This window comes from Perissodus microlepis, chromosome 3 (assembly GCF_051167445.1).
Source record: "Perissodus microlepis isolate ML-2025 ecotype Zambia chromosome 3, ASM5116744v1, whole genome shotgun sequence".
Taxonomy (NCBI): Eukaryota; Metazoa; Chordata; class Actinopteri; order Cichliformes; family Cichlidae; genus Perissodus; species Perissodus microlepis.
The window spans coordinates 49,294,791-49,366,879 of NC_140463.1; the positions used below are offsets into that span (position 1 = coordinate 49,294,791).

General features: G+C 41.9%; 2 protein-coding genes across 12 annotated transcripts; both read right to left on the reverse strand.

Moving 5' to 3' along the window:
• Nucleotides 1-6,186: 6,186 nt before the first annotated feature.
• On the reverse strand, nt 6,187-19,463 carry LOC146391746 (phosphatidylinositol-3-phosphate phosphatase MTMR1-like). Of its 10 annotated transcripts, none has more exons than XM_084916298.1 (20): nt 19,050-19,463; nt 17,625-17,730; nt 17,524-17,547; nt 16,389-16,412; nt 14,438-14,503; nt 13,123-13,210; nt 12,944-13,038; nt 12,760-12,867; nt 12,484-12,582; nt 12,136-12,219; nt 11,778-11,927; nt 11,205-11,393; nt 10,868-11,053; nt 10,612-10,770; nt 10,483-10,530; nt 8,865-8,957; nt 8,641-8,754; nt 8,525-8,568; nt 8,306-8,438; nt 6,187-6,728 (listed from the first exon to the last, which is right to left on the reverse strand). In XM_084916298.1, exons 1-20 carry the CDS (start codon nt 19,154-19,156, stop codon nt 6,567-6,569), a joined length of 2,079 nt encoding a protein of 692 aa, XP_084772424.1. In that variant the 5' UTR covers nt 19,157-19,463; the 3' UTR covers nt 6,187-6,566. The 10 variants fall into 10 exon arrangements, with proteins under 10 accessions (XP_084772424.1, XP_084772415.1, XP_084772441.1 ...); XM_084916289.1 differs by having other exon boundaries at nt 14,438-14,506; XM_084916315.1 differs by lacking the exon at nt 16,389-16,412.
• A 3,292-nt stretch (nt 19,464-22,755) lies between these two features.
• Nucleotides 22,756-52,634, reverse strand: mtm1 (myotubularin 1). 2 transcript variants are annotated; one of them, XM_084916445.1, is made up of 16 exons: nt 52,528-52,634; nt 45,025-45,100; nt 44,195-44,267; nt 44,016-44,110; nt 41,002-41,112; nt 40,667-40,768; nt 39,448-39,531; nt 39,027-39,176; nt 35,505-35,690; nt 32,634-32,816; nt 32,105-32,260; nt 31,922-31,969; nt 31,718-31,810; nt 29,850-29,963; nt 28,556-28,732; nt 22,756-26,631 (listed from the first exon to the last, which is right to left on the reverse strand). In XM_084916445.1, exons 2-16 carry the CDS (start codon nt 45,073-45,075, stop codon nt 26,440-26,442), a joined length of 1,815 nt encoding a protein of 604 aa, XP_084772571.1. In that variant the 5' UTR covers nt 45,076-45,100; nt 52,528-52,634; the 3' UTR covers nt 22,756-26,439. The 2 variants fall into 2 exon arrangements, with proteins under 2 accessions (XP_084772571.1, XP_084772563.1); XM_084916437.1 differs by having other exon boundaries at nt 22,756-26,634.
• Nucleotides 52,635-72,089: the final 19,455 nt, after the last annotated feature.

The window sequence follows — 72,089 nt, forward strand, 5'->3', positions numbered from 1 at the left end:
TTAATGAGAACAAAACTGAAATGTTTGGACCAAGTGGCAATCCCAGCACTTCATTTTAACCTGCACAGTCTTGAACCTTTTATGAAGTCGAACGTTAAATATTTGGGGGTTATAGTTGACAAAAATTGAAAAACAGATTAGCTCAGTTGTACAGTGGGTTGTCTTTTTTTTCAAACTGAGGCTTATATCAAAGGCGAGTTCATTTTTGTCTTTTAAAGTCTTTGAACGGGCAATCCAAGCTTTTATTACATCCCAGCTGAACTATTATAACTCCTTATATGTTGGAGTTAGTCGGACCTGCCTCGCAAGACTGCAATTGGTCAAAAATGCTGCAGCTTGTCTTCTGACACGAACTAAAAGACGTGAACATATTTCCCCGATGCTCGCCGTTCACTTCAGAATTGATTTTAAAATATTATTGTCGACTTACAAAGCACTGAATGGACACGCTCCTGGGTATTTGTCTGACCGCTTGCAGCCTTATGCGCCCTCTAGATCTCTTAGATCAAATGATTTGTTGCTTTTAGCCGCACCAAGGTCAAGGCTGGTTCACAGAGGCCATCAAGGGTTCGTAGCCCCTAAATGTACCCCTACACATCAGACAGGCTCCTACTGTCAGTCTTTTCAAATCTCATCTAAAAACACATTTGTATTCACTGGCTTTTCATACAGTACGAGTTATTTGATACTATTTTGTATTTCTGTACAGGACTTTGGTCAGCGTTGCTGTTGTATTTAAATGTGTAAATAAGAATGATAATGATACAAAAGCAATCAATTATGATCAAATTAACAGCTGCTGTCTGTCGTGTTTTGTTTTATTCTTAAGCTGCTGTGTGTAATGTTTCTGCAACAGCAGTTTGTCAGGAGTGTGTGAAGGTACACAGGGTGGCAGACCCACTGCACCCGGTGCATTTAAGGCCTTCATAATGACACATATTGTGTTCCATATAAGAATAAAATATGAATAAAAATTCTTATCTGCCAGGTTCTAACACTGATTCTGAAGCAAACTGAGAAAACAGAGCAGCATGAACATGCATACAGTCATACATGAGGGGCATGCATTGCAAACAGTTAGTGCAATTTTATACAGTGAAAAAAAAAAAAACACGTTTTGAAGGATGTGACCAGGGACGTGTTGTTTCACAGAGACGCAACAGAAACACAGAAGACAAAAATAGTTTATTTAAGACAAAAAAGAAGCTGGTGTTTGTAAAAAATAAAAAGGAAACACACAGCAGTCTCTGCATGCAGACCCACGTTGGTCCCTGTGTTTGTAAGCAGAGAATAGATCTGGTTGTGCCATGAACTGCATGGTAGAGCTGGAAAATAAAACAGCTGTAGCTGTTATCTTCTTTAGAGTTTAATAATTTTACAGTTTCCGTTCATAACTGTCTTCATTACAAATCAATAAACATTACCAGCTGGAGCGTGTTCAGCAGTGCATGTGACTCGTCAGAGTAGCAGAGCCCTAAAACCAACAACACATCATCTGCGGTAGAGTATCACTTCCTGTTCCTGCTCAAACACAGTGGTGTTTCTGAGTAGCTTATTTGCTTAGCAATTTAATTAACAACTTTTAAATACATTCTTCTTTCATAGTATAATCTTCACGTGCTTCATCCGAAGCACACTTTCTGTGTACTCACTACCTAATTTATAGCCAAAGTATTCACTCACTGTCTCTGTACTGTTTCGCTAGCTTAGCTTAGCTCGTAGCCGACTCGTTAGCACCATGGCTACTTCACCTGTCCCTCCTGCACTTTCTTGCTCATTGTGTCAGATGTTTAGTTACTCCTCGGCCTCCTTTAGCAGTAATGATATCTGTAACAAATGTAGCATATTTGCAGCTCTGGAGGCCAGGATTACTGAATTGGAGACTCGGCTTCGCACCCTTCATTCACCCGTAGCTAGCCAGGCCCCTGTAGCTGGTGCAGCCGAAGATAGCGTAGGCCCCGCTAGCTGTTCCCCGGCAGACCCCAAGCAGCTGGGGAAAGAGGGCGGCTGGGTCACGGTGAGGAGGAAGCATAGTCCTAAACAGAAGCCCCAGGTACACCACCAACCCGTTCATGTGTCTAACCGTTTTTCCCCACTCGGTGACACACCCGCCGGGGGTCAAACTCTGGTAATTGGTGATTCTGTTCTCAGACATGTGAAGCTAGAGACACCGGCAACCATAGTCAATTGTCTTCCAGGGGCCAGAGCAGGCGACATTGAAGGAAATTTAAAACTGCTGGCTAAGGGTAAACGTAAATTCAGTAAAATCATAATTCACGTCGGCAGTAATGACACCCGGTTACGCCAATCGGAGGTCACTAAAATCAATATTGAATCGATGTGCAACTTTGCTAAAACAATGTCGGACTCTGTAGTTTTCTCTGGTCCCCTCCCCAATCAGACCAGGAGTGACATGTTTAGCCGCATGTTCTCCTTAAATTGCTGGCTGTCTGAGTGGTGTCCCAGAAACGATGTGGGCTTCATAGATAATTGGCAAACCTTCTGGAGGAAACCTGGTCTTGTTAGGAGAGACGGCATCCATCCCACTTTGGATGGAGCAGCTCTCATTTCTAGAAATATGGACAAATTTATTAAACCCCCCAAAATATGACTATCCAGAGTTGGGACCAGGAAGCAGAGTTGCAGTCTTACACGCCTCTCTGCAGCTTCTCTCCTCCTGCTACCCCCCCAAAAACCCATCTCCATAGAGACTGTGTCAGCTTCCAAAAAGACAAAAAACAAACTAAAAACCAGCAACAAACAACTTAAACATAAACAATCAAAAAGAAAGAACAATACAGTATCCACATCTGAACCAAAGAGTAAAACAGTGAAATGTGGATTATTAAATATTAGGTCTCTCTCCTCCAAGTCTCTGTTAGTACATGACTTAATAATTGATCAACAAATTGATTTACTCTGCCTTACAGAAACCTGGTTGCAGCAGGATGATTATGTTAGTTTAAATGAATCAACACCCCCGAGTCATTCTAACTACCAGAAACCTCGAAGCACAGGCCGAGGGGGCGGTGTGGCAGCAATTTTTCACACCAGCCTATTAATTAATGAAAGACCAAGACAGACTTTTAATTCATTTGAAAGCCTGATGCTTAACATTGTCCACCCCAGCTGTGAAACTCAGAAACCAGTCTTACTTGTTATCATCTATCGTCCACCTGGGCCTTACACAGAGTTTCTGTCTGATTTCTCAGACTTTATATCTAATTTAGTTCTGAGCTCAAATAAAATAATTATTGTGGGTGATTTTAACATCCATGTAGATGCTAAAAATGACAGCCTCAACATGGCATTTAGTCTGTTATTAGACTCAATTGGCTTCTCTCAAAATGTAAAAGAACCCACCCACCACTTTAATCACACTCTAGATCTTGTTTTAACATATGGCATAGAAACTGAACATTTAACAGTGTTTCCTGAAAACCCTCTCCTGTCTGATCATTTCCTGATAACATTTACATTTACAATAATTGATTACACAGCAGTGGAGAGTAGATTTTATCAAAGTAGATGTCTTTCTGAAAGCGCTGTAACTAAGTTTAAGAATATAATCCACCCACTGTTATCATCTTCAATGCCCTGTACCAACACAGAGCAGAGCAGCTATCTGAACGCTACCCCAACAGAGGTCGATTATCTTGTTAATAATTTCACCTCCTCACTACGTACGACTCTGGATACTGTAGCTCCAGTGAAAACTAAGGTCTCTAATCAGAAGTACCTGACTCCGTGGTATAATTCTCAAACACGTACCCTAAAGCAGATGACTCGTAATCTGGAGAGGAAATGGCGTGTCACAAATTTAGAGGATCATCATTTAGCCTGGAGAAATAGTTTGCTGCTTTATAAGAAAGCCCTCCGCAAAGCCAGAACATCTTACTATTCATCACTGATTGAAGAAAATAAGAACAACCCCAGGTTTCTCTTCAGCACTGTAGCCAGGCTGACAAAGAGTCAGAGCTCTGTTGAGCCAACCATCCCTTTAACGTTAACTAGTAATGACTTCATGAACTTCTTCACAAATAAAATTTTTATCATTAGAGAAAAAATTACCAGTAATCATCCCACAGATGTAATATTATCTACAGCTACTCTTAGTACCATTGATGTTAAGTTAGACTCTTTTTCTCCAATTGATCTTTCTGAGTTAACTTCAATAATTACTTCCTCCAAACCATCAACGTGTCTTTTAGACCCCATTCCTACAAAACTGCTCAAAGAAGTCCTGCCATTGATTAATTCTTCGATCTTAAATATGATCAACCTATCTCTAATAATCGGCTATGTACCACAGGCCTTCAAGCTGGCTGTGGTTAAACCTTTACTCAAAAAGCCATCTCTAGACCCAGCAGTCTTAGCTAATTATAGGCCAATCTCCAACCTTCCTTTCATATCAAAAATCCTTGAAAGAGTAGTTGTCAAACAGCTAACAGATCATCTGCAGAGGAATGGTTTATTTGAAGAGTTTCAGTCAGGTTTCAGAGCTCATCACAGCACAGAAACAGCTTTAGTGAAGGTTACAAATGATCTTCTTATGGCCTCTGACAGTGGACTCATCTCTGTGCTTGTCCTGCTAGACCTCAGTGCAGCGTTCGATACTGTCGACCATAATATCCTATTAGAGCGATTAGAACATGCTGTAGGTATTACAGGTACTGCACTGCAGTGGTTTGTATCATATCTATCTAATAGACTCCAATTTGTGCATGTAAATGGAGAGTCCTCTTCACACACTGAGGTCAATTATGGAGTTCCACAGGGTTCAGTGCTAGGACCAATTCTGTTTACATTATACATGCTTCCCTTAGGCAGCATCATTAGAAGACATAGCATACATTTTCACTGCTATGCAGATGACACCCAGCTCTATCTGTCCATGAAGCCAGATAACACACACCAATTAGTTAAACTGCAGGAATGTCTTAAAGACATAAAGACCTGGATGGCCGCTAACTTTCTGCTTCTTAATTCAGATAAAACTGAGGTTATTGTACTCGGCCCTGAAAATCTTAGAAATATGGTATCTAACCAGATTCATACTCTGGATGGCATTACCTTGGCCTCCAGTAACGCTGTGAGGAACCTTGGAGTCATTTTTGACCAGGACATGTCCTTCAACGCACATATTAAACAAATATGTAAGACTGCTTTCTTCCATTTGCGCAACATCTCTAAAATTAGAAATATCCTGTCTCAGAGTGACGCTGAAAAACTAGTTCATGCATTTATTACTTCCAGGCTGGACTACTGTAATTCATTATTATCAGGATGTCCAAAAAACTCACTGAAAAGCCTTCAGCTAATCCAAAATGCTGCAGCAAGAGTACTGACAGGGACTAGAAGGAGAGAGCATATTTCTCCTGTTTTGGCTTCCCTTCATTGGCTTCCTGTTAAATCCAGAATTGAATTCAAAATCCTGCTCCTCACATACAAGGTCTTAAATAATCAGGCCCCATCTTATCTTAATGACCTTGTAGTACCATATCACCCTATTAGAGCACTTCGCTCTCGCTCTGCAGGCCTACTTGTTGTTCCTAGAGTATTTAAAAGTAGAATGGGAGGCAGAGCCTTCAGTTTTCAGGCCCCTCTTCTGTGGAACCAGCTTCCAGTTTGGATTCGGGAGACAGAAACTATCTCTACTTTCAAGATTAGGCTTAAAACTTTCCTTTTTGCTAAAGCATATAGTTAGGGCTGGACCAGGTGACCCTGAATCCTCCCTTAGTTATGCTGCAATAGACGTAGGCTGCCGGGGGATTCCCAAGATGCATTGAGTTTTTCCTTTCCAGTCACCTTTCTCACTCACTATGTATTAATAGACCTCTCTGCATTGAATCATATCTGTTATTAACCTCTGTCTCTCTTCCACAGCATGTCTTTTATCCTGTCTTCCTTCTCTCACCCCAACCGGTCGCAGCAGATGGCCGCCCCTCCCTGAGCCTGGTTCTGCCGGAGGTTTCTTCCTGTTAAAAGGGAGTTTTTCCTTCCCACTGTCGCCAAAGTGCTTGCTCATAGGGGGTCATATGATTGTTGGGTTTTTCTCTGTATCTATGAAGCGCCTTGAGGCAACTTTTGTTGTGATTTGGCGCTATATAAATAAAATTGAATTGAATTGAATTGAATCATATAAAAATCTGCACGTAGAGCCTTAAACCACAAACAAACTCTGAATAAGAATAACTTTTTATTTTTCATGCTTTGCATTCACATAATTAGTTTTAAGGTTGAATTGGTGCAACATCCACAGAGTGCAACAAGAAAATGAACCCAAATCACTTTATATTAACATGTTTTCTAACATGCTTTGGTTGAACAGTAGAAAAAATCCACGATCTTGTGAAGTGCAATAAAAATAATATAAATATAGTTAACAGGACGCTTCAGTTAGGTCTAGTTTAAAACATTTTCTAAATGCTTTTTTAATTTTACAAATATCTCGAGGAGTTATTTTATTTTTCTCAAATGGAAATGTTGATAAAAATATCAGTCAATTAGTATTTTGGTGTAACTTTGTTAAAACACATAAAAGCAGTCATGTGTGGCCGTCCGAGTCAGACAGCCGTGTGCAGCGGGGTTCCTGCGGTGTGTGTCGGGGAGTGGTCCGAGGAGGACGACAGGGAGTGGGATGAAGCCTCTCTTTGCAGCTCCTCCACCCTCCTCTGGAGCTCTGCTCTCAGGATCAGCAGATCCTTCAGAGTCTGGTGCACTGGTACCTGAAACACAATCACAGTGTGAGGAGCTACAGTCTTTCTCCAGCAGTCCTCAGTAGACTCAGCTCGGCACAGCTGAGACTCTTACTGTGAGCTCTGTCTGAGTGTCTGCTGTTTGTGAGTGAACTCCTACACCATCAGGAGATAAGCAGCCAGAACTGAATAGAAAAGAAGATGTTTTCTTCTCTGTATTATAAAAAATAAGCTCCTTCATATGGGATTATTTGATCAAATATATCAGTTTAGCAACAGCACGAACAGATCAAAGCAGACTGTAGCATGGGCGAGTAACAGTTGTGCAAATATAGCGCTCTGACCTATAAACTTATTATCGTCCACACTGTGATTGTTTTACCTTCTTTTGAGGTCACTGTAGCTCAGGACACAGAGCATGTCGTATACTAATCAGAAGGCTGGTGGTCTGATCCCTGCTTCAATCTGCATGTCAAGAAACTAACCTCAAGGCTCCCTCTGATGCATCCACTGAGGTATAAATAGATACAAATGAAAAGTGCTTTGGATGGGAGTGTGAGGTAAGTTATATAAAGTGCATTGAGTGCGACATCAGAACCAGTCCATTTAACATTCTTTAAATTTCTATCTCTAAATGTTGGAGTTAAACTGAGATCTAGGAGCAGTGTGGAGGCGCATTCATTTACAGGCTTGTTCAGGGATTCTGTTTATAATCATAACGCTCATATCTGATGTATGTAGAGGTCGTCCAAAAACAACATGGGCTTTACAGATAATTGGGAAACTTTCTGGTGGAAACCTCATCCTGTTAGGGGAGATCCTACTGGAGCAGCTCGCATTTCTACAAATCTGGGCAAATTTATCAAATCGCCCAAAACGTGACAATCCAGAGTCTGGACCAGGAAGCCTCTCTGCAGCCTCTCTCCTGTTATCCCCCCAGAAGCCCATCCCCTTAGAGACTGTGTCAGCTCCCAGACCACCAAAAAATAAAACCAACAATCAACAAAAATGATTTAAACACAAAAAATCACAAAGAATGAACATTATAATTGTGGTATGAAGGACGCAAGAGTGTTGTAGGCACGTGGATGCTTTTATTTACAATACAGTCTGTGTTTTTATCTTCCCTTCTCTCATCAGGTCCCGTGTCCTGTGTCCCGGCATGACCAGGTGACTGAGAGCAGCTGTGTGGCTCAGCTTCCCCTGAACCCACTGCTCCACCCCTCCCCTGCAGCTGAGCCACAAAAATAACATCCACAACTGCACCAAAGAGTAAAACAGTGAAATATAGATGATTAGACATTAGTTCTCTATCATATCGAGACTATCTCTCCACTCTACAGAGATTCTTACTCAGAGAACCAAGGTCACAATGTAACCGTACGGTCTCTGTTGCTCGGTTCCTGTTAGTACATGAATCAATAATTGATCAACCCGCAACCCTGACAAGGAGAAGCAGAAGCAGATGGATGGATGACTAAATCCATCCTGAGAGCTTTCTTGTAGGTCTTGTTTTTGTTACCTTTTGTTTTCTGGTAACATTTATCTGTGGTGAACATCACAGCCCTAACCAGACTCCTTCACCAGCTAGTGCGCATGCAGCGTACCTGTGGCCTCATGCGTGGGTTCCAGCGGGCATAGTAACTGGTCCAAAGCTCCAGGTGTCTGGGCGAAACCATCGGGTAGAGAACGTGGTTCTCATAGTCCACGTAGAAGGGGTTGGTGAAGTCCTCGGGCTGGCTGTCAGGTAACAGCATCGACCATTAAAACCTTTCAGTAATCTTGTCCACTCACACTTAACATAACCAGCGAGGTCATTAACGTACCTGTTGATGTACGACCAGAGAGACACAGTCTTGGCTGGAACCTCCTGCACAAAACAAAGTTAGACTTTCAGCTGAAACAGCTTCTATGACCCTGTTGCATCAGGACATGAACATACCTGGTTGGCCCGCTCCTGTTCACTGCTGTAGAGGAATGTACCAAACAGACAGCTGTACAGATGGTCCAGCACGGTGATCAGGAAGAGCTCATTGAACTCAAAGGCTGCTGGGAACTGCGTTCAGAACGAGTCAGAGAAATGATGTAAATACGTACACATAAAGACATACTGGAATCAAGAAACGAACACGATATGTGCTGTTGAAGCCGGAGTCCAGGACCGACCTGTCGAGTCATCTGCCAGACGCAGTCGATAAACTGGACGAACAGAGGCGAGCGCTCTGAGTTAGCATGGTTCTCATCACCGTGGCCCACGCGCTTTAACACAGGGGGAAAAAGTAGTTATAAGCATTTGTTCAGCCTGTCTGACGTCGTTTCAAATCTTCATATTTCTTACATCTGATATGTTTAATATGAAACTAGACTCCTGCATCATTTCTGAGCTTTTACACAGAAATATACAACCAGTCAAAAGTATGCATGTTGTTCCTTTATTTTCATGAGTGTTTACACTGTAGATTCTCACTGAAGGCATCAGAACTACGAATGAACACATGTGGAATTCTGTAATAACAGAAAAGTGTGAAATAACTGAAAACATGTTTGATATTTCAGATTCTTCCAAACAGCCTTTGCTTTGATTCCTGCTTTGCTCACTCTTGGCGTTCTCTCCATGAGCTTCATGAGGTCGTCTCCTGAAATGGTTTCCAACAGTCTTGAAGGAGTTCCCAGAGATGCTGAGCACTTGTTGGTCCTTTGCCTTCACTCTGAGCTCCATCTCATCCCAAACCATCCACACTGGGTTTAGGTCAGGTGACTGTGGAGGCCAGGACCCATCAGACCAAAGCACAGATGTCCTCTGGTCTAATGTCCACTCCTTGTGTTTCTCAGCAGCTGTTTGACCATAAAGGCCTGATTCCCACAGTCTCCTCTGAACATGTAGAGATGTGTCTGCTACTGGAGCTCTGTGTGGCATCTATCTGGGCTCTGATCTGAGCTGCTGTTAACTTGTGATTTCTGAGGCTGGTGACTCGGATGAATGTATCCTCAGCAGCAGAGGGGACTCCTGCTCTTCCTTTCCTGGGGCGTCCTCATGTGAGACAGTTTCATCGTGGTCTTGATGGTTTTTGTGACTGCACTTGGGGACACATTCAAAGCACAACACAACTGATGGTCCCAACCTCATTAAGAAGGCAAGAAATTCAACAAATGAGCCCTGACAGGCACACCTGTGAGGGGAAACACGTCAGGTGACGACAGCATGAAGCTCACTGAGAGAAGGCCGAGGGTTTGCAGCGCTGCCAACAAAGCAAAGGCTGGAATCTAAAATATAAAACATATAAATTTTTCATTTGCTCTGCATTTGCCGTTCAGTTACCTGCCCTATTTTCAAATTATTAATTAGTATTATTAATTAAATTTGCAAATTATCTGACAGACTTCTAACTGCGGAGCTGGCGAGGTAAAGAATGCCTAATGTTGAGTCGTATCATTTGCTTTCTCATATACGACTAAAAGCTTCTTTTGGCTGCTTCCTTAATAACGAGGCATGCATATTTAATATGGTGCCGATTTTTATGACAGATCTTCTCGTAAGTATTTCTCCTCCTGGACTCGGAATCGCTGCATGTGAAGCAAATGCATCACTGCATTACAGCACCACTAACTTGTTTACATATGCAGCTACACTGGAGCAAATACATGAAAAGCAAAGGCTCGTGAATGTACTTCATTCCAGGTAACTATGTAAATGACTGCATGTTGATGCCAGATTGTTATGTTGTTATGTAAAAAATAGGGATATAAAGAAAACCAACAAATATTATATGTAGCAGACTCTTACAGCAGCAAACTTGTGTCCAAAACTAATCCACTCCTTCTCCACTAAAACCTGCAAACACAAGCATATATATGTTTAGTACGTTACTACATGCATAGATGAGGTTTGGAGTGTGTACTTGGTGTGTGTAACCTGGAAGCCTCTCAGTGTGCGATAGTAACTGTCCAGCATCAGCATGGCCAGAGAGGTAAGCTGGGCTGTCCTGTCCCAGCCGTCGCTGCAGTGAACCACCACCGACGTCTTCCCAGACTCCAGCTTATCAGCTACCTTTGCTGCTCCTGCTAATAACAGCTAAACACAACAGGGCCGTGTGGTAAGATCTATTCTTTGAATAAGGAAACAGCTTGTTCCTTCTTTTATGTGGCTGGCGTGCGTTTGTGTAGTTTACCCGTATGTACTCCAGCCAGTGCGTCTGGTCGATAAAGGAGTGCCAGTGGGCTTCGTCTATGGTAGGATAAACGACATCCTTCATCTTCCTAAGAGACTCCCTCATCACATGAATGTTTGGAATTTCCAGGAAGTTTAGCTCTACGTTGGGGTAGAAACTCTCACTTTCATACCCTCCATCCTTTCCCTGCATGTGATGGAGGCAGCGGAAGCCAGGGCGGAGCAGTCCAAAAGAAAAAGAGAGATTTCCGTGTTAATAAGTGATGTAAGGGTGAGCAGTGATGAACCATGAGAAGCATGTCTCTATAGCAGCGTGGTTAAAACGCTCTGTGTTGCACCTTGTTGGTGATGGCCACGCTGCTCTGTCGGGCATCAAAGATGGTGAGCTTGTGGGACTGAGCGTTGGCGTCCATGATGATTTGGAGAAAGCGTTCGTCTTCTTTACAGCGACGGTCTGACGGCCCAACTAGCGGCTGGCTACAGCGTACAATGGTGGCCTGAGACTCTGGGTGGATCCAGGACAAGACCTGCAAGCAGGAAGAGCAAGACCAGTTCAAGCGAGCCAAACACACTGAGCACAGCATGAGGAAACAGCTTGGACAGAATCTAAACTAACATTCATTTTGTGTGTTCCCATAAATACTAAAGTTAGAAAGCAAGATGTATGGCTAACTGACAAGTCATTAGCCAATGAACCTGCGAACATCGCGGGAAGCTTGCAGCAGCCTATTGCAGCGTAACATTAGGGAGGTTTAGGGTCAGCTAATCCAGCCCTAACTATATATTTAATCTTAAAAGTAGAGACGGTGTCTGTCCCTCGAATCCAAGCTGGGAGCTGGGAGCCTGAAGGCTCTGCCTCCCGTTCTACTCTGAGATAAAGAGCAAAGCCTCAGATATGTGCTCAGACTGACCGGTATACGGTGCTTGGCTCTGAACACAGCCACTCGTTTGATGTCTTCATCTGTGATGTTGGTGGGGATGACCAGGATGGAAGGATACGTGTCACATAGCTCATAGGTGCTGTTTATCTTACTGATGGTCCAGCTCTCATTAGGAAGCCCCTGACAAAAGACATGCAAGCAGAGGAAAGAAACAAAGTCTGGATAATGTAAAAAACAAATCTGATACACACATAACTTGTTCACACATAAAATGTTCAGGATGCTGGAAAAGTAAGTGCTATTAAAAAAGAAACAGAGAAACATTTTGCAACAAATGAGGTTAACTGGCAACATGTCAGTCGTAGAGTAACGGCGCCCGTGGAGTTACCTGACGTCTGTATTCTGCTGCTGGGTCATACACCTTCCAGCCGTCCACAGGAAACTGCTCTTTGTACAGGAAGGCAAACAAGGGCTGCCAGAGGAAGTCACAGTTACAGTATTAGTCATGCAGATGTAACAAACGGTAGTTTTTACTATAATCGCCCTCACTCACGACCAGTTTGCCTTATGGGACTAACCAAAAGCCTTCTACAGCTAACTGGCTAACTCCTCACTATGCCACCAACCTTTGCTCCTCTTTATCATTTTGTATGTTGGTGCATGCGTCTGCTATCTGTCACTTTATGTTGTGAGGCAGTTAAAAGCAGTATATACAGGACAAGAGAATTAAACTGACCAGACTGTGGGACAGAGGAAAGGCATGTTTGGTCAGCACCTCCACCACGTCCGGCTGGCTCTCCTCCATCTTATAGGCAAACCTGGGACTCCTCATGTCCTGAAGCATGAAGCAGGAAACTGCTCAATCAGTAGACTCGCCAAAATAAGACATTTGCACATTTTCTGGGTTTTTCTTTTATTGCTGTTAACTAAAAATGCCTATAAGATGTTAGATGACGTGTTTTAACACATATAATCATGCATTTGTGTGACTGCTTGTGTATTAAAGTGGTACCTTGCAGACCAGCTCCAGTCCCTTGTTGTTCTCTCCTTGGTTGGGAACACTGATAGATTCGATCCTGCTGATGACTCCCAGGTTCACATCCAGAATGAAGGGAGAGTCCTGAATGGACACACACTAACATGAACACACTGGTACAGATGGAGAGTGCTACAGCACTTCTAATAATCTAGCAGACCTTTTCCACACTGATGAAGTACAGCTTGTAGTCTGTGATGGTCAAAGTCCCAGTAACCAGACCGCTGAATGGACAAATGTACATCACATCCTTGACTGTAGGAAAAGAAAAGCGCTGATTACACAGGTGTATTTGTATGACTGGACAATACACATAGAGACTAGGAAGAATGAAAGTACCTGTAGTTTGGATGGTCTCTCCAGGGAGCAGAGGAACCTGGTTCTGGAACATTTTGACCTGTGCTCCGTATCTCAGACCTGGGAGGGTCTGCAAAGATCACAGATCACTCAGTGGGACCGCTACACACCTGTTATATGTTAGCTAGTACTTGCAGACACATCGTTATCAACCCTGTAATGAAGAGGTATTTTGCTACTGTTACAAAATAAACTCATCAGTGTTAGAACAATAATTCCTTTTTGCTAAAGCATATAGTTAGAGCTGGACCAGGTGACCCTGAATCCTCCCTTAGTTATGCTGCAATAGGTGTAGGCTGCCGGGGGATTCCCATGATGCACTGGGTATTTCTTCTTCACTCACTAAAGCTGTGTCCCAAAGTGCTCCAATGTTTTCGGAGACATCTGTTACCCACCAGCTCGATAGCTAGCCAGGGTTCAATGGTCACTCAAGCCAGCGAGAACTGCAAAATCCCCGCACGTCGTTTTCAGACTCCCGCCGTGTTTCCCTACTCAGGTTAAACATGATATATAAGTCACTTAGATAACTTAAAAATGTTAATGTTTGGCTTTTTTCAGTATTTTATTTGTTCGTGAGTAAATCAGTTTGGCCGAGATTAAAGTTATAGTTTTTATACAGCTGAATAAACGTCAAAAGTGCGAGACTGTCGAGAGTTTACTCCAGCGTCCTGTTATATTTTAGATAGCAAGGAGCAGACAGCCGAGTTTATTAAACTCCACCGAGACAGCTAGTGTTGCAAAACTGAAGGCTGGATCGTCCAATTTCAAAGCTGTGCACTTCCGGCCTCCTCGGTCTACTTGGAAAGTACTGCAAAGGATGCATCCTAGGTTTTGGGACACAGCTTATGTTTTAACAGACCTCTCTGCACTGAATCATACTTGTTATTAATCTCTGTCTCTCTTCCACAGCATGTCTTTATCCTGTCTTCCTTCTCTCTCCCCAACCGGTCACAGCTGATGGCCCCGCCCCTCCCTGAGCCTGGTTCTGCCGGAGGTTTCTTCCTGTTAAAAGGGAGTTTTTCCTTCCCACTGTCGCCAAAGTGCTTGCTCATAGGGGGTCATATGATTGTTCAACAATACTGGTTACATGTTTTGTCTGATTCTTAATCACACACATTCTACATTTCCAAGAAATCAGTAACATCTTTTATGAGACCCTCCCTGACTGTTGTACATATCATTTTGCCAGGATAGCACAGCAGCACTAAGGGAAAGAAGAGTGAACGGAAAGGATGAAGCAGGCAGACCAACAGAGCGAGGAGCAAGAAAACTGAAGAAAAGTAAGAGACAGACTTGCCAAAGCATTGGAAGGATGCTCAGAGTCAATGTCTCCATGGTAACAAAGCCCTTCATCCTGTGAATCCTGCTGCAGGGAAAAGCCAGCATGAAGACAGTGAGACAAAGAGACAGAGAGAGATTATATAGTAAAAGGACACGCTTATAGACTGAAAGATGTAGTTGTTATGTGTTTGAAGATGTGACGACACAAGTGCATCACTCCCTTTGAGAGGGCAGTACAAAACAAAGTCTAGCTCGTGTGAAATCGATGAGCACAGAATTATTGGGGCGTCTATGAAAAATGTTTAAAGTAGGTTTATCAAGTTTCCCAAGTGTTGTTAAACAGCAGGGAGTTTTTAACAGGTTTCCAAACATCTGAGGTTTATATGATGGATGTCCACACTATGTCCCCTTTCACATAGAAACAAAATAATTTCACAAAACCTACCAGAGTCAAAAATATTAGCTCCCCTGATGCTAATGTGGACTCGTTCATTAGTGCTTTTCTAGTCTACGTGAGCACTCAAAGCATCCCTCATTCACCAATCACGTTTTACCTCTGACAGATGCAATAAAGAGCAAGTTGGGGTTTAATAACATCTATTATGTTAAGCAGGCCGCCTGGATTCATTCTGTTGTTTTAGCTGTAAAGGTGTCATAAAATCATCTGAGAGTTTTTGTCCCCTTTGTCAGGAGGACTATTTCTTTCAACATCTGGTAGTTGTGTTGCTCTACTGTAAGCTATAAGTGTTATCAGGGATAATAAGAGAAAAACACAAATATTTGACAGTTTTTATTGAATGAGGCACTCAGAATGTACACGAATAAAAGATTTAGAACAGCCAAAAAGTATGAACTGTTAACCACTGAAAAACTACAAGTATGTGACCTTTGACCCTGTGGTGTGTATTTGGGCATCTCTTTTTTTCTAAATAATTCCAGGCATTTTGGGCCCTGGTAGAGCTCCAAGAAGCACTTCCTGTCAAGCTTGAACCCCAGGCCTAACGACCCCACTCTGCTCCGCCTGCGCGGTGGATGCACTTGGATGCACTTCCACCAAAACTTCCCGACCACAAACCACTTTTAAATCACATCTCAAAACTCATCTATTCAGAATTGCATACTAAGTCAATTTTTACCTTGCTCAGCTTTTATACTTTCATGCTTGTTTTTTTCTTATTTACCTTATGTCTAAATGTTATTTTGCCATGGTTTTTTTATATTGTATTGTTGCTATTGTTCTTGTGCTATTGTAAGGTGACATTGAGCCTCTTAAAGGCACCTATAGATAAAATGTATTATTATTGTTATTATAACAATCCAGACCTAGGTTTGCTCAGAAGCTTCACAGATCCATTCAGGATTCCTTCCACCCACTGGCATGATTCCCAGTTCCAGAAACACTGAATTATTCCCACAGCTTGATGCTGCCACCACTGTGATGGCCTTCACATGCAAACACTGTTTGGTAACTTTAATGTCCCCAATGGGAAATTGATTTGCAGCCAGTCCACTCATCAAACAACATCGTGTTACAAAAAAATCCCCACTTTAATTTGATTTTCTTATTGAGGCGCTACAGTTTGTCTGGTTGGTTTCTTTCTCTATTGTAGTGGAGTCAGTTTCATACTTAATTAAGAATGAAAAAAGAAAGATGAAGAAAGGCAGAGAGGGGTAAAACAGGAAGTACAGTGAGCAGAGAGGAGCAGCAGCTCTGGTCTGTCTGCAGCAGGAGGCTGATTTGGTTACACACTGTCACACAGTAACAAACCGCTCAAATTTGCATCACATACAATATTTATTCAGAGCGCGTCTTACAGCCGTTACAGTTATTCGTCTAATTTGAACATTTGCTGTATCACAAGAATCACAGTCAAGAGGCAGCTGTTGCTTTATCCCAGGCTACAAAACTCCTGTGTGTGTGCAGTACACTTGTGTTGTAAATGTGTTGAAAGGACAACAACTCTTACCCTGCGATTCAGCCTCTTGGACACCTGGAGGTTAAACACACCACATGGACATGAAATGGAAAGCACTAAGGTGACACTCTGGTTTCAACCCAAAGGTTATCTTTAATGTGTGGCACATCAGTCTGTGTTTATAACAGAAGGATGCAAATAGACAAGCGCGTAGAAGCAACCTCCAAACAATGAGCTTCAAAATTCAAGCAAAGACAACAAGTGACAAACAGCCGATACAAGTTCAGACAAGCTGCAGGAAAGCTGCGCTTCTAACTTTGTTCTAATGAAGTGAGCCTTAAATCGGAGGTGGAGGGTTTGATCTGACACAGTGGAGGTGAATTCACTACACACATTTCATTAGATGTGCACAGAGTGGTGTCTTTTTAAATTCAGGAGCTATTTGTTATTTCACAGACAGTGTACATACCACAGTGGTGACAGTGAAGTCTGTGCTACTCTGGTTACATTTCTCAAAACTGTGATAAGTTGCTGGAAATGTAACTTTTTAAAGAAATAACACAACTAACACTGTTCAGCTCAAAGTTCTCAGCAGCTATAAGCACAGAGTTTGGTTCCAATCTGGATTTCTGGATGGAAAACTCCAGTTCTCTGAATATTGGTCAACCTTATTGCTCATGTGCAACGTAATAGCTGTAGAAGATGTAGTAAGGTGTTGAGTGACACTTTTACAACTGCTTTATCATATTTTATCGTCAGCGTTTGCAAAGATCTAATGTTATACAACCGGGGGCCACAGTTTGGTCTCTCTCTGCAGGTCTAGTGTGACGTATTACACTTGCAAACAATACAGCTAAACCCTGCTGTCGGCTGTCAAAAATAACAGATCAGCAGCATCGTTTAGTTAATAAAGCACATTGCATATAATGTGCAATACATAGAACATTACACCTCTACCTGATCTGAGGTCTAACAGACAAAATTCAATATGAATGAGCCAAAATGCGCCTCCCTACAGAGAGGTGGTTGCAGAGAGCAGGCCGCTGACAGACAGAAGCAGTCGATAACTTGCTCAGTAGCGTCCCCTAAACAATGACAGCAGACTTTATCATTCATATTGACTTAACAGACAAAACTAGGCGCCCACACTCAAAGCAGCTCACATGGAGATGTCTCCGAGACTTACCATGAAGTCTGGTCTTCTCCCAGCCTATTAGTTACAGAATACACACTGATGAGAATCACTGCCAGCAGTGTGTGTGTCTGTGTGTGCTGTGTGTTATCTACCTTGATGTCCCTGCCCCCAATGTCTGGTTGGACTGATCCTGAGATCTGACTGGAGATTGTGGCTGCTATTAGCTGTTTACACCATTCTACGTGAGAACCTGTTGGACTGAACACAGAGTGAAACAATGAACTGACGTATATTCAGCTATATTCACGTTTAACATCATCACTGTAAAATGAATGTGTTAAACAGATAAACATCCTCTGTCAGTAAGGACAATGTTCAGCTGACCACATGTTACAGATGAGAACGTTCCCCCAGCTCAAAGAGCAGAATCCCTGTGTAGTAACAATGTTATTAATGCATAACTGATATTATTTCAACTGCAAATGATGATTGTTAAGAAAACCAACACTGCCACTAAAAGCTGCCAGAAATGTTGCTGGACTGCGTCTGCCATCAGACTGATACCAGCCTGCAACTATACGGGGTGAAGTTGCCAATTATATGCAATCTGTCTCTGATATAAACTGCATTGTGATTTCAGTCAGTCCAAGTCAGACTTTTGTAGTATTCACAGAGTATTTTCATTTATTTAATAAAATGTTGATTTTTGGATGCGAAATTTGATGATACTTTGCTGTATTGATTTTTCTCCCACTCCTAAGCCAGACAGTACAACGTCCTGTCCCTGAGCTTTGACAGCGGTTGTCTGAGTGATGGAGACATACGTCGGTCTCCAGGACAGTCCTGAATATCAAGCCAAGAACTACACATCAGCTCACATGAAGCTTGTCAGTGACAGAAGATAAGCCAGTGTCTCTGACAGACTCAGTCTGGATTGGAGCAGCTTTGTGGTGTGAATGTCTTGGAATGTTGAGGGGGAGGAGTTACGACTGTGTGACGCTTCCTCCAGTTTTAGTACTATAATGGGGGGATGATAAGCAGGCATCAGCATAAAGAATACATAAAGAACATGGTTCCTACCCAGCACAACACAACTCCACGTTTCAGTGTCGGTATTGTTTTAACAGGAGCAACATTGTAACATTTTGTCACCATGTCATCTCTCCCTCAGGTGGCAGCGCTGCACATCGCTTCCTCTGAGCGGCAGATACGGATGTGTAACTCGGCGTCTGCAGGCTGGGTGGCCATATTCCGCCTCATTCCTGTGCATTTCCTATATGCTGTGTTAATCACGTGACCGTATTATTTTGTCAGCTACTGTATCGCTACTGTGTTGTATGTTGTGGTTCCAAATCGCACTGAGATGAAATGGTAACACACTACATCATTCCGTGATGAGTGTTTTGTCACGTTGGAAAGTTTGTCCCAAGCACTGGTCTGTGGATCGATGCCGAGATGAAGGTGTGAAGAAATACTACTAATATTTGATGTTACTGGTGTACAGTGGGAAAGCGAGACAAGCATAAGTAACAAGCTGGGCATCGACGTCACGTTTTCTCGTTAGCGAGCCTGCTTACCTGTCCAGGGTATCACCGGCTGCCGCGCCGCAAGTCGGCGAGCCCCACGGCTTTCTGTTCGCCCCTGCACCGTCCCCAGCGCCGGCACCTCCGGCCTGTTTCTCCATCTGTCACACAACTGCTTCGTTTCTGGGTCACCGGGGGCGCAGATGGATGGTTTCCTCTGATACAGACAAGGGATGCGGATGAAACTAAAGCTCGGTGTAATTCCAGTGTCCGCTCCCAGCGGCTGTAACGGATCTTTAATGACTCCGAACTGTGTAAAGAAACTAATCAGCGGCTCGACAGCGGATCTCACATGCAGTGGTTTCCTCTGCTTTGGTTGTTTGCACTTCCTCTTAGTCGCATCTATACCCGCAGCATTGTTGTTCGCAAACAGTGACGTCGCCACGGCTTCTACCAGTGCTAAGGATGCTGTTGCACGGTCCGACCGACAGGCGTCGCCATTTAGACAAAACTGCCACATCAGCGCAAGAAGAAGAAGAAGTCAACACGGAAAGAAGAAAAATGCCACGAGAGGATGTGGTTATCAAACATGTTCATCAAATAATAACACAATACAAAAAACACACGAATAAATAAATAACCATATATTCTATCTTAAATTAACCGGTCTGAATTTACCACATACAGGACTGCTGGTAGAAACGGGGTAACTGCTTAAAGGATGTTTCATATCATTTTTAAATGCAGAAAAGTTGGAGCAACTGCAAAAAATCTACATCATTAATTAAAATATTACAACAAGATTCTATCACAGGTATTCTTCAAGACCAATAATAAACATAGGATGCACTGATATAGCATGTATACAGCATATATATAAAGAAAATATCTGCTTGACTTTAATTTTTTTTTTTTTTTTACAAAAACTCCAAGCTTTACTAACATCAACCTGAAAAATTCATCACCCTGATAATTATCAGTAATTGTCTACTATGAACTACTTTCTTTATGGGTAATAAATGACATGACAATTAATTGGTTTTCACTTTTTCTCCACACTTGAAAAATCTATGAAATTATATTTTTTCCTTTTTTACAGGAAGAGGAAAACATGCTTTTGTAACTGGTAATCTCACGATTTTTAAACACCTGTGCTGTCTGGCAGGTTTAGCAGGTACAATCATGGTCTGGATACTTTTTTGTGCCAAACACATTTGCTTTCCAAGAGGAGACTCGCTGTAGACTCCTCCATCTTTTTGTTTTATATATGTATTTTATTTGATTATTTGTTGGTGAAAGAAAAAGGCAGAGGAACAGGAACATATGCAATCATAAATCAAAATCAATCATCAGCCTGCAGCCTGGGCTGTCCTGGTGCCACGTGCACTTATGGACACCTCTATGTTCAAACATGGTGTTTGTTGTGTTTTACACAGAAGTCCCTCAACAGAACACTGCTCCGGTTCACATCACCTCCCTCCAGGTCTCATTGCCGTTGTCCACATGAGTGTTGAAGTCTTCCATTAGGATGAAAGAGTCCCCAGGTGGAGCACTCTCCAGCACCCCACTCAGTGACTCCAAGAAGGCCGGGTACTCTGAACTGTTGTTCGGCACATAGACACAGACGACAGTTAGGACCTGTTTCCCGACCCGGAGGTGCAGGGAACAACCCGTTTTGTCAACCAGGAAAAACTCCGAACGTACAAATAGATAGAGCTAGTAGGTGACCTGCTCTATCTACTGCTCTACAGCCACTCCAAATATAATGTATTTAGCAGCTTGATGATGGCTGATGAATGAAAAAAAAAAAAAAAAAATATCAGTGAGTGAAGGTTGGTGGTTCAATCTCTGGCAGATTTAATATGCATGCCAAAATCTCCTTGAGCGAGACACTAACCCCAAGTTGCTCTCTGATGCATCCATCAAAGTGTGAACATTAGATGAGGCAAGTTGTGTTTGAGTGCTCAGAGTAGAGAAGCGCTATAAAACAGACCACTGACCTTCCCTCAGTACGCAGTTAGTCAGAGAGCCTGCTGTGTTGTTGTTCTGACTGACGGTAGGGGGCAGTGTTTTCTCCAGTAGGCAACATTCTTTTAGAAATATTTAAGTTACATTAACATTGTGTGATGCTTTGCTGAATTGTTATTTCTTTTTGACACTAATTTGTACAGTCAAGCACATAATTATTCATACATTTTTGCTCATGCACCTTTAGCAATGAGCTCCAAATCTTTCAGATTGGAGGGTCTTCTTACCATCACCCTGATCTTTCGCTCCCTCCACAGATTCTCCATTGGATTCAAGTCAGGACTCTGGCTGGGTCACTGCAAAACGTTAATGTTGTCTGCTAACTGTTTCTTCACCACTTTTGCTGTGTTTTGGGTCACTGTCGTGCTGAAATGTCCACTGGTGCCCAAGGCCAAGTTCCTCTGCAGACTGCCTGATGTTGTCGTTGAGAATCTTCATGTATCGCTCTTTTTTCATGGTGCCGTTTACTGTGATTGGTTCCCTGGTCCATTGGCTGAAAAACACCCCAAAGCATTAGGTTCCCACCACCATGCTTGACAGTGGGGATGGTGTTCTTTGGGCTGAAGGCTTCTCCACATGAAGGAAACATCATTGTGACCAAACAATTCAATTTTTGTTTCATCTGACCAAAACACAGATGATCTGAAGTCTTCTTCTTTGTCCAGATGAGCATTTGTAAAGGCCAAGCGAGCTTTTGTGTGCCTTATCTGGAGAAGTGGCGTCGTCCTTGATCGGCACCCGTGGACCCCAGCAGTGTGCAGTGTCTGTTGGGCTGTCTGCCTTGAGACATTGCCACTAGCAGAGCCCAAATTCACCAGAATGGCCTCGGTGGTGATCCTTGGATTCTTTTCACCTTTCTCACTGTCCTCCTGGCCAGCACAGGTGTCACTTTGGGCTTCCGACCGCGTCCTCTGAGATTTTCCACAGTGTGGAACATTTTGTACTTTTTAATAATACTTTGCACTGTAGCCACTGGTCCTTTAAAACATTGAGATATAATGCCTTGTAGCCCTTTCCTGACTTGTGAGCAGCCACAATGTGCAGCCGCAGGTCCTCACTGAGCTCCTTCTCTTAACCATGACTGTCCACAAACCCACTGCAGAGAGCTGCTGTTTTTCACCTGGTGAGATGATTAAAACAGCTGTTCCCAGTTAATCAGGGTAATTAGGATGCTTTAGAACAGCTTGGACTATTTGGACTGGTCCACAACTTTGGATTTTCCCAGAGACTGACAGTTTAATAATTCTGGACGTGATACTTTTTGCTCAAATGTAAATAAAAGCGGAGAAATGTTTTTTTCCACAATAATGCCTCTTGTACATCATCTTATTATCTTTTGGGAGACACTTGTGTCATTTCCAGTCAAAGAAGAACTTGCTGGTTAAATAATAGTAACTTTAAGTCAAAATTTGAATAATTATGGGCTTGACTGTGCATCCAAACTTAGCACAGCAAGCTGGAAGAACTTCACAGCATGTCTTTGGTTCAAACTGAAGACAAAGCCCGTCTGTGATTGTCCAGCTCACCTGAAACAAACAAACAACCCTACATTTCTTTATTTCTACTCGTAATGCTTTTCTATGCTAGACTGTCACTCACTGTAAACACTGCAGAACAACCTGAAGTATCTGGATGGCTACAAATCTTTTTTCTGTTATAGGTAACATTTAGTATTTGTTGATGAAAACTGAACACACTGCAGTCACTGAATGAACACACAGAACTCAGCCAGAACACTTTAAATTAATTTAATCAGAATTATTTACAGAAAATGAGCCTTTCAACAAACCAATTAAAAGAAACACGTGAAATGTTTTCAGATTTCACCTTTTGTTTAGTACACATTTTGTGTGTATTCATTACAAAGCTGGCTATAATATGACACAAGCCCCTCAAACTACAATCCCCTACATAAATGAAAGCATCTAACTGAAATGAACAATGGCAGAGGACGTCTCACAGACCAGAGTCAAAGATCCACACGGAGCTGACGGGCTGAAGCCGCTCCTCCTCCTCCTGGGTTCGCACGTACAAAGCAAAAAATGCCCTCAGAGATAAAATCAAACACTTTGAACCGATGGAGCAGAAATCCAAAATTTATACCAACAATTTCTGAACCAATATTACTTTCCTTTTTATAAAACTGTAAGGTTTTACACTACATAAAATATTTGTATTTTACAACAATAGAACTTTAGACAGTAAAATAGGTTTTGATTGAGGTAATTACATTACATCATGGTGCTTATACAAAGTAAAAAAAAAATAGATTCTCATTTGTTTTTCCCAAAATACAACCAAGAGCCCAACACACACACTTTTGTCTCTTTCTGCCTCCGTGGTCAGACCAAATACTTCGGTTCACATTGCACCTCTCTTTGCACACAGCAATCAGCTTGCACTGCCTCACTTTTCCAGAAAAGGTTCAACTTTGGAATTTGTCACACATGCAGGTAGTTTATTCTCTTTTATCCTGACAGTTGCTGTATGTTCTCCCTTCTTACGTTAGAGCTACTTTTAGAAAAACAGTAAAACCACAAGTTCTCCAAGCTTATTACAGGAAACTGATGTGAGAACTCGCTGTGTCCTACAGCTGTTACACAATGTGCATTTACAGGCTGGACACTTTAAAGGTTTATCACCGATTCGCTCCAGGTGCTTTCAGTAACTCTGATTTTTTTTGCCATATTTTGGACACGCTGGGGAAACAGAGGGGCTAAATAAAGCTGATGCAGGAAAGTGTTTTGCACTGACAAGCTAAAGGTTGGCTATAAATTCAAAGCACAAAAGCAGCAGGGTTAGCTGAACACAAAGAGAGTCAGTGAGGTTTGCAGACTTTAGAATAAAAGTGGGTGAGTCTTTGTTGGACTGATGATCAGCCTGTTTTGTAGTAAACTGGTATAAACATGTTGTTGTATAAAGCTCAGGTAGAGTAAAACAGCATCAGCCCATTTACCGTTTACCAAGCATGGCTGAAAGATTCCTTAAAATCAAACAAGGAAAACGATTTACACGCTGCAACTTGAGCTGGTAAAGCATGAGGGGAAGTTAACTTGGTCAGTCGAGGAAGGGTTAACTAGCAGAGACCCTGTTTGCCTCTAAAAACATCTCAAATAAGATACAGCGCAGCTAAAGTGTCTCTGTAGAGGTGAAGGTGATCCAAGGCAGAAATCTGGACATGAATCGACGCGCGTTAAAAATTACGATTGTAATAGAAATCTGCAGAATGGACTCAAACTCCAATTTTAAAGACATCAGACAATCTACTTTAGAGTGTAAAGAAACAAAAAGGAGAACATGACCTGGGTGTGCAGGGTTTGTGGGTCTGTGTGATGTGTAAGAAAACAGAGTCAGTTTTTCCATGAATCCATAATTTCATTAAGATGATGGATGAGCATTGTAGTGAGAATCCTGATAACAGTAACATTTATATGTTTGTGATTGTTAAATGTAACTGGTTTGTAGGAAAGAACTTATAGGACTATGTTGCTAAAGGTATCGTCGCGAGGCGTCATCTACTTCTGTTTCCTGCATCCCTCTCTAAGACTTCAGTTTCCCCTCCCACAATGCAACACTGCCAGGCTGAGATCTGCATCCAGTGCTGAGTGAAGTGACTGGTTTCAAACCCCACAGCTGGCACTGCCAAAGTAACACAACCGTGATTGACGTGTTACGTTTTCCTGGCAACAAGAATGACAGCGCTCCAGAATCGACGCGTCACCATGGTTGGATGATTGGAATAAAGTGGAGGAGTCACCGCGATTGTAACAAACTACCATTCATCACAGTTTGTGTTAACTGTGATAAAGACGTCGTATCAAATAGTTAGAATCAGTTGGTGCGAATAAGGAAAACATTGCCTACATTCCTTTTTCATTCCCACACGTGCTGTTGGTGTGACGTCCGAGTTTGACCCTGACAGCACCTGAACATGCTGCTTGGACAGTTTTCATACGTATCCCAGGTAGAAATTTTAAACCCGCCTGAAACAACGAAAAACGATCATGATGAGCAAAGTAACCTTTTTTTAATGATTCGATATTAATTAGGCTTTCTTCTAACTTGCAATCATACTTCTTTTAATTGGAATGGGTTGATCTTTGTTGGAGAAAAGAAACCAAAACAAAAAATTACAAAACGGTGAAACAGGCGTCCAAAGGCACAGGTGCTTTCAGAGGTTTTACTCAGTGTTCACTCACCCTGCTCTCGAGTTGGTGACCAGCATGTTAGCATGCTGAGACCACGATGGGCCAGGGCTGTACTCTGTGTGTGTGTGTTTAGTGAAAACGTTTAAATACAGGAAGTGATCCGGGATCAGAGGCCAGCACCACGTGACTTTCCTTTACTCTCTCGAGCACCTGAAATATATCCTGTATCAAAGTTGCATTCATACGTGTTGAATGCTAATTAATTCCAACCAAAGTCATTGGCTAGAACTGCATTTGCTTTCAGTGATGTAGCGTATAGCAGTGGCAAACATACGTGGCTCCAGATTTCCTCCTTAGCTATTAAAAAACCCCAAATGCCCCAAACGAGACGCAATATTTACATGTAGCTGGAAACTAAACCGTCGTCCACTTGAGAACTCTACGTCTGCTGCACTTCGGATCACCGTACGCCTTCAGGATAGAGAACTCAGCAGCAGGAAGTGTAAAAAGTGTTGTTGTTTGTTGGTACAGGACACAAACAGCTGTGGCGCAGGCAGGAGCCAGCTGACAGACAGCAGCTTTCTCACGTCTCTCTGTGAAATGTACATCAGTTTATTTCTGAGGCTAAACCCGAATCGAACAAACAGGAAGTCTCCTGATTTTGCTCAACCGACCTTGACTCGTGACAGCTTAGTCTTTGGCTACGCCTGCAACCTGTAACCTGTCTTTACCTTGATTCATTTAACCGAATATTTTGCCCTGCATGCTGACCTCTGTAAACTGGGTGTGGCTGGAGCTCATTAAACTCTCCTAAGAAGACCTGAGGTAAAATTTCTTGTGTAATCACAACAGGATAAAACTGAACTTCAGCTCTGCTCATCTGCCTGAATGAACACAACGGTGTGTGTCCTGTGTGTGTGTGTGTGTGTGTGTGTGTGTGTGTGTGTGTGTGTGTTCAAGCCCTTGGACTGAAAGCTGCTCAGTGTGTTTAAGGCTTCACTGTCTGAAAAGTGTGTTTAGAAAAGTCTCGAGACAAGGCTGTACTGTGACATATTGCATAAATCACCATCACGTGGTATTAGAGTTAGACAACACTAGAGCCATCAAATCTAAAACCTATTCGCAATTTTCTGTTGTTCAACAGTTAGGGCTGCACAAAACTAATTAATTCCCTGCATGTGCAAGACACAAATCAAACTGAAGAAGGTGTAAGTGCAAGTTAGCAAGTATTTCTGATATCTGTGTATGCGCGAGTGCGTCACCAGCCCTCAGAGAGGAGTCTGTAGGTGTGTATATTGCTGTGATGGGGTGGAGGTGGAGGAGGAGGTGGTGTTGGGGGTCGGGCTGTTAGCCAGATGAGAGGAAGTGGACGAGTCGGACAGCTGCAGCTGCTCCAGCTTCTTCAAGTATTCGTCTCTGAGGGCCAGCAGCTCCTTGTAGCGCTGCTCCACTGGACTCTGCTGCTAGAACACACACACACACACACACACACACACACACACACAGACACACACACAGACACACACATGCACGCACACGCACGCAGACACAAGCACAAACACACACATGCAAAGTCACAGGTTGTACACGGGAAACTCCATATTGCAGCATTTGCTTTGAATATTGATTCTCAGAACAGGAGAGTTACTATGAAGTTAGTTACAGAGTTACTATAATGAACCACATTTAAAAAAGAATCATTCGTCAGGTCTTTCTGTCTGTAAATGTAAACTATGCCTTCTGATGATACTGTAAACAGAAGTGGTCCTAACATTGAACCCTGTGGAACTCCATAATTAACCTCAGTGTGTGAAGAGGACTCGAACGCTGCACTGAGGTCTAACACAGAGATGAGTCCACTGTCAGAGGCCATAAGAAGATCATTTGTAACCAATGTTCCCTCTAAGCTGCGCGCGTGCGCAATTGCGCACTGCTGGCACGCTCTCTGCGCACAGAAAATCTGTGTTGCGCACAAAAAAAAAATCTAACCTGAATTGAAATTAAAATTAATACTTTAACAATTCTGTTTTGCAGTGTTAGTCAGTAAGTGACTGGCTGCTCCCATATGGGAACGATGCCACCTTATCACATAGTCCAGCCAATGATGCGTATATGCGCAGCCAATCAACGTTGTTGACAGGCTATGACAGCGTCCTTATGTGCCGACACCGGTGTTTTAGCGAGCAAAGCGGCGTGGCTGATGTGGCGTGAAACCACGTTAATGACAACGTGTACAACCATTGGAGACGTGAGCAGGACAGACGGAACAATTGACGGAAAAATTGGGGACTTTATACCAGTTTTTAAATTGTGTTGATCGGCCACGTAAAACCAGAGTTATGATAAAAATATTTGTAATGTTTGGTTTCCTTGCTGAATACTGTCGTTGTTTATATTTACTGCGGGAAGAAACGGTACAAACGGCGTTTTATAAGAAAAAAGGCTCGAAAGCGCTCTCCACCTGTGAGCAAAAACAAACCCCTCCCCCTCTGCCTTTCCTATTCGTCCAAAAAAGTACCATGTCGACCAATCAAAAAATGATATGGCAACGTGGCATCTAGTTGTTAAGAAATGGGGGAAGTTTTAGGAGTGACGGCGGTGCTTTGAGATGTGAGAGATTTGCGACGTTTAGCGCAAATCTTGTGTAGTTAGTGTGTAGTGTAGTCAATAGTTTTGTTGTGTGTGTCAGAACAATGAGGCGACTGCTGAGTGTTACAGGTGTTACAGCAGTGATACATCTGCTGTTGTCAGGCCTGCAGGTATCAGGCTGTTGTTCTCCTTCATCTCATAGTGGACAGAAATTATTTTTTGGAGCGACACAAATAATTTGTGTGGCATCAGATTTGATGCAGAACAGCTGATTGTTCTGTAAATAGTTTGAAATGTTTATTTAAAAATGCCTTGGCTGCATTTAAAAAATAGCTGCAAAAAACTTTGTTTGCCAAACTGAGTAACTTTTTTGAAGAAGTAACTATATGATTAACTGCCCAGCATTGCTAAAGCAGTTAATTAAAAGTAGTCTAACATAAATGTAAACGCTGTAATTTGATTATTTTAATAAACCATGAAACTTGGATGGATTCGATGCCGGCGTGACCACAGTGCACACGTCTGATGTCGCTCACAGTGGTCCAAGGGACGCTCAGGGAGTTTGTGTGTTCGCTCAGACACGTGAAAAATTAGAGGGAACATTGTTTGTAACCTTCACTAAAGCCGTTTCTGTGCTGTGATCTCAGAGTTCTGAGATTGAGATATCCAGATATCCGTTATCTGGTAAGTGAATCCAGATAACAGATATACAGTATTTGGAGTCCTGTGCAGCCGGCCACATGTTTATCCAGGCAAGCTTACAGCATATTATAGCAAACACAAGAGCAGTCCTACCTGCTGTCGTATGCGTGGGTTCCAGCGGATGTAGTACGCTACCCAGAGCTCTAGGTGGCGCATGCTGGCAACAGGGTAGAGAACCCTGCCAGATTCTGGGGTGTAGAAGGGGTTTAAATACATATCCACCTTGCTGTTGACCAGAGACCACAGAGACACAGTCTTGGACCTCACCTCCTGCACCACAGAAGAGTTTCAGTGTCAAACATTTGCAGCTGAAGCACAGGACAGCGAGACGTCAGAGCATGTTTGTGTAGGTTGGAGGTAAAGTCCATAAGTATGTGGACAGTGACACAGTTTTGATCATTTTGTCTGTGTAATTTTAACTTTCTCAGAGATTTTGTTTTGTAACACTGTATTTATTTTGTTGCATTGATTTCCATGCTTTGTAGTACACCAACTTCCCAACTTTGAGTATAAATAAAGTACTTCTTATCACATTAACTGCAGGAACTGCAGACATTTTATATGTAGTTCCTTATTTTCAACTTAACCTACCAGACAGACAGCAAAACCTCTAGGAGTTGCCAAATCCATGACCTGGACATGGACTACTACTAAATGAACAGCACTGTATATCCTGGAAGACCATGGATGACAGTGAAAGACTGCAGGACCTCTATTTCAGAAAACCTCATTCACAACATCTAGCCAGGTCAAGAACACTTCTGAGCTGACACGTGTATCACTGACAGTGTCTACAGTTAAGAGGCACCTTTATAAATATAAACACAGTACAATGTAACAAGAAGACCGGATTAGGCCAGAAAACAACTAAAAGAGTCAGTTGTGAGAAAACATCTTTGAATGAAATGAAACCAAACTAAAGTTGCAGTAGGACGAATGAAAGAGGAAAGCAGGAAAAGGAAAGTTCTAGATTTTAAATGCAAACATGGTGATGGCTGGGAATGTACGGCTGCCAGGAGAACCAAGTCACTACTGTTAACTGCTGACATGGATGCTGACAGAAGCAGGACGATGGATTCAGCCAAATACTGAAAAACTGATTGGTGATGCTTCACCATGGAAACGGATAATGAGCCAAAGCATTCTTCAAAGGACACCCAAGAGTTTCACAAGGCAAAGAAATTCTGTATTTTACAACAGCCAAGTCAGTCACCTGACCCGAACACAACGAAACGTGATTCAGCTGCTGAAGACAAAACTGACGGCAACATCCAGTCAGCCTTTTAAGTTGTAGTAAAAACTCTCATTGGACCAAACTCTATATTACGAGGACACAATTTTCACATTTCTGCATGTATGTACATGTTATATGTGCAGGTATTCTTACATGCTGGTCTCGTACGCTCTCGCAGTTGTACAGGAAGGTCCCGAAGCGACAGCTGTAGAGGTGATCCAGGATTGTCAGCAGGAGATGCTCGTTAAACTCGAAGGCCGTAGGGAACTAAGAGATGAGAGTGACAATTCAAAGACTGAGTCAGTAATCTGAGACGTTAGTGAACATACAAACATTTAGCAGTGTTCCTGTCTTTTTGTTGGGATGTTTCCTTCTCTCTTTTGTCAAATGCATTAAGTCAAACAGCATTTTGAGTATTTTTGAGCCTAACCAGAGCAGCTCAGAGTGGGGGAGCGTGTGCCTGAACCAGGAGGCGGCTGGTTGGTCTGTGCAGCTGGACTGAGAAGAGTTCACAGTGTGGTGAAATAAAGTGAAATCCAGAGCGTAGCAGCCAAACAGCCGAGGAGGTGAACGCGGGCGAGACGACAAATTTGGACTCTTCTGTTTTTACAATCATCATTTCAAATGTGTGTTTCATGTTTTTGTAGTCAGTTTTAAAATGCAGACAATGAGCTGTGTTTCACAGCGCTGTTTACCACCTTTGTTGGTTTGATTTATACAGATAGTCCCAGTGAGACATGAGAGGTCTGCTTTAGACAAACATTCAACTTACAACAGGAACGAGCTCTCAGTGACGATCGATGATGATTTTAGCTCAACGAAGCCAAATTTCATTTTGAATCTTCTTCTTCTGTAACGAGCTGTTATGTTGTTTGTTGCAATCTTTCTTTATTTGTTTATTCTCATTCATATTTGAACTATACAACAATCTGTAATGAAATTCATCCGAAATATTTGTTTTGTCAAAACGTCTTCAAGAAATGCTGCCTTTGCTGCTGATGCAGACGAGCCTCCTGGGGGCTCTAGTTTCAAACTAAGCATGAACAGAGTTAACTGATACGCTCTGTTCTCAAGTTATCGGCCCTTCACGGAGGTGTCGGGTTCAGGGGTCTGGTCTATATTATTGGAAATATGGTGCCGCTAGCTTCATCGGGTGACACCTCCAGCTCCAGTGTGCAGACTGGGAGTTGGAAATGAGTGGCGTGCCCACATGAGGAAGGGAATGCATGCTGGCCTAAATGGAGGCATTAAAGTATTTGTGGGTCTTGTTCATTAGTGACAAAAGTAGATGAGTGATAGAAGTAAGGAGTGGTAGCTTAACAAAGTGTCTGCTGGGTCTGCAGTAATGGTGATACTCGATACCAGTCTGCAGTAGTGAAAAGAGAACCGAGCATGAAAGTGAAGAGGTCCGTTTAGTGAATTTACTCTCCCGTTCTTGTCAGTGGCCACAAACGATGGATAGGGGCTGAAATGAGAAGGAGAATGATGAATGAGGCAGATAAGAGTGCCTGAAATGCCCGTCGGAGGGCATCTGGGATCTCTCTCAGCGATATGTTTAGGAGCTCAGTCGGGCTCTGGGTAGAGCCAGTATTCTAAATAAAAAGGAGTCATTTAAGGCAGAAGATTAGACCGACTCTTGGCTCCTCCTAACTGAGGTATTTTTGGCATGTCCAACTGGGAGGAGGCCCCAAGTTAAACCCAGGTCACACTTGATTATTGACTAGCTTGGGAAGACCTGGTATGCCAAAAGAAGAGCTGGAAGAGGAAGCTGTGGCATCTCTGTTCAAGCCCTTCTGCTGTTCCATTAGTACCTACCTACTTTAGTCTATGTTGATTCAGGAGCCTACTCCTGTGCTCGTGTTGACAAACTCAGTGTTGCTACGACTGTCACAGGAAACCAGCCACGGAGCGTGTCGGGTTGAGGGGTTATCTACAAACTGCTAGCTGCTTTTTAACTACAAATTGCAACATTGTTACGTTCCTACATTCACGCAGTGAGACGACTGAAGCGCTGCACGTACCTGTTTAGTCATCTGCCACACACAGTCGATGAACTGAACAAAGATGGGTGATCTGTCCTGATCGGCATGGTTTTTGTCACCATGTCCTATCCTCTGAACACACACACACACACACACACACAGATCAGAAACTTTTCCTCCTAATCAGTCATCTTACCTCATGCAATTGAATAGATTTCAGAAACTAGATGGTGAAAAACTTACTGAGGCAAATTTGTGGCCGAAGCTGATCCATTCCTTTTCAATCAAAACCTAAAAAAGACACAGTGAAAAAAATCACAACTTTTAAATATCAAACAGGCATCATGATGAAATTAAAGCCTGTTGTGCTCCTCATATCCTCTGTGAATGTCTACAGCTCATGTTCATGAGGGTGAAACGACTGACCTGGAATCCTCTGAGAGTGCGATAGTGGCTGTCCAGCATCAGCATAGCCAGAGAGGTGAGCTGTGCAGTTCGATCCCAGCCGTCACTACAGTGAACTACTACTGAGTTCCCACTGGAGACTTTGTCTGCAACTTGGATGGCTCCTGACAACACCAGCTAAGTACAAGGATTGGCACAATGCAATAAAAATACATTATTATAACAAGGTAATGTAAATGGACTGTTTCTTATATGGCGCTTTTCTACTCTTCTGAGCGCTTTGAGTGCTTTACACAACTTGTGCATTCACCCATTCACACAAGCACATTTTTCCTAGGTGCTTTCTAACTGACATTCACACTCAGATGGACGCATCGGGGAGCAATTTGGGGTTAGTATCTTGCCCAAGGATATTTGGCATGCAGCCTAGGGGAAGCCAGGAATCGAACCACCAACCTTCTGATCAGTAGATGACCTGCTCTATCACCTGAGCTACAGCCACATCATGTAAGCACTGACCAGTTTTCAGATGCACGTAGAAACCTCTCACCTTGACATGTTCCAACCAGTGTGTAGACTCTAGGCTGGACAGCCAGTGGGATTCCTCCACGTTGGGGTAGACGATATCTTTGAGTTTCTTCTGGGATTCCCTCATGACGTGGATATTCTGGATGTCCAAGAAGATGAGCTCTGCATTTTGGTACTCATCACCCTCGTAGCCTCCTCCGGTGGCCTGAGGATTGCACAAACAATAGGCATGCATCTCACACTCAGATGTCTATAACAGTATCAGTGGAATTAACTGGGTAAGAGACTTTTGTTAATGTTTGGGACTAATGATGACAGTGCTCTTTAACTCTTTTAGGGATCATCCTCCAACATAATAAATATTTATTATCCCAATAACCTGTCGCTGGTTATATTAGACTCATTAGCATTGTGTCACAGCAGGTCCAGGAAGACAAAGGTTAAGAGAGAGTGTGATGGAAGTATCCACAAAAATGGCGTTTTATAGGACGTTTTATTGTTGTTTCATTTTCGCTGAGTGGTTTTTTCCCCACTATATCACAGATCACCCAGCATCATACAGACAGTGGCTCATCCCTCTTCTAATACCTGAGCAGGTGGGACTCACAGATATACGAGCAGAGCAGAGCTGGTGTGCCATAATAACATAAAAGTGAGCTCAAGTGTCAGCAGTGCAGTGTAGGCCTTCGCTACAACCTCCTCTGTGCAGATCCAGCTGCAGGTTCAAGAGTATTTGAGAGTTTGCTGACTGAATGGCTTACTGGTGTTGGGACCCTTGGACCTAGGACGCTGGGAGGCAGACACACCCAGGACCAGAAGGCTGGACTAGAGGTGAGGTGGTGGTGTGGGGGTTCTCCTCCCTGCAGCTCTGCACTGGCCCAGGTCTCCTGGGTCTTTCTCTGTCCACCTGTGGCAGTCTGTTGTTGCAGACCTCTGTTTAATCTTTTAACTGATGTTTGTTTTGTGAGTCTTTTGTTACAGATGCAGCAGATGGAGATCAAGAATGTCTCCACTTTTATCCCCCCAGCCCACCTTTCTCCATTTCTCCACCACTGCTCCACCTTCACAGCGTCTGCTCCAGCATCCACTCTGACAATAATGGGAATTATAACAGAGTCTACAGTGCTCAAAGCAAGTATCTTTGGCACAACAAAGCATCCACCCATCACCACCATCAGACCCTGATTCTGTTGCTAAAACTGTCAGAAAGAACAAGTTAGAAAATCCTACATGTGACTGTGATAACTCAACGAGGAAAACCTGAGTGTCCGCGCCTGCAGCCAGGCTAACGACAGCATTAATAGTTCTCTGTTTTATTTTGTGGTTTCAATCTTATTTGTACTGTGTCACTTTTTAAATATATCACCTTACTGCCATAGACAACCAGTCAAAATGTATGACACACATTTAATGGTTCCTCTTTATTTTCATGAATGTTTACACTGTAGATTCTTGCTGAAGCCATCAAAACTATGAATGAACACATGACATTATGTAGTAAACAACTCAAAACATGTTTGATATTTCAGATTCTTCCAAACAGCCTTTGCTTTGATTCCTGCTTTGCTCACTCTTGGCGTTCTCTCCATGAGCTTCATGAGGTCGTCTCCTGAATTGGTTTCCAACAGTCTTGAAGGAGTTCCCAGAGATGCTGAGCACTTGTTGGTCCTTTGCCTTCACTCTGAGCTCCATCTCATCCCAAACCATCCACACTGGGTTTAGGTCAGGTGACTGTGGAGGCCAGACCATCTGGTCAGCACTCCATCACTCTCCTTCTTGGTCAAACAGCCCTGACACAGCCTGGAGGTGTGTTTGGGGTCATTGTGCTGTTAAAAATAAATGATGGGATGCATGTGGCTGCAGGATGCTGTGGTAGCCCTGCTGGTTCAGTGCACCATGCTTCACAGTGGGAACCATGCATGTAGAGACCTTCGTTCACCTGTTCTCCGTCACACAAAGACACGGCAGGTGGAACCAAAGATCTCAGATTTGGACCCATCAGACCAAAGCACAGATGTCCTCTGGTCTAATGTCCACTCCTTGTGTTTCTCAGCAGCTGTTTGACCATAAAGGCCTGATTCCCACAGTCTCCTCTGAACATGTAGAGATGTGTCTGCTACTGGAGCTCTGTGTGGCATCTATCTGGGCTCTGATCTGAGCTGCTAACTTGTGATTTCTGAGGCTGGTGACTCGGATGAATGTATCCTCAGCAGCAGAGGGGACTCCTGCTCTTCCTTTCCTGGGGCGTCCTCATGTGAGACAGTTTCATCGTGGTCTTGATGGTTTTTGTGACTGCACTTGGGGACACATTCAAAGTTTTAGCAGTTTTACAGCCTGACTGACCTTCAGTTCTTAAAGTAATGATGGGCTGTTGTTTCTCTCAGCTGATTGGTTCTTGCCATCATATGGATTCTAACAGTTGTCAAATATGGCTGTCAGCTGTGCACCAACCTGACTGCTGCACAACACACCTGATGGTCCCAACCTCATTAAGAAGGCAAGAAATTCAACAAATGAACCCTGACAGGCACACCTGTGAGGGGAAACACGTCAGGTGACCACAGCATGAAGCTCACTGAGAGAAGGCCGAGGGTTTGCAGCGCTGCCAACAAAGCAAAGGCTGGAACCTAAAATATAAAACATATCTTGCTTCATATATTTGATGTCTTCAGTTTGTATCTACAGTGTAGAAAGTAGTAAAAATAAAGAAAAACCATTAAATGAGAAGGTGTGTCCAAACCTTTGACTGGCAGTGTATATATGGTGTATACAAGTGAAGTGCTATGAATAGTTTTTGGATATACTGTCTTAAGTTTGATTAAATTAGTAGTTAACAGATAAATGTTGCAAATGATGCCCGTGGATTGCGCTGATGTTTTCTTTTCCTTCTGACCTTGTTGGCAACTGCGTTGACATTGGGACGAGCGTCGTATATGGTGAGCTTGGTGGTATCATTTGCCTCCCTAATCAGCTCCAGGTAGCGTTCATCGTCCTTGTTCCTTTTACCAGACATGCCAACGAGAGGCTGACTGCAGCGGACGATCACTGCTTGGTTCTCTCTGTGGATCCATGACAGGACCTAAGACAGAACAACAGTAACAAGAATTTACACAACACTTTATGATACAGCGTCAATGTTAAGAACATCTGGATATGTCTGTGAAGGTTCTCAGTCATCCAGGTCATTGAAGTCTAAGGAGCTTGGGAAGAAAAGCATCTGGACTGTCTGCCATCTATAATCCAGTTCTGAGATCCTTCCTTTGACCTCAATAAGTCACATGATAGGGTGGGGCCAGGTTTCACGATGGGTTCACCTGAAACCTTGGCTGATTGTGACCTACACCTGTTTTCACACCTTGGCTCGTTTGATTAGGCAGAGGATCAATAGGGGGTCCACGACCCTCTTGGGGACACACCCACAGGGCTTAAAATCTGGGACTCTCCACCATTTGACCCTAGAACTGAAGAAGCTTCTCAGTGAAACGTCTTCAAGAAACTTCAAGAAATCCAGAAGCTTTTCTCCTTAAACATCTGAATAGCCACAAACTATGTCAACAAGTCAAACCCATTATGTTTAGTGTGAAACAATCCCTTAGCCTTAGACAAAGCTCTAGTTGTGTTTAGAATCTGCAGCATGTCACAAAATACCCGTCTGGACTTCCACTGCACATCTGAATGTTTTTAGCCTGCAAGCTTCCAGTACAAAAAATGCTTCCTGCATGATCCAGCATCAAACTGTAACTGAACCAAATCTGGAGCTAATGTGTGGAAACCAGGATAAACCTTTAAATGTTATTGGATGCTCAGTCAATGGAAGTTCTCAAACAGGTCAGTAATGACGACCAAGAAAATGCAGAAATCACAGTACAGCGGTCCCTCGTTTATCGCGGGAGTTACGTTCTAAAAACAACCCGCGATAGGTGAAATCTGCAAAGTAGCCAACTTTATTTTTTACAATTATTATAGATGTTTTAAGGCTGTAAAACCCCTCATTACACACTTTTCTCAGACAGGCGTGAACATTTGTTCAAACACTCTCAAAGTTCAAACCTTGGTAGAAACATAAGTCCAGTATTAAAGAATGAAACCAAAGATCAAACCCTGTTTTCAGGTCCAGAACAAGTGAATAGAGCAGCTGCCAGAGAATTCAACATTAATGAATCATTAATGAATCAATGGTACGGAAGCAGAGGAAGCAAGAAGAATGAGTTGAGTGAAGTTTGACTGTTTTGTTTCGCTTAATGTGCCTTATAATCCGGGAAATACAATAATTCTACCTTCCTTTAGCATGTCCAGAAGTTCAACTTTCTGTGTGATGATTAGCATCGTCCTCTGCCTTCTGGATGCTACTGCAGCTGCCTCTGACAGTGCAAAATGTTTCATGGACATTGTTGTGTTTGTTGGGGAGAAAACTTACAGATATACAGTACAGCACAGAGTCACACTGCTAGGATAGAAGATTTATGGAAATTTGACAAGCTGAACGCATTCTGGACTGTACAGGAGACACAGCACGGAGGAGATTGAGTGACAGTGGTCTACAGCCAATCAGGATGCAGAACACAGTACGCAGTAAAAAAAAAAAAAAGAATGCAAAACTGCCCCAAAAAAATCTGCAAAAAGTGAACCGTGTTATAGCCAGGGCCCACTGAATATAGTCAGGCCCATCAACTAACACGCATCACTTAAGCAATGTTGTGGTGGGTATCTATAGCTGCCAGTGTAATCTGGCCACCAGTGTTTACTGATAATGTGACTGCTAACAAGAGTAGCAGGATGAATTCTGGGATGTACACAGCTATACTTTCTGCTCAGATTGAGCCAAATGCTGCAAAAATGATAGGAAAGTACTTCACGGTGCAAATTTATAATGAGTAAAAGCACACTGCTAAAGCCAGAGAAGTGGGTTATTCTTCAGTGACACGATACGCCCCTTAATCTCAACCCAATAGAGCAGCAGCTGCAGGAGGCTACAGTAAAAGCCAAGCTGGAAACACAGCATCAGGGTCTGCAAAGTATTTTCATTCAAGTATTAAACACAGTAAATGGAACAACAATAGTGATGTGCAAAGCTTTGGTAATAGACGGGGTGACAGATGAGGCGGGAGGTTCCACACACTGTGATATTTACAGACCACAGTGTGACTTGTAGTGAGAGCAGGGAGGTGTGACAGTGAAGCTGCAAGAAAAACAGGTAGTGAAGGTCGACAAGTTTAAATACCAGAGGTCAACCATCGATGAACTGTGCAGGCAAATTCAATTTACTGTATATAGCACCAACTACAGCAGCTGCTGTTGGCACCTCAAGGTCAAAAAAGATGAAAAGCATGCAGTCAGAGTGAAGTGAAAGATGGCAGCGTAACTGAAAGTGAAGATTTAAGATGGTAATGAGACCTGCTGGGACATAAAAGAGAAAAAAGACAGGAGGACAAGCTGGAGTTAAAGATGCCTTTGGAGTGACCACAATGGACAGGATTAGGAATGAGTATATCAGAAGGACAGCTCAGGTTGAGGTTCGGTGGTCTGGAAATAAAGTTCAAGAGGGAAGATTAAGAAGCTTCGGACACTGCAGAAAAGAAGTAAAACAGAAGGACCACAAAAAAGGAGGACGCGGACAGGACAGACTGTGAAAGAGAGCCAGAGATTAGGAATGACTAATAATTAAATGCAGAGTGAGGGAAAAGGAAACACTGCATGCATCATGGAAATCCCCCGGCAGTCTACACCTACTGCAGTAAAACAAAGGGAGGATTCAGGGTCACCTGGTCCAGCCCTAACTATATGCTTTAGCAAAAAGGAAAGTTTGAAGCCTAATCTTAAAAGTAGAGATAGTTTCTGTCTCCTGAATCCAAACTGGAAGCTGGTTCCACAGAAGAGGGGCCTGAAAACTGAAGGCTCTGCCTCCCATTCTACTTTTAAATACTCTAGGAACAACAAGTAGGCCTGCAGTGTGAGAGCGAAGTGCTCTAATAGGGTGATATGGTACTACAAGGTCATTAAGATAAGATGGGGCCTGATTATTTAAGACCTTGTATGTGAGGAGCAGGATTTTGAATTCTGGATTTAACAGGAAGCCAATGAAGGGAAGCCAAAACAGGAGAAACACACACGCATGAATACATGTCTTCTGCCTGCTTCATTATTACTTAATTTCAGATAGCAGCCCTGTCATGGTGAAGAACCAAGTCCAGTTTGACTCCTAACACTAGCTTTGGTAACTTTACACACCAACTGACAATGCAAATGTTTTTAAAAATGTAAACTTAAACTAATCAGCTTATCCTGTTCAGAAATACAGTACAAGTGTGTAACAGTATCTACAGCACCATGAGGAAGTACAGCACTGTATGCATTCAAAGATCTGGTCTAACTCAAAAAGTCTTTCCTATATTTGACAGCTTAGTCTTGCCCTCACCGGTATTCGTCCTCTTGACCGGAAGGCAGCCACTTTTCGGAGGTCCTCCTCTTTACTTTTGTAGGGTACAGCCAGCACAGTGGGGTAGGTGTCACACAGATCATAGCTCTTATTGATGAATGATATACGCCACTTGTTGTTAGGTAAACCCTGGAAGAGATAATGATCATTACTGGCTCATTTCTTTGAAACTCAAACTCAGCTCTAACAGTAAACCTTTGCTGACTGTTCAGAAGCATCAGACCTCACAGGTCATCAGGTTTTTAACAGCAAGGCTTCTGAGGGTGCGTTCGCTTACTGTGGTTCTTTAGAACAACCGTCAATAAAAACAGATTATCAGCCCTTATAGAAAACACTGCCATTCCTATTGTCCTGAGCATTTGTACTGGGACCCCGATACTGCGCACGTTGTCTTTCTTACCTGCCGTCTGAACTCCTCTACGGGTTTGTAGATGGTCCAGCCAGTCTCAGCATACTTCTCTTGACTCAAATACGCAAAAAGAGGCTGGACAGAAGCAAAAGAGAGAAACGTGTAAGACATTACTGTATACAGTGGCCTTATAGAAACAGCAGCACAGCCATTAGAACAGCCATTGTAACAGTAAAGCACACGAGCAGGGAGCGTTTTTAAATATTAAGCCCCATCGATGTTATAATACTCTTGGTTTGGACAGCAGGCAGTTAGCAGAGCGAATGAAGGGGCTTTATTGGCTTCAAATGAGTTTTTACCAGAAGCATAAAAGGTCAGCTCAAAGTTGAATGAAAATTCTGGGGTTTTTTTCACATTCAAGCTTTAATATCCGTGAAAAGAAATATTACAGGCTTGTATAAAAGCTATCAGACGCCTAACAAACTGTGGTTTCCAACGGCCTCCAAATCAGCTCAGACTTAAAGCCGTCATCACTGTAATGTAAGTGTTTGTGCCAAAGAAGAACCTGCTGTAGTTTTACTAGATGATGGAATTTGAAAACAGAGCCTCAGAAATGCTGGAACAACATTTTTAAAAACAGCACCAAATCACAACAACAGTCACCTCAAGGTGCTTTATACTGTGAGGTAGACCCAACAATCATACATACAGAGAGAAACCCAACAATCATATGACCCCCTATGAGCACTTTGGTGACAGTGGGAAGGAAAAACTCCCTTTTAACAGGAAGAAACCTCCGACAGGCTCAGGGAGGGGCGGGGCCATCTGCTGTGATTGGTTGGGGTGAGAGAAGGACCTGGAAATTTTTCAGGCAAATCTGAGATGGTCAGCTGAGTCTGAGTGCTGATGGACTTACATGGAAAGAACAGGAAGTCTTGAACTACATTTTGGCATGTGCAAGTACTGTCCAAGCAGATGTAGCAGACTGTGGGACAGGGAGGGGGCTGTATATCAAAATTTCAGCATTTGCACAAGTGCCTGGAAATAAATTAAATGGAGGATTTCCATTGGCAGACACAACTGGTTTGGGCGATACACTGACTGCTTCCCATACAGTCAATGTTCAAGCACAGGCGTCTCTGGCAAGCAGAAGCCATATGCTCTATTTAAAACCCATAATGTTTATTAGGCTCTGTCAAAATAATGTGTTCTTCTTTTTCCACATACCAAGTAATTAATACAAAGCAGTAGATGTTAGAAGGTTTCTTACCAGACCGTGTGACAGAGGAAAGGCATATCTGAAAAGAACCTCAAAAATATCTCTTCTGCTGTGGCCTTCCTGCTTCAGGGCAAACCTCAAATTCCTCATGTCCTGGTGACAGAACAGATCAAACACTTCACGATCAACACACAACATGTAAGACCTGCAAAACAGATACAACTAAAAGAAAGTGTTATAAAAATGTTGCTGTGCATATTCAGATTCGGGACACTTTAAGCTACCAACACATGTATGCGATGGCAGAGATGAGACTTTATGTTCTTTTAAAATAAAAATCCAGTAACTGTAAAAAAGCAAATGACTTCTGAACATTAAACACACACCTTGCAAGTAATATCCAGGCCATAGGAGTTTTCTCCTCTGCTTGACGCCCCACCCATCTTCTCCACTCGACTGATGGCACCCAATGGAACGTCCAGCGTCACCGTCACATCCTGCAACACAAAGTATGACAAATATAGTCATGTGACCTCAGCAACAGGAAGCTGTTCTGTTACGCGAGGTCCAGCGTGTATTAAAAACAATGCACGACACACACACAGCTCTTATTTAAGAGCATGCAGTGGAATAAACTTTATGCCAAACTTTAGCAGAGGTAAAAAAACACTCCGCCTCAGGTATGACCACGGAAATGCAAATGTAACGATCCCACTTGTCCCGTACACGTCACCCACTCGGCTGATTTATTGTATCAAGTACTTTGATCTTATTCATGCCTCGCAGTTTTTCCCAGTCTTACCATAAAAGTGTGATCGTGTGTGATGAGTGATCGTGTCACCAAACATGATACCTGCCCTGACGGCCTGCTCTGCTAAATTAATGGTGAATAATGCATGCTCCAGTGCCAACAGGTCATTTATTATAAATGACTTGTTCTGTAAAACTGGACTTTATAATAATCTCTGAGATAACTGTGTCGTAGGAATTGTTCAGTTTTCTGTCCACCACAGACAGAAAACTGTGGTGGATCCTGGTACTAATGCTGAGAGTTTCATATGATCTCTGTCAGCTCTTCTAGATGATTACGACCCAAACTGGAAGAACTCAGCTCCTGTATCATGCACCTGGGTCTCCTGCACCTTTTTATAGGAGTTTCAAGACTTTATCTTCTCAAGGATAAAGTAGTAATCAACACTGTGAAAAACTAACATTCATGCTGATGGTTTAGCAGACAGTATTGCTGCCTCACCACCTCCCCCTGCCACACTCTCACCCATCTACTCTAAGGACACTCTCAGATCATGGGCCCCGTCTTCACACTGATCTTCAACATTGGCTCCTTCCTGTTTCAAACATTCAACAATCACTCCAGTAACCAAGAAGCCCTCTGTGATACCTGCAGGACACCCCCTGTAGGTTGTGTGCAGACAGGTCGGGGACAATGCTGTCGACACAGAGCTGCACTTCATCCCTAAAGTACTCCACTCCCTGTTTCAGCTTCATCTGTTATATCCTCACAAACTTTTGACGGACAGAAAGTTGAAGTCTGGGGAGAATCACATCTAAATCGGAGCACTAGCACCCCTCAGTCCTCGACCGTCTGCCCTTCTACACAAATAACTTCACATGCAAAGGTCCTTCTGTTAAAACTTAAAGTTTGCAGACGACATAACGGTCACTGGACTATTTACTCTCTCTCTCTCATCTCAGTTTCAATTTGGTGTTTTACTCAACAGCTGGAAGAGGCTCCAGCGTGACCCTAAACTGGCTCAGCAGTAGAAACTCACAACGATAACTGGAAAATAAACACATTTACTGTAAACACACAATTACAAAATTAGCAACGGACACTCGTTTTATAAATATATACTCAATAACAACACACAATAATGCCTAAATTTACCTGGTAACATGTCACACGTTCAAATTCACCATGTAAAACTAGCAAAACGACTCACAGCGTCCACAAAAAGCATCCACACTGGTCCCAAAATCAAAACTCGTTAACGCCACCGGGGAGAGTAGTGCTGCAGCGGATCAAAAAGCTCAGGGTTCGGATCGGATCACGGTTTAAGTCACCGATCAATTTTCAGATCAGCAAAAAAACGAAAAAAGACAATAAAAATTTAATTTGCCATTTACTTATTTAAGTATTTTTGCCCATTAAATAACATTTAACTCAAGACTCATTCCACACATTTATATAAAAACAAATTAAGGTGCGATGTCGGGCAGGGCTTCGTATCTCACGCTGTGATGTAACGAGCAGTCGCGGTCACATGGCTTCCCGTTGCCCTGGAGGCCATCTGTAGTTAGGGCTACAGAAGCGCCGGGGACAGCTCAGCCATAACTTTAGACTTTCCTGCTCATACATGCTTGGACGATATTGTCACTGAAGTGTGGGCACGACAGGATATCCAATCGTGGCCTCACGTCTGCAGCTTTAGCCCGGTCAGACTGGGCAGCAAAGGCTGCTCAAACGCCGCAGATATCAGCGGTTGTTGTGGAGCCTTCATCTTAGCTCCTGTCACATCAGGGTGACGTCATTTTAAATAAGCCGCCCGGCGTGTTGCCAGGCACATAAGGCTTCCTCGTGCCGCACCGTCGACAAACTGGTGGTTTTATCCACCCTTTATATTTTGAACTTTTTACATTTTAATAAGACAAAAACAGAAGTGATGGGTTTGGTGGCATTTCTGAGTATGATGTTGGTTCCCTATCACAGTATGTCATCACAGTTAAAACGGATGCAGACGTTAAACTTGAAAGCAACGTCACAGCTGCTGCTTTTTTTTTCCATTTAAGGCGGGCAGCCAAAATAAAGCCTTTTTATCAAGGCAGCTTTTTCAGGCAGTAACCCACAGCTTTGTTACATCTAGGCTGGATTACAGTCACACACTTTATTATGGAGTTAGTGGCACGTCCATGAGGCGTCTGCAGGTTGTTTCCAAAAGCTGCAGCGCATCTTTTAACTGGAACAAAAAAGTCTGAGCACATCAGCCCATTTTCATTTCACTCCACCGGCTACCTTTGATCCTTTTTAAACTTCTTTTATTTGTTTTTAAACCTCCTGGTGGCCCGTGACCGTGCTTCACTGTAGCTGCTCCAAAGCTGCCTCTTCTCTTTATGCTCTTTGTATATGTGCAGCACTTTGTGAACCCTGTTTTTTTTAAGGTGCTTTATAAATAAAGGTGGTAAATGCTAAACTTAGTCTGTAACAACTGAACAAAGCAAAAGTGCAATAACAAGAAAACTCAGAAAAAAACTCAGCGATGCTTCACAGCGATGGTGTTAGATACGGTGTCTAATCTAATCGAGTTGTCTCACACACACACACACACACACACACACACACACACACACACACACACACACACACACACACACACACACTTACAGCATCTGAGCTCTTGAAGTAAAGTCTGAAGTTGGTGATCAACACTTTGCCTTTCACGGCTCCACTGAACGGACAGATGTAGATTATGTCTTTATCTGGAAAGACAGGAGAAGAGTCAGAATATGAGAAACTTGTGGAGCAAACAGTCTTATTCATCAGCTCCACAGGACTGTACTCACCAGTAATCCTTTCCTCTCCAGGCAGCAGGGACACGTCAGATAACAATTCCATCTTCAGAGACTCTTTGGGGGTCTGCAAACACCAATATCAACATACATGACTGGTTTGAACCTGCAATGATGTCAAATCGGCCAAAAGCAATGTTTAAAATAACAAAAGATTTTTAGCTTTTATTGCAATTTAGCCCCGCCCTCATTTGTTAACATTCAGTTAATCACCCGATGAGTTTGTAAGTTTGCTCATTGTTTATATACAAACACTGTTTGACAATATTGTGAAACGTTTTTGATCGTTTCAGATTTTTCACAGATTTTCTCGCCATGTTTGCACCATCACTCTACTTTCTGCAGTACAACAATGTTCAGCTGATGCTAACAAGGGTTTGGTAGCACTGTGTGTCCAGCACTGCTTTATGCAGACAGAGGGGGCTGGAAGTAACACCTGTAGGAGTTAGTAGCAGCAGCTTCTGCACTGCTAACTGTTAGCCCATGTTGTCCCTGAAAAAGGCCTTTTGCATCAGTCTGTTGGTGTAAACTTACCTTTTTTTAACCTTTGTACCATTTTAAACTGTTCATGTGACTTGAATGACTTCAATTGTACTAAATAACTGGAATAATTGTTCTAAAACCTTTAAGCAGTAGTGTAGGTTACAGTTAAATGTGTTATTCGTCTAACTGACAGTTAGTTATCACAATAATAGAAGCTCAGAAAAAAAAGAAAACAGGAACAGAGATTTGGCTTCTTCGGTGTCACACTGAACTCTACATCTTTTAAGAAGTGCCTTTGACACAATCAAATGCACAACACAGACACACAAACGCATACTTACAGGGGGCGTGTGTGACTCTAAGATGTTGTACACTGAAACAGGTGAGGCCATTGCTGAGGGAGGGAGTTTCCACAGGCTGAGGAAGAGAGACAGGACTGTGAGGGCTCTCAGACTGTTGATGATGACAAAATATGAGATGCTAGCAACCTTGATCGCAGCTCCAGGACCTGAACAGGACTTTCACAAATACTGCTCTTGCAGTAAAATGGATATATCCTAATAACTGTTCAATAAAATTAAATGTTGTTTTTCTAACACCAATTTACAACAACGATCGTCTCAAGACTTGTAATTGGACGGTAAAGACTCGACTTGGTGACAGTGGAAAGGACGAACGCTCCAAACACAAAGACATCTGCAGCAGAGGGTCAGCAGTCTCCACGACCGGGCAGCAGGTGAAGTGAAGGAGAAACACTGAAGGGCTGAGATGATTCAACACAGATTCTTTGCTTTCACACAAGGCTCTGTGGCGCCACTGTTACCATGGAAACGCCAACGCCAGCGACTAGAAACAGGCCGTCCAAGAAGACAAAGCAACAACTTTTATTTGGCTTTGAATCTACTTGAGATTATTTATATATTTTTGCATTTATGAAAAAATAAAATGTTTGATGAAACAAACGTTGCAATTTCTAAAATAGAAGCCAGTGAGCAGTTTGTTTTTAAACACCAGCCTTTACTCTCCTTTGAGTATTTATTATTGCTCATTAATAAGGAAAATTTAAATAACTCATTAAAACAGTCGATAGCTGCAGCATAATCCAAACGCTTAGCCTAACTGTATGAGGAGAACATTCTAGATTACACTGAACCTATTGGGTAAACACCAACTACTAAAATGTTAATGTTCAGGTGATATCCTGTATAATATGTTGTTTAAGAGCCAGGCATGTAGCTTAGGATGGAGAGCAGGTCACCTATGAACTGGAAGGTTGGTGGTTCAACCCCTATCTGCTCCAGTCTGACAAATTTCCTCGGGCAAGATTCTAACCCCCAGGTGCTCTCGGATGCATCCATCAGAGTAGGAATGTGTGAACGTTAGATAGAAAGATAGAGAGCACAGAAAACATGGTTGTGCGAATGTGTGAAGTTCTGTAAAGCGCTTTGAGCGCTCAGAGTAAGAACGCACTATATAAGAACCAGTCCATGTACCATTTACAAAGCAGTAAGCTAAAGTGCATTAGCTGTATTGCTGGGTCTTGTCACTCAGCAGCAGTTACTGTTATCAGGTCACTCACTGATGCAATCTAAATGTTAGAAAAAACATTTTGTTAAACTCTTTGCACTGCAGAGCTACTTCACTTACGTCCAACAAACAATCAGCCTGCGTCAAAAACATGTTTCCACAAAGGCAGGAAGACATGACGCCAGAAAGCACAGTAAAAATGTCAGATTTAAGCAGCTGATTAAAGTAACTGAGCCTCTCTACCAACATTTCTCTCAGTGCCGTGTTCAGTCGCATTGGACTGGTAGTTACACAAGTTGCACATTTCTGGGACGCCAAACAAAAGCGTGAGCAAAGACACCATCTATCCACTGCACTGCACGACAACACACAAGGGAAGATTTTATTATTTTACTTGAAATGTAACAATAGTGTGAAATTAATTAAACACAAGTAAAATACTTGTAATTAAATAAGTATAAATTACTTATAGGCTGGTTCACAGGTTTGAAGTCTGTCAGTTGCCCAAATCAGAACTAGAATCATATAAATGCATCTCATGTAGCATTTAAAATGTAAGCATTATTTATCACCTCTGTTAAAGAAATCTATTTCAAGTTTCCCCTAAAGTAAAACTTCAGTTGTTAAATGAGTCAAATCAGACTGATCGTCTGCAAACACAGAAACAAAGAAAGTCAACTCTAAAGTCGCTGCTTCTACATCTGCCTCTGACACTGTGGACCACAGGGTCCTTCTACCTCAGCTACAACATGAAACTGCATTAAAGGCACAGTTCTGACCTGGTTTGAATCAGACAAACAGAAGTTGTTTTGTACAGGTGGGAGCATCGCTCACTTGTGGAGTACCTCAAGGGTCCATTCTGGGCCCACTTCTCTTTTCATTGTACGTGTTGCCCCTAATTTCTATCTTTAGAAAAGATCGTCTTTCTTTCCACTGCGTTGCCGTGACATCCAGGTGTTTATGCCCATTCAGCTGAAATTAACTTAGTGACTTTAAGTCCTGGATGAGGATAAATTTCCTACATTTTAATGAAAGAAGGACCAATTTCATACGCTTTGGTAAATATGACTCTTGTGACTCTTTAAGTCTTTTGGCTCCTTACAGTCATGTTGCTGTAAAAAATCTGGGCGTGACTTTTAACGCGTTTCTTAAAATGGACCAACAAATAACAGTCATCACTACAGTTTGTTTTTATCAACTCAGAGTCACTGAAGAAGTAAAGCTTTACCTCTTACAGAAGGAACTGAAAATAAAGATCTTCATGCTTCTATCACTTGCCGCCTGGACTACTTTAACTTTGGTGCTGAACAGTTATCTTTATCTTTAGTCCAGAATGTGGCAGCTCGCCTCTTAACAGGCGTTAGAAAGCATGCACACATCACCGCGGTCTGAGGTCATCTAACCAGATGCTCTTAAGTAATCCTGAAACCAGATTAAAACAGAGAGGTGATCGAGCTCCTGCATCTACAGCACCAGATCTACAGAATCAATACCACGCCACAGCTGCACAGCTCAGACACTACACACATGTAAATCTTTATTAAAACATTTATTCTCTCGCTGTGACATCATCATAGACGGTTGCATTTTGTCCAAATTTAATTTTTAAGTTGTTTTTTTCTACTTTTTTATGTTAATGTTAAGTATTGTGTTACATTTTTCTGAATTTTTTTTGTGCAGACTTTTTAGAACTACATCATTTCAGTGTACAGCAACTTTGTTGTTTTAAATGTGCTACATATATAAATTTGACCTTGAGTACATCACAGTTACTTCTTTTCAAAGGCAAAACCACCTTTTTGCTGTCAGGCGTCATCGAATGGTTTCAAGCGTCAGACCTGCAAGAGTCAAGGATGTTGCATCCAAGAATGCAACAACGTGCATTAATGGAGGTGGAAACAGTGACATCACACTGCTGTGAGGCTTAGTTTAACACCCAGACTGATAATATGCAGTACAGCCATTAAAACTATGTGCAAGACTTATGATATAAATAACGATTACAGCAAACTAGCATAAGATATAAATAACTGGTGTCGTCTAGTTGAGGACCTCTAGTCTTAGCATGATTCTGTTCTACGACCTCACAGACTGTTTCCTCTTGTACGCGCTGCCTCCTCTGGCTCTTTCCTTTATCTTGAGTCTGACATATGTGTTTGTATGTGTTTGAGTCACATACAAATGATGTAATGGGACTTTCAGGCCACCTGGCTATATACTGCAGCGACTTCATGCAGCTTAACAGCAGGTATAAATACAACTGACTGCGAGACGAGTCTGCATCGGCAAGCAAAGAGACTGTTGCAGTGGGCATACTGGGACCATAAGTGTCTCTTTTGTCCCAGCTCCCTCCCCTCAACCCTCACTGGTCGCAGACTGGTCCTGCTGGAGGTTTCTTCCTGTGCTCACAGGGGGTCATTTAATTGTTGGAACTGTCTCTATTATTGTCTTTACTCTACGATATAAAGTGCCTTGAGCACATTGTTGTTGTGATTTGGTGCCAGATAATTACAACTGAACTGAATTAAACTGAGTGACGAACAGTCTTAATTTGTTAACGAGTGTGTGTCGTGAGCAGGGTTATTATCCTTACAACAACTGAAACCAAAGAAAAAACTCAAACTAGATACAATCATGCCCGAAAGACTAAAACTAGCACTGAGACTTCTTTCTTTTTCTTTTTTTAGATAAAAAATGAACTGAAAATCGACTCAGGAAACCAACTGAGACCAAATTCAACTCGAAACCAAAAGTCAAAATGAAAAATATAATAACACTGATTGTGAATCAAGATAGTAAAAAAACTCCCTTCTTAATCCAGCAACCTCAAAAATCAATCATGTGAATAAGTTTCAACAAATGCGTTCAAAGAAAACAACAAGACTTGAAGTTAAAATCTTAAACCCCACTATTAGAGACATGCCACCTGTCTCTGTTACACTGAGTCACTGACAGCTGTGTGATGTTACAGAGAGACAGAATGTAACTAAACTCTACTGAAAATCATCACATTACATCTGACATATGACATGAGAAAATAGAACAAATGAAGAACGTCTTCAACTAATACTTCAGAGCCGAGTGTCACATACACAAGATTTGCTTCTTGGTACAAAATACTGAATTAAGTGTCGTCTCTATCTCCTGTAAGGGGGATTGAGATGACATCATCTGTGTGTCCAGGGTTGTTTGTTTGTTTTGTAAAACTATCACTTTGGGGCACTTTAGCACAGACAGAGACTTGTCCTCAGGACACTCAGTGTTGCTGTTTTATTTGACGAGATGAAATCGTGCCGCGGACTCGAGTCTCAGCACTGCTGAGCTATTTTCCTCACAGCCCTCTGTGTGTTTGTGTGCGCTCTTCCTCCTTTCTGCTGTGTGCAGCCTCACGGCGTGATGATGCCACCACCAAGCCCAGCTTTGCCTGGTATTAACAAGCAGTGAGCAGGCCCTGATGCTCGGAGCTCTGCCAAAAACAGCCCAGCTCATCAAAACAATGAACAATTTCCCTCTTGCTCTCAGACTGTGAAATGGAGTTTGATGAAAGGGCTAAACAAGGTCCTTCACTGTACACTGCCTAAGTGCAGCAACAATACAGGAATGTCTGTCTGATCTCTGCCACGGCGCTCCTGGACATACCAAAACCTTTAGGACTTTTTCAGGACATTTCACAGACGCAGCAACTGAAAAGTCATGTTTCACTTACACTTTGTGGTTTATTTAGTGAAGATTAATTGCCCAAAGTGTTCAAACCATTCTAAACCAGGTTTTAAAGCAAAACAGTAAGTGGACTCGAAAACATTCTGACTCAAATGTACATGAAACCAGCAGCAGTGAATGCTTCCTCATTTTGTGAAACGCTAGGACAGCAGGGTGGAGTAACAAGTAAAAACCATTGAAAAAATATAGTGTGTGTCATCAGTAGGTTTGAGAAAATGAGAATAGCTGCTGTGGTACGATATGTTTCAAGTGTTTTATAGCAATACATGTGAAATACTTTGTATAGGACTGAAAGTATTAATACTACTCATTCATTTCATATTAGGTTAGTTAGTCTTTGATTCGACAGCCCCTGATTTAAGTCGGTATTTTGGGTGTGAATCTTCCCAGTCACACACTAAAACAGCACCATATTTAACGTGTTAACGATTCTAATATTAATACAATGAACAATATTTAAAGTTGTAACCACAAACACAATCCCTTTAGTTCCTAAATCACTGTGTACTGAGAGAGTTTTTGCAGTGTAATAATAAACTCTGCAGCGTCATTTAGGATCAACACCTGTGTAATTGAAACACTTGTAAAGGAGACATTAAACACTAAATGCAGAGGCTAATTTACACAATGGAGCCCTGCTCTCACAACCTGATGCAGGTATAACACTGTTTGTGTAGCTGGATTTAACAAATAACAGCTTAAAGTTCGTTTTAGAAACATGTGGAGCTCCATCTTCACTGGGATGATTTGTTAAAACCACATATATGCTGTTCACTTTCACTCTGTGTCTCTTTAGCAGTAATTCGCTCGTCGTTGTTTGGCTAACTGCACTGACAGGAGAAAATCCACCTGTTAGCCGCAATGTTTGGTTTAATAAATGAGAACAGATCGGAGGAGAGCCCGTTTGACTCGGGTGACAGGTGGATGACCGCTGCATCCGGCCTATCATGGAAAAACTCGAGTGTCAGACTGCAGCTTGTTGGTCTGGTGACTCAGACAGCCTCTTCTCCTCCGCACTGTCCTCATTTATAAACCTGAACATTACGGCTAACAGCGTGTCAGTGCAGCTAGCCAAACAACGAGGAACCCCTGGTCAAGAGATAGAGTAAAACTGGACAGTGTAGCCTTGGTTTTAACATAAAACTCATTGTTGCAGCTCGGGGCAGAACAAAAGCGATCTCCTCGAACTGATTTTTAGTTTCAGTCTCCTTATATTCCCCTGAGTTATTGGGTCTATTACTAGTTAGCTAACATAAGCTAATGTAAGTCTAGGTGCACGCTCAATCACCAAGGTAAGTAAATCTGTTCATCTGGACGTTACCACTGGGAGAAATGTTTGATCAGTGGTTGTTGATCAATGGTTGTGACAATTTGCATATTAATGATCAATGAACAGCCCATTGTTCCTTCAGTGGTGCTGGTTTCAGTCATTGTGCAAATGTCCTGTTTATAAGGTTGGAAACCTGCAGTCAGCTGAGACTGAAGAAGGACGAGTGACGAAACGTTTCTCCCGCTGAAAACGTCCAGATGAACAGATTCAACCTTTTGGTCTGCTGATGGAAACCAACCAACCGGTGACTTAAGGATCCGCACAGACAGAAGATGGCGCTAAATATGCTTTTAAAACTTTAAGCACTTATTTCTTAAATCCAGCTACACCGATGGTGTTATATCTGTGTCGGTTTTTGAGAGCAGAGCTCAAGGGTGTAAACTTATGCATTTGGTGTTTCATATCCCCTTTAAAGAACAAAAGAAATGACACTTTATAAAACAAAACATGACGATATTGTTGTTTTTAAGATTTTTAATAACCTAAACGACTCGCTGATGTGGGCACTGATCCCTCTAAACAGAGGCTGGCGCAGTAGGTCGAGCCCACAGTCATAACAGCAAAGTTTCTATGTCTAAATATGGCTGCTCGTTTGGATCTACAGCCATGTTTCTCCTCTAATGATTTCTGTGCACAAAGCTGTTAATTCCACGCGTGATGTGCCTGAACGTGTTCAACACTGAAGCTGCTTCTGACTTTTTAGAAACTCGGCAACTAATGATGATTAACATAACCAACAGAAACATTTTTACTTAGTAAAAGCAGTCTGCATCTGCAAGTATTTTATTTTATTTGGGAGCACGGCGACATGAAACAGCATTATCGCGTAATAACGGGTTAATAGACCTGCTTTCACTCCTGCCTTAGTCAGCTGCTGTGAAACAGAACAAAACACAAGGAGCCGCTTTCGGCGTCCGAAACCAGCTCAAATATTCCAAGCACAGGCAAAGTGTGGCTTCCAGTCTTTTTACAATTCAGCGTCAAAACTGGGAAGCGTTCATGGAAAAATCTGAGCACTGCAGGAAGCGGAGTGAAAAACAGACAAAGCTACGCCGAAACGCCTTAAATGAACTTTTTTAACTCAGCCATTCCAATAGACACAGATGTGCACCAGGAAATAGAGCAGGCCTACACGGGAAGACAGCTCGTTTCACCCGAGATTCACACGTTTCTGATTAACAGAGCGCAGAAACCTGCGACAACGCCCTCCGAATAACACTTCATATATACTCAGGTGACCTCGTTCCGGCCAGATGTCTCAACTTACCCGCAAATTGCGATTCTCCCGTGGCTGAAAGTCGGCCTGTTTCCCTCAAGCTACAACAGGAACTCACTCTAGGTCACGTGCCGGCCTGTCATGGCACGGATTGGCTGGTTGTCCAACCACAGCTCGCAAAGGCTCGAGGGAAATGTAGTTTTCGGACGGCTTGGCCTACACGCCTCATTTGGAGCAGGTGTGCCTGGTTTTTATGTTGACATGTATATACATGTTTTATACTAATGTAGATATGGTTACTCCAGCTGAAATCATTTTTCACAGTTAGTTTTAAAACGTTATAAGCTAACCTATTGTGCTGATGTCTAATTCTTTGCTTTGTTTTCTTGGACTCTACTAGATTAGCTCTATTTCAAATTTACCAATTTTTCCAGTATGAATCAGCCATTTCAGCTCCCATCTCCTCCCTTTAATAGAAAGTTATTTTGACTGGCCTTCAGTTTTGTCTTGTGTGAGATACAGTGGTTCTTAACGTTGAGCAATTGTCCCTGAGTTAAATAAGCTGTTAAGAAAATGGTTCAGTTCTTGTAATCCGATCACAGTGTATATATAATTAATTAGATGTGTTAATTAATTTTGCCAATAGTACGCACGTGATTAGCAGTATCCTTGTATATGCCAGTTTAGTAAAACATGTATTAATTACTCCTGTCTCAGAGAAGCCACACACCGGACTTGGATCCTGCAAGGTGAGTACTAGTAATGAGCAGCAACTGTCACTGCTTCAGTCGGGCTGGGCACGCCTCCAACCTGCTTCTCCAGCTTAGCCAGCCAGTCCTGTATATGCAGAAAAAGAAACAACAGGATTCCCTGTTTACTTTCAAAAACTCAAAATACTCCACAGTCCATGGTAACTGCCACACAGGATCTTATCTTAAGCTTTTTAACCATAAATCATCCCTGAAATTTTAGCTATGACTTAAAAAGAGCTAAAAGTTCTATTGACTATAATTAAAGTTAAAGAAAAGTTACTTTTCTTTACTGGGTTTTAAAAAAATGTGAGGCAAACTTGCACAATATGAGTGAATATAAATGATGGAAAACCATCTTGGTCCTGTGTCTTTGGCCCAGTTTTTGAGTTTATTGTGGTTTTGTGGTTCAGTCTTTTGGAATTCAGGTCTCAGTGTGTGTTGTTTCCTGTTTTATTTTGATAGTCTCCTCTCTGTGTGTATCATGTTGAGTTTGATTCCTTTGTCTCACTAGTTTGGATTAGTGTCAGGAGTCTGTGGTGCGAACGTTAGAAGTATTTGGAATTGGAGTATTCGGTTTTTGATTAACTATAGCAAGTGGACATGATCTGGATAACAGATACTGTATTTGATAAACTGTGTAGGAGGATAAGAGGAGTGGTGTGCAGGTTTCAGCCTGTACAGGCCCAGTAAGTTGAAAACTTGAAGGCTACCTCTGGGCTTCTGTATTGCCCAAGAGAAAAACCATAAAAAGCAGCCACCACTGCTAGCATCATGTTAGGCTGGTCAATCACAAACTTCTTGGTGTACTATTGGAGCCAGACCCATCCGTGCAGGTGGAGAGTATGATGGGGGAGGGTGGAATACAGCAGTGATGGGAATAATGGCGTTACAAGTAACGGCGTTACTAACGGCGTCACGTAAAACCAGAGTCATGATAAACAATATATACGCGTGTTTTTCCTCAATCGTTTCGTCACGTTTACTGTCTAAGGACAGCGCAGCGAGCACTCTGCTTATGAGCAAACAAAATTCAGCCCTTTCGTGTTGGTGGAAAAATGCACCATGTCGACCAATGAAAAGATGATATGGCAACATGACATTTGGTTCTTTAGGAAGAGGGGGAAGTTTTAGGAGTGACGGCGAGAGAGAGAGAGCAGAAAAAGAGAGTGAATTTTGAGATGTGAGAGATTTGTGACGTTTAGCGTGTTTGGAGTGTGTAGTTAATGTGTTGTCTTGTGTAGTTAGTGTGTAGAGTTGTGGATAGTTTTGTGTTGTGTGTCAGAACAATGAGGCGACTGCTGTCTCCAGGTAGAAACAGGAGTGACACACCTGCTGCTGTCAGACCTGCAGGTATCAGGCTGTGATGTTTCCTTTATAGTGGACAGAAATTATTTTTTTGGAGTGGCACAAATAATTTGTGTGGCATCTTATTGAAGAACAGCTGATTGTTCTGTAAATAGTTTGAAATAGTTATTTAAAAAAAGGTAAAAGGTAAATGGATGCAAGTAACTTTGTTGTTTTCAAAACTTGTGTGTATGATTTTAAAATTGACAATTTATATTTGCATTTAAAGTTATGAAATATGATCATTAAACATGTTTGTGGTTGTTACAATAAAAAATATAACTTTTTCTACTCGGATTTTATGTTTTCTGTCTGATTTTAGATCAATTGTGTTAATACAGTATGTCAAAATTAAAACATGACTGTAAATTCAGGCACGTGAGGTTGTGCTGAAAAGGATGATACCAAACAAGGCAAAGGAAATAGTTTTTAATGGTGAAATGTGGAGGGAACATCAAAAGTAGTTAAAAATGGCCAATTATACTCTGGACCCCAGAGGGTTAAACGTTTTCTTCAAAGTAACGCAATAGTTACTTTTCAAGTAATTAATTACTTTTAGAGTCTTGTAACTCAGTTACTAACTCAGTTACTTTTTTGAAGAACTAACTAGTAACTATAATTAATTACTTTTTCAAAGTAACTTGCCCAACACTGGAATACAGCCGGCAAAAGTAAAAGCAAAAGGAAAACTCATCCATGTCCTGAGATGGTGACATGGATGAGCTTTCCTTTTGGGACAGGACCAAAATAAAGAGGGGGGGTTTAACATGTTTGTTAAAGCACTGAAGATTAATAATTTGTTGGGTAAGAGTGTAAAAGTGTCCAAACCGGTTAGTGGTTAAAGGAGTAATATATAATGCATCACTCGAGTTATCAGAGTTATCAAACCCGTGGAAAGTGTGAGTGGAGCCAGACAAGTTTATGCTGAACATATAAACATATAAACTGCTAGTGATGATTCAGTGGTGGTAAGTGGAAAGTAACTACTGGTGTTTATGGTTGAAGCAATGTGGAAATCAAAAATGGCAGAAAAAATCAAATAATAATAATTCAGATGTGGTGCAGGAAATCGCTTCTGCTGCAGAAAGGCTGCAAGGATTCAAGGAGTTTAATCACAAAGGTTTGAATGAAAGTCACCATTTAGAATGAGACGACACAGACACAGAGGACTCGTTCTACAGAGGTTCTAATGATGACAACTAGCACTGTTTGCATAATGCTGTTTGTTATGCAATGAATGCAGTAGCTAAGTGCTAGAAGGACAGAAACGGTAGAGTTGTAAAGGAATCTATAGACTAACACAACTTGGTTGTTTTAAATGATGACCCATGCCCTCATGGTTTTGGACAAATCAAACAGTATCATCATCTACTGACGTGACATTTGCATCAGCAGAACTGTTGGTAAATGGGATGTACTGCATCAAAATACAAGATTCTATTAAAAAATGTCAGTATGGTCAGCTGCAGCTCAGGTTATACCACAGAAGAAACCCGTCCAAAGAACTATTACGATCCCGCCGTAGGATCTGAAATGTAATCTCGCTGTGAAAGCACGAAACATGGAACCTGGTGCTAACCATGTTAGTTTAGCAGTTTCACAAGGTACACAGTAAAGAAAGGTAAGTGCAGAGAAAAGGAGGAGAGACTAGAACAACAACAAGGAAACTCAGGTGCTATCAATGTGATCTTAATGTTAGATAAATAGAGCCATAACAAAAGGAAAAGACACATCTCCAGGCAGGGATGGAAATGGATTCCAGCTATTTAAACAGTCAGGAAAGCTACTCTTTAAAAAGTTGTTAGCTGTATTTAATAATGTGTGGGGAAATGGGGGTCTTCCAAAAGAATGGAAAGGTGCAATGATTATTCCTGTTGTATAACCTGGAAAGGAGCCTAAGTCCAGCTTGTACAGGCCTATGGCCCTCACCTCTTTAATATGCAAGACAATAGAGTGAATGTTAACGGATTAGTAAAGAATTTGGAAAAGTGGGTTTTTGTACTGCACCAGAGCGGTTTGAGGTGGGGTCACTCAGCTATGGGTGCAAGTAGAAGTCTTCTTAGATACTGAAAAAGCAAATGACCGGCTGTGGAAGGAGGGCTTGCTAACAACATGCCATGATGCTGGAGGAGAAAGAATGCTACATGGGATCCAGAATTTCTTATGTAACCGGGCAACACAAATGAGAGCTGGCAGTGAACTGTGTGAGGAGCTGGAGGTTGAAAATGGTACTGCTCAAGGAAGTGTCATTAGTCCTTCTCTGTTCAACATTCTGCTGAATGACATGTTTAATAGGCTGGGAAAAGAGTTTGGTGTCTCTCTGCTTGCAGATGATGGTGCCGTCTGGAAACAGGGAAGAAACCTTCCGTTTATTCTCTCTCAGATTCAGAGCATCCAAGCTTTGGAGGATGTGGTTACACGGGCTAATGATTCAGGCTTTAAAATATCTGTTGATAAAACCAAGTATATGATATTTGGACATAAAAGGAAAGTAGCAACTAAATATCTGCAAGTATCAGGAAAGTACCTTGAGAGTCAAGCAGTTCAATTTTTTGGAATGTGGTTGGATGAGAGAATGACTCGGAAAATATCTGCATAAGGTGTGAAAAGATCATTAATGTGTCATTAATGTGTTTAATGATAAAAAGGTAAAAGTTGACTTTTCAGTAAAGTACTGTTACATTACTCACGCAGTACTAACCTGTATAAGAGAGCATAGAGGCCTGAGACTGACAGTGCTTGTGTCTGGCCTGTTTATTCTGAAGAAGACTTGTAAGTAACAAACAGCAGATGGCAGCATACGGCATTGTTGCATCTAGCCTCCCAAACCCAAAGAAGAAGCTGTGTTCCCACCTGTGGCCTGTGCCTTCACTTTCCCTTGTGTGTGTACACATATCGCCAGAATCTCGCTCTGTTCCTCGTGTTAACCCTCCTTGTGCTTCCATCTAACTTATTGCACTTTTCTGCTCAACTTGAGAACTCAAAGCACTTTATACAACATGCCTCATTCACCCATTCATAAAATCCTTTTTTTTTAATGCTTTTTCTACCTAAGTGCTTTCTCGGTTAATCTCACACTCTTATGAACACTTCAGAGAGTAACTTGAAGTTCACTATGTTGCCTACAGGCAGACTGGAGCAGCCAAGGATTGAAACAGGGATCAAAATCATGTAAATTTAGTTGAAATTTAGTGACATAAAATAATATACCACTCATATAAAAAGTCCAAGTATTGTTGCAAAATTAGTAACAGGGTTTACAATTTTAAAAAAAGAGTACTGTTAATTTTTTCAAATTAAATGGGTTGTTTTACATGTAACCTTTGTGTACATTTCTTATACAAAAGGCCTTTCTCAGGGACAACATGGGTTAACAGTTTAAAGCTGCTCTGCAGCAGTGCAGAAGCTGCTGCTACTAACTCCTACAGGTGTTACTTCCAGCCCCCTCTGTCTGCATAAAGCTGTGCTGGACACACTGTGGTACCAAACCCTCGTCAGCATCAGCTGAACATTGTTGTACTGCAGAAAGTAGAGTGATGTGAGAAAAAGGCGATTAACAATGGAAGAGAGACAGACCATCATAACACTTATAAATGCAGGTCTGTGCTACAGAGAGACTGCAAACAAAGTCGAGGTGTCAGTGAGTCCAGTTTCCTTCACCATCCAAAGGCTCAGAAACAAACTGTGAGGTCTGGCAGACCCAAAGACACGACTGAATCAGAAGACAAGTTTCTTAGAATACAAGTTTTAACTGTGAAGAGAAGACTTCGGGCTGCAGGTATAAAGCCATTGCTGAGATGTCAGAATAAGACAAAGAAGGTATTATGATTGATTAATCAAGATTTGAAATCTTCGGTTCATCACTTGGGATCTTTGTGCACCGCTGGGTAGGTGAAGGGATGGTTCCACAGTGTGTGGCATCGACTGTCAAACATGGAAGAGGAAGTGTGATGGCCTGGGGCTGTTTGCTGATCCAGGGTCTGTGACTTGTTGTTGTTTTGAACCTGTCATTTTTTATGGCTTGGAATCGCTGACAGCTGATCCCTCTGATCCCTCTGGTCTGAAACCAGTACGTACTTTGAGGGACGCTGGAGGCTCCCAGACTGTCACCCTCTTTAGCGTCTTACCTTTCTCAACTCAGAGTACCTGCGGTTTCACCTCTGTTCTGCCTGGGATAGAGTTGGGTTACGCTCCCAGGCCAGCTCACTGGGTTTACATAAAATCAGAACTTGTTACAGGACTTCCCTGTCGCTCTTTGCCCTGCCTTACCAATAGATGGTGTGTACATGTTAATGGGGATATTGCTGGAGGTTTAGTGCTTCCAAGTCTGGAGGTTTTAGACAATCCCCTAAAGCAGAGGTCCCCAGACTTTTCTGTGACCCCTGCGCTTTATCCGGCCTGTGTGGTTACCCGCGCACAATCAGGTGAAGATGCTGAAGTTTCACTCTCTGATTCTGTGCTGATGTACAAACTGACAAAAACAATATTCTGTTACCCCCACACTCTGTGGTGCCAGAGCAGCCTGACCCATTTTTGAAGAACACTTCCCCTGACCAGGAAAACACTTCAGCCCAGCAAGCTGACGAAACATTATGAAATTCTTTCCATCGTGTGGTAAGTGCTGATCAAGCCAGTAAAGAACAACAAGCCTATAGTAGAACAGGATGCTTTATTGCATCAGCAGTCTTCATCAGGTTCGGAAGATGAGGACTGGAATAAAGTAAATCAGATTATTATGCCAACTATATATAGATCTAAGGTCCTGTCTCAGGCTCATGAGAGCCAGTGGTCTGGACACTAACCGTCAAAAAAAGCATACCAGCTTTTGTTAAAGCATTTATGTGGCCCGGTATGAAGCGTGATGTTTCTAGGTTCTGTTGCAGTCATGTGTCCAGATTGCTGGTAAACCAAATCAGGTGGTACCCACTGCCCCTTTGTGTCCTATTCCCGTAGTGGATCAGCCGTTTGACCATGTCATAGTAGAGTGTTGCACCACTACCGAGAATAAAGTCGGGAAATCAATATCTGCTCCCCATCATGTGTGCTGCTACACATGCTACAGCAAAGGCGGTTGTTACAGCGTTGACAAAGCAGGAGAGCAGGTGCTTACTCTTGTTCCAGGCTCAGCCTTGTCTGCAGAGTATGATGGGCCTTTTGAGGTCTGTGATAAAATAGGAGAAAATGATCATGTAATCTGTACCCCTAATGGTAGATGCAAGTTGCATGTCTGCTACATAACCATGCTTGTACCACTCTTGACCTGCACTAGAACCGAATGGAGTGTCTGCTCACATCGCAGCTTCAAGTCGACTAGAGGTGGAGAGTATTGGTGAAACTGATGAATTAAGAATGAATTATCTCTGTTCCAGCCTAGTCTTGCAAACTCGGAGATGTTAAAGTCAGTGCAGAGTCAGCTTGGCTATTTGTCCCCAGAACACCAAGAGGAAATAACTGTTCTAATTAATGAATACACCTGCTTATTAGGTGATGTACCAACTCGCACTACGGTGCTGGAACATGATATACGCAAAACGCAGAGCCCATCAAGCAGCACCCTTATCGTGCTAATCTCATAAAGCGCTCAATGATGAAACAGGAAGCTGAATACCTGCTTTGGTTTAGCTAAGCCCAGTCACAGTCCCTGGAGCTCACCTTGTTTGTTAGAAACCCAGTCGGATGGTTCGCCTTCATCACTGACTCCTATCTTCTCCCAACAATTGAAGATTGTGTGGACACAATGTGGCTGCAAGGCATGTAACCAAGTTGGACCTTCTAAAAGGTTACTGGCCAGTCCCCAACATTTCAGCCTTTGTGACACCACATGACTTTTTACAGTATACTGTCATGGCATTTGGTATGTGTAATGCTCCTGCTACCTTTCAGAGTTCTGAGTGGCCTCTCCAACTGCAGTGCTTATTTGGATGATCTGGCAGTTTATACTGGAACTTGGCAAGATCACTTGCAGACCCTGCACCAAGTATTTCACCGTTTGGCCCATGCAACTCTGACTCTCAACCTGGCAAAGTGTGAATTTGCCAAGACCACTGTGACATACTTGGGCTGGGAAGTGAGACATGGTCAAGCACGGCCCATTAATGACGAAATTGTGGTGATTAATGAGTATCCCAAACCTAAAACAAGGCATGGGCTGCATAGGTTTCTGGGAATGGTGGGTCACTACAAGAACTTCTACAGAAATTTCTCCTAAGTAGTCCAACCATTAACTAATCTGTTTAGATTGATTTTGTTTGTTCAGATTAGTGTCACAGTGCTTTTTGAAGGTGTCAGATCTCTCCTTTGCCACACCCCCGTGCTAGCTGCACCTATTTTGACTCAACCGTTCAAATTGGAGGTTGGTGCCAGTGCTGTTGGGGCTGGAGCAGTGCTGTTGCAGGAAGACTTGCAGGGTTTGGACCACCCCATTTGCTATTTCTTCCGCAAGAATCAGCTCAATTATTCCACTATTGAAAGGGAACTCTGGCTTTGTTATAGGCTCTTCAGCACTTCCACGTTTACCTGGGGTCCAGTATTTTGCCTATTGTCGTGTACACTGATCCCAACCCACTTGGATTCCTTTCACGTATGTTCAACCACAATCAGTACATCAGTACATTTGCATAATTACTGAAACCACCCCATTGAATGAACAGTGGTTTGGTAGGTCAGTTCCTTGGTCATTAATATGCAAATTGTCTTGAGCATTGATCAACAGCCATTGATCAAAGACCACTGATCAATGGCCATGAGTAGCATTCACAGAGCTGCAATGACAGCATTGTAAGATGGTGACAAGATAAGATAAAAATGTAAACACAAAGCACAAAGTGTGTTTTATTTTTTACTGCACACACTATATTGTAGAGAGGTTTTGGAAGTAGACTGTTACTCTGACACTAGCAGACACACGAGCCTTCACAGGAATGGGGCCTCGGTCATAAATCTGCTCTTATGGAATGCACCCTTTATGCAGGTCCCAGGAGGGTCAGAGGTGGTTGCCATGGTGAAGTGGCCAGAAAGCTGGAGAAGAAGAAACCTGAGCTGACATCAGACTTGAGATCACTCTAAACTGTTTTTGTGTTTATCGCACATAATAAAAAGCACTTATTGTCTGGGTGTGGGCTCTTTGTTTGTTTGGGTCTCCTCCGTGAGCAGAGACACGGCAGCCTTTTTTTGTTTTGAACCTTCAACTGCTTAATACATGTAAGAAAATGCACTTTGAGCATATTTGTCTTTCCTCTCTCATAAAATTAACCCAACATTATCCTCAGTTACTTTAACACAAAGGCATCTGCTGTGATGCTCACACATCTGATGTTTGCTGATTGTTTTCATACACAGGCTAGATATAAAAATATGGATATGTACTGAGAAATGATAATAATAATGATGTTTCTGACTGACTGAGGAAAAACTGAATTGAACCGGGACCTTTTGAATCAGAAATGGAATCAAATTGGTTATAGAAACTGAACTCAGTACCCAGCGCTAGTTGTTTAGCTCTGTATGCCAGCTTGATGCTTGAATAGACCTGATCCGGTGTGTTAGCTCCTCTGTTAGCGTACTTGGCGTGCTGGTGAACTTTAGGAGACGCTGCTTTTAATTCTTGTGTCATTAAAGTCACCTGCAATGATGAGCACAGCGTCAGGATAGTGGTTCTGCTGGCTGCTAATGCTACTGCACAGGTGTCTAAGGCCCGAGTCAGAGGAATGTAAACAACAGTGATCATTCCTACAGTGGACTCCAAGTGTTGTTCATGAAATGCACTTCATTATCTGAACATCTGCAAGTGGTGCTAGACCACATCTATAAAAATAGGTTGTGGCAGTTTGTTGGTCTGAATTATTCTATTGTGTGTTGGCACAATGCCCCAGTCAATTAGACTCAGAAAAAAGACTCCCAAGAGTTAATTTCAGACATTACAGGCCACATGAAGCAAATTAATTGTGAAAATTAACGACAGTACAATTAGAAAACGGCTGAAAAAGTATGGCTTGTTTAAAAGGGCTATCAAAGAAAGCCTTTTCTCTCCAAGAAGAGCGTGTTCACATGGCTTAGGTTTGTAAAGTCACACCTGGACAACCCACCAGCACTTGAACAAGGCAAACATGGCTCTATTACACAGAAATGTCTATAAACATGCTCATTTACTCCAAATATCGATGCCGTTACTTCCCGTCTTTGGACAGCCAACAATGAACCAGCTAAAGAACAACAACAGATGGATATAACATGATGTCAGCTAATGTTAGGCTAGAGTGTCCTAAAAACAGTTTCCTGCTGACAGTTTGTTTACATTCTCACATAATATGACAGTTTATCTGCAATTCAACAATTTTAAATCCCCTTCAAAGAAAGTCACACTAATGCTCACTAAGTTTGACAGCCTGATCCAGAGTAAATACTGACAGCTGAGCCTTCACTCATCACAGATGAATGACGATCCGAGTTACTGAGGTGACTCAGGGGTAAAAATTTAATTGCAACATATTTAATTTACACCTTTCCATTTTGATTGCTAAACTGATTGTTAAATGTTGACATTATTAAAACATTTTAAAATAAAGTGTGTACAAAATGGTTTTATACATAAACAGTGCTAGAACACACCATCCATAGCAGGGATGGGCCGCAGTCTTTGATGTATCTTGGTTGACTAAACTATGCGATCGTGGCTCAAGAGAGGAGGTCGCCTTGTGATCGGAAGGTTGCCGGTTCGAGCCCCGGCTCCGACAGTCTCTGTCGTTGTGTCCTCGGGCAAGACACTTCACCCGTTGCCTACTGGTGGTGGTCAGAGGGCCCGGTGGCGCCAGTGTCCGGCAGCCTCGCCTCTGTCAGTGCGCCCCAGGGTGGCTGTGGCTACAATGTAGCTGCCATCACCAATGTGTGTGTGACTGGTTGTGTAAAGCGCTTTGGGGTCCTTAGGGACTAGTAAAGCGCTATACAAATACAGGCCAATTACCATATGCTTGTCCTACAGCAGCAACGTTATAAACTAGGAAGAGTAAGAAACAGAATTCAGTTAACTGCAGTCTGCAATACAAATACCAAGTCTCCCTCTGACTGGCTGCACTTTCATGAACTTAGATTTAAATAATAACTGGACTTTGATTTTCTGACAAGTATTTTCTAACCACAGACACCTGCAACGCTCATGTTAAGATCTGGAAGTCAGGTAAAAGGCTACAAAATCCATCTGCTTCCAGTCTTCCTCACAAGTTGAAATATGGTAACACTTTTATTGTTGATATAAAGGATATGACAACTCTACTTAATGTCTAAGGAGCTTGGTAAGAAAAGTTTCTGGACTACTTTAAGTTTCCTTAAAGAAGCTTTTTCAGCTCTAGGATCAACTGTTGGAGTGTCGCAGATTAAAGCCCTGTGGGAGTGTCCCCTCAAGAGGGTCACGGACCCCCTGTTGATCCTCTACCTAATCACATGAGCCAAGGTGTGAAAACAGGTGTGGGTCCCAATCAGCAAAGCATTTGGGTGAACCCACTGTGAGACCTAGCCCCCTCTATTGTGTGACTTACTGAGAACAAATGACCAAGAATGTGAATGGGCGCTAAGGCGTCTGGGAAGTGTCTCAAAACATGGATTATAGACAGTTGGTGTCGTAGGCCCTGTTCAAAGATGGTCGCTCACAGTGGACGTAAATGGCTTCTTTCACTTCCACAAACCATCTGTCCTCTCTGTCCAAAATGTGAACACTGGCATCCTCAAAGAGTGACCTTTGACCTTTAGATGCAGATGAACAGCTGAGTCTTGTCCCGTGGAGGTGGTTCTTCCATGTTGTGCGTTTATGAAGTGGCTGTTTGGTCTGAGCATTCCTCTACACTGTGCAGCAAACACCACATTGTTAAGTTTGTGTTTAGGAGTTTTGTCTTTGGGATGAACCAGTTTGTGTCTGAGTGTGTTGCTGGGATGTTTCTCTGATAAACCTGCTACATGGATGATAACAGTGTTGTTCTGTTTGTCCTTCTGATTCTCTGTAACACTTGAAAATAAACATTTTTGCTTGGCATTGTTTATTGACCTAACAAGGTGTTTGGATCAATGTTATATTATCAGTATTATACAAAAGCTTGGTTTTAGTACAGATCAGATTAGTTGGATTAAAAGCTACTTAACTAAACACACCCAGTTTGTTTGGTTTGATTCTGTGCTGCTTCTCATCAGAACATCCATGTAAAAGACATTTTATAATCTCAATGGATATTTTATTCCTGGTTAAATAAAGATTAAAATAATTGAAATAACAAAAATAAAAATCTACTCAAAGTGATCTAATGTCATGGTCTGAGTGAGCAGATGGGCATTTCCATCAGTGGCAGAGCATCCTTGGCTCCACCCGGGGGCAGGACTTCCTCAGCTTCACGCATCTGGAGCTAACTGGGGCCATCAGGCCAAAGGGGATTTAAGCTCTGCACTGTCATCTCCTCTCTGCCAGTTCGTCAGCTATCTGATGTTGGTAACCGGCTCTCATGTTCAAGCTGCTGTTCTCAAGTTTCTTGTGCTTCAGGACTTTTCTCCAGTGTCGACTGCTGCTCACCACTTGGATCTCGGCTCCTTTCCACCTCACTGGGAAATATTTCCAAACCTCACCTGCCTGCCCTCCTGCTCACTCACCACTTTGGATCCAACGAACCCCAGGTCAGCCGTTTCACCTTTTTCAAATTCCGAGGAAGTGCCTCACCTCCCCCTCAATACCTCCACCTCCTGCAAGTAAGCTGGAAAAACTGTTATACTTACCCTCTCTGGTTATCCACTTTAACCCAGCTCTAACTCTGCTCTCCTCTCTCCCCAGTGTGACCAATACTTACCTGCCCAGATCCAGTTGTCCTCACGTTCATGCCACTCTAATAGTTTCACGGCTACGTTTACACACCACAGTTTGCCACGTCCCTGTGTTTTCACCTATATTATAGTAATATACAATAAATTGTATTAAAACGCTCTCTTGCCTCCGCTCTGTGTCTGCGCTTGGGTTCTGTTCAAGTTGCTGGCCTCCGTCCTGTGTGACATCTAATGGTAAGATTTTACACAGTGTAGCTTTAAGCAACATTCACGTAACCTCAGAGCTCATAGGGATGTATTATATTTAGTCCTTTCTGTTTATCTTCCTTGACCATTAAGGTCAAAGAAAGTTGGGTAGGAGGACTTAGGAAATGAGCATCAGTATACTCAAAAAAATTAAATTGGGTGGATGTTACATGTACAAGATTCAAACTTATAATTTGAATGAAATTTCATGTTTCTATGGTGAACAAAATTAAATCATGTAGCATCTGCATGAAATTCGGCAACTTAATTTGTATCAGGTCATCTCAACAAGAACAATCTAGTAAGAGTGGTTAGTTGCCTGGACTCACGAAATTCACAAGATCACATTAGATGTCAAACTGCAGAAAAATCACTGGAGTTTTAAGAGGCAGACAACTACACCCACACCACGTGTATGCTATCGCTATTTATTGTGATTCAACCAGTCAAGGACAAAAACGTACAGAAAATGCTGCATCAAGCCTTGTAATCATAGCTTTCCTAGTTTTGCTACGCCTGGCTTGACAGCTTAGTGTGATGGTTAGTGCTGTTGCCCCACAGCAAGAAGGGCCTGGGTTCAAATCCACAACCTGGCTGGTTTGCAGCGTGTAATTGTGTGGATACCCTCAAAGGCATCCACACTATTGAGTTCCTGTTTATCTTTATTATTCTTCATCTGCAAGTTGCTTCCGTACGTTTTTCGGCGCTTAACTACTCCCTCAGTTTTTGTGCTATTTTCACCGTTCAAATCTTAAAAAATTCTGCTCTTTCCTGCTATGACTTTTGGTGCTCATAACTTCTATACTTTTTGAGATATTGAATTTTTTATGCAATATTTTTTGCCCATTTCTTCCACATTATCATTCTGGTCACTAGTTTTCCTTGCCTGGTTGACCTGTGTTTTAGCTCAGTGAGATGAGCAGCCGTTCAAAGACTGGGAGTCCGGGGTTTAAATCCCGCTTATGGCAACATTTCTTTCAGTTAAACCTTTTTAACTCTTTTCAACACAAATTTCAGCTTTTTCACCCCTTTTCAGCAAAATTTTCAGTTTTTTCTGCTGTTTTCAGAAAAAAACTCTTTTCAGCAGAAATTCTGCTCATTCACCTCTTCTGCAAAATTTTCAGCCTTTTCACCTCTTATCAGCACAAATCTCAGCTGTTTTTAGAAAAAAAACCTCTTCAGCAGAAATTCTGCTGATTCACCACTTTTCTGCAGAAGTTTCAGCCTTTCAGCCTGATTCACCTCATTTCTGTAGAATATTCAGCCATTTCACCTCTCATCAGCACACTTCTCAGCAGCTTCTGCTCATTTGAGCAGAATTATCAGTCTCTCCACCACTTCTTTGTGAGAATGAGTTTGGCTCAGTATCAGTAGCTGCCTTCAGATCAGGAGGGCCAGGTTTGAATCCTGCTCAGGGCAACATTTTTTTTCACCACTTTTCAGCAAAAAATTTCTGCTTCTTCACCTGTTTTCAGCAGAAATTTAAGTTTCTTCACCGCCATACAACTTTTTGCAAGTTTTCAACTTTTTCAGCTTTTTCAGCAGACAGCTTCAGCTTTAAAGCATCCACACAGCATTTTCGCAGGAAATGCAAATTTTTCTAGTTAGAGTTAAGTTGGTGATTCTAAATTACCCATGAATATAAGTGCAAATGGTTGTTTGTCTCTATGAAATCATCAACCCCCATATTGGTTCATTAAGGAAGACCAGCAGTAATTGCCTTGATTAACAAAGTAGTTGTTCAAACAACAAGATTTCATTGTGTTTTCCTAAAGTTGTTAACTTGTGTAGAATGAATTAAAACAAATTTCACTCTGCATATTTAAATAAATCACTTCAAGTCAATGTATGTATACTACGTTGATCCAACGTAATCTGATTACATCAAACCACCAAATGCCAAATGTGTTGGTTTGACATGGTCAAAAATCGGTTACTGTACTTGGTTAAATCACGTGGAAAAAGGTGCCATGATTAAATTGTGTTCATCCAACAACGGATGTAAATCGAAATGTGCACAGCAAATCCAGCATGTCCAAATTAACACTGTCAGATTTGATTTCAACACTATTAAAGTGTCTATATGGGTCCACACCAGAGAGTGTTAATTTAACTCTTTTTGGAGAGTTGGTACGTTAACTCTGATTTAGTGTTAAACACCAAATCTGTCTGGAGTTGATAATTTAACACTTGGTGTTAAGAGTTTATATATTAACTCTCAAAGAGTATTTTAGTTTAACTACGTAAGAGTTATCTTGTAATTAATTCTAAAAAGCGGGAATTTTCCTGTTCTGAACTTCTAGAAATTTCTTTTGGAAATAAACATTTATTAAAAAGATGCAATGGTTTTTGAAAAACATTTATTCTGAACTGTGCACCACAATTTCAAAACATTTTCTGAAAGATGTAACAGTGTACATGTTCTCACTTTCATTAGAATTTTGTTTATCAAAAGGTCTGACATAGGTGAGCTGGTAAATGCAAATAACAGCAGTCTCATCACTTATTTCTTCAATACAATATGCATGTCCTTCATTCATCACTTTGTGGAACTTCAACGCACTTCTGCTCTCCCCCATATTCCATCTTCACAAGCATATCCTATGTGGAGATTGAATAAAAATTAGTTGACACTAATTAATGGCACAAATCAATTGCAGCACAGTAAAAAAAAAGGAATCATTTTTGAGCCATTACTTGTGTAAAGTATTTTCCCAAAAGACAAGGACACAGGCAACAGGTAATACTGAACTAAATGTAAAACCTCAACCTTTTTCATTTATACCTAAACCGTGTGCACAAAACTCTGGAGGGATCTAAATGCTAACGTACAACCCAGTCAGGACGTCTGCTACTGCTGTTTGCTCGGGTTTTTTTTTTATGGGAGATCATTTGCAGGCTTCAAGTAGCACCATTATACCAACATTTCACATTCTAGACATTGTTTTAGGTGTATTTGACCAAAAAAATTGACTGAAAATTCACATGCAAGCTTTTTTTCAAGGCTGTGGTATTTGCCCGCAAACAATACCTTTCAGCTAGCTAAAACAGAATATTATGCTATCACCGAGCAACATGGCTAATGCCTTTCACACAGCTTTGTCTCAACTCCAAAGAGCCACAGAAGTAAAAGATAATAATAATAATTGAAACAATCTTTGAAAACATGACTTACCAAGCATGGCAAACAACTCAAATATGTAGAGCAAAATGTTCTGAAACGGCTTCACTTCAGCTTCGATTGGAGCCTATGGTGCTGGGGGCGGAGTCTGTGAATTTACTCTATTGGTGTCATAGCCCCTGTAGGAGTTCAGAGTTAAGAGGTCAAGAGTTCATGTTTCCATTGTAACACCTCCAGATTTGACATAGAAACACTCATTTTTAACACTCGATTTTAACTACTATCATTTTACACCTCAGAGTTACATTAAAAGAATGTGACTCTACTTAGAGTAAAATTAACTCTACTTTTGCAAGAAGACTACTAACACCAAAACATTTTACACTTTTGAATTTGCTGTGTGGTTTTCATTAAACTTTACCATCATTACAATCATTAGTTCTCAAATCAAATTAGTTGTTTGAACTCAGCTAATCTCATGTTAAGTGGCCATAACTGGCTATTTAAGATTCAGTAAGGAAGGAGCAGTTTATTTAACATTTTGCCAAGAAACAAGTTTGAAGTGGTTTGAGTTCAAACATGGGCTCATTTATATGTGTCTGCTTCTTCTGGCTGTCTCCCCAAAAGCTGTCAGAAAGAAGCTTTATGCCGAGAGTAAAGGTAAGTGTGATATGTTTTTGGGAAAACGTATTACAACACACAAAGTGAGTTAAATAGTGGCTGTGCTTGTGATGCTAGCTAACACACTTTTATAACTGTTGGAAGATGTTAACTTAGAGATCAAAACTGTGTTTTTAAGGTCACACATGAGGGATTTGTTGCTTTTACAGCAGTAACTTGATAAACTTTATAAAAGATGAGGTTAGTAGTCTTTAGCTGAGATTTCAGCCTCCTCTGATAGGACTGAGGCACAGAAGCTGCTGCTTTTTGTTTTCTTTTTCTCATTCAGAGTTTTAAAGAGAATACTGAGAAGTAAAAGCTACACAACTGATCTACAGAAACACTTGTATCTCCAATCAGTCATATTATGGTATACAGCACAGATGCTGCTTCTCAGGTTAGGGCGAGGCAACGGGAATCACATTTTTATGAGTCATTTGTATTTATGTTGTTTCTGATAGTATCACTTCTATATATTACATTTTTTTTATTAATCCTTTATTTATCCAGGTAAAAAATCTCATTGAGATTAAAAATCTCATTTCCAAGAGAGACCTGGCATCATGGCAACAAAAGTCACATACCACATAGGTATATAACATTTAAAGCAAATACAATATCCCATACAAACATGTGTAAAATATACAATAACAGATCAAATTAAGAGTACATTAAAAACAATCACACTGAGTAAAAGAGCTGTTCTCTCGTTCCTTTAAGACAGACTTAAACTCTCCCAAGGTAACCAATTCTGATAATTTCAGTTCCTTCTGCAGATTATTCCAGGAAGCAGGGGCAGCGTATTTAAAAGCCCTTTTCCCCAATTCTGTACTGATTTTTGGGACAATCAATTGTATGATTTTGTTCGAACGAAGGTTGTATTGGTTGTGGTTTTTACACATATAAACACATAAATAAGATGGAACCAGCCCAAGGAGAGATTTATAGATAAAGATCAACCAATGGGAGAGTCTGCGAATATGCAAAGATGGACATTTAGCAGCAGCATACAAAGAACAATGATGTACATGATTTCCATAGCCAGTAATAAAACGTAAAGCACAATGGTACACAGTATCCAACCTCTTTAGGCAGTGGGCAGGTGCATTCATAAAAAGCAGGTCACCATAATCCAATAAAGGTAAAAAGGTTGCATGAATCAAATGTTTTCTCACTTGGAGGGAGAAACAGGATTGGTTTCTAAAAAAGTAACCTAGTTTTAGTTTTAACTTCGACACAAGCCTTTGAATGTGAGTCTTAAATGACAAATTCTGATCTATAATGATCCCTAGATACTTGTAAGATGTGACCATTTCAATTTCAGATCCTTGAATTGTTTTAATCTTAGGAGATGTAGCTAACAACTCTTTGCCATTTGAGAATAACATGAGCTTGGATTTCTCTGGATTTAACACCAACTTAAGTTGAGTTAAATGGGACTGAACGACATCAAAGGCAGACTGCAGAAATTGCAGGGTTTGTGCTATTGAAGGGGATGAACAATAAATAATTGTATCATCTGCATAAAGATGAAATGCTGCATTTGACAAATTATCACAAAGGTTGTTTATGTAAAGAGAAAATAGCAATGGCCCTAATATGGAGCCCTGCAGAACTCCTTTGGATACTGGGAGAAAAGAGGAAGAAGACCCAGCAGCATGGACACACTGTTTTCTTGCTGACAAGTAATTTGAAAACCAACTTACAGCATTTACAGATAGACCAATATTGTTTAGTCTATTTAATAAAATAGCATGGTCAACTGTATCAAAAGCCTTTGACAAGTCAAGAAAAAGAGCAGCACAGTATTTTTTGCAGTCCATCGAATCAACAATGTCATTAACCACTTTAATAGCAGCAGTTATTGTGCTGTGTTGTTTTCTGAATCCTGACTGATGTTGGGAAAGAACTGAATTTTTGTCCAAAAAGTCTTTCAGTTGTTCACTAATGAACTTTTCTAGAACTTTTGCTAGAACACACATTTAGATATGGGCCTGTAATTATTAACATCTGAAGGATCACCTCCTTTCAGCAAAGGGAGAACATGGGCAGATTTCCATATTACAGGGATCTCACTGTTCGAGAGGCTAAGATTAAAAATGTAAGTTATTGGTTCTGCTATAAAATCTGCAGCCAACTTAAGAAAATAGGGATCAAGTTGATCTGGTCCTGCAGATTTATTTAGATCCAACAGATTTAAAGCCCTGTGGACCTCAAAAACATTTAGCGGAGAAAAACTGAAGGGTTGGACCACAGATTCAGTTTGAGCGGTTGCAGAGAGAGCCTCTTGTTGATTAAGCTGTTTTAAATCTGGATATAAAGATTCAAATAGAGATCCTGAAGAAACAAAATGCTCATTAAAGCAGTTTAGAATGTCGCATTTCTCTGTTAAAGTGCAGGAGTCTTTTACAACAAAAGTTGGCATCTCATTTGTAGTTATGTCCCCATAAGAAGATTTTATTATATTCCAGAATTTTTTAGGATGGTTCAAATGTTTAGTAGTATTTGAAAGATAGAATTCTGATTTGGCCTTTTTAATTAAGGAAGTTGAACGGTTTCTGAGCTGTCTAAAAATCAGCCAATCCGCTTCGGATTTAGTTTTTCTGGCCTTAGCCCAGGCAGCATCCCTTTTTTTGAGTAGACTGGAGAGCTGAGGAGAAAACCAAGGGTTGTTTCTGCATTTTACTCTAAATTTG

Excerpts from the sequence above, each read along its gene's own strand:
- LOC146391746 (XM_084916289.1), bottom strand. The coding sequence starts at position 19,156 with ATGGAGAAACAGGCCGGAGGTGCCGGCGCTGGGGACGGTGCAGGGGCG. Across the intron at positions 10,771-10,867 it reads ACTGGCTGGAGTACATACGG|CTGTTATTAGCAGGAGCAGC; the intron begins GTAAACTACACA and ends TGTTGTGTTTAG. Across the intron at positions 8,958-10,482 it reads TTGGACACAAGTTTGCTGCT|CGCGTGGGCCACGGTGATGA; the intron begins GTAAGAGTCTGC and ends CCTGTGTTAAAG.
- mtm1 (XM_084916437.1), bottom strand. The coding sequence starts at position 45,075 with ATGGCCTCACCTGTTTCAGTGTACAACATCTTAGAGTCACACACGCCC. Across the intron at positions 31,970-32,104 it reads GCACTCTCAGAGGATTCCAG|GTTTTGATTGAAAAGGAATG; the intron begins GTCAGTCGTTTC and ends TGTCTTTTTTAG. Across the intron at positions 31,811-31,921 it reads TCGGCCACAAATTTGCCTCA|AGGATAGGACATGGTGACAA; the intron begins GTAAGTTTTTCA and ends GTGTGTGTTCAG.